Below are 71,394 nucleotides of genomic sequence, written 5' to 3'. Positions count from 1 at the left end.
ACAAGCATGCGCCTCCAGAGATGCTGCAACAATGCGGCCATCAAACACAACAGCCGAGGCTCCCACGAAACAACCGGAGCTGTCTCTACATATTACTGCTGCTGCACCACGATCCCCATGGCGAGAAAGACCACCATCCACATGAAATTTCGCCATTGTTCCTGCTGGAGGAAACCATTTGCAAGCACGTTGAGCTGGTCGGGCATTGAGAGCGTTAGGTTGTCGAGCACTAGCGATCCCAAGGTCTTCAAGATATATGTTGATGAAGAACCAAGTTGTCACTGGACTTTGGAATCGATTGTCATGTTTGGCTCTCCTCCTGGCCCACCAATGGCTCATAGTATCCAAACTCCTTTGAAAAATCCAACTCTTCCTCTTCCCCCCATGCAGCGTCATCCTTGCAAACCGGTCTGCGAGTACCGTCTCGGGCCCAACATAGTATCCAAACTCATATTCATCCGCCTTAGGTCGGTCCAGGCGAGCAGGATTTGTCTCGTAGGCCGCTGCCTCTCCGTTTGTCTCCTCAATCACGTCCTCCTTGTCATCCAGCACCGCAGGATCAACCTGCTCTGCCCCTACTTCCGTCGCCTCCCCACCTGCCGCCTCGCTCGTCCCATCCTTCGCCATCGGTACCAACAGCCATGGTTCAGCCATCCGAGAGATACCATGCATCGAATCTGGGTAGATCTCCCGTGCGCCCGGAGGGATCATGCAGCCGGCATGAGTTGACGTAGACTCTAGCGTGATCAGTAGAGGAGATAGTTGAACCTAGCGAACCCTAGGGGAAAACCGCCTCAGGACGGGAACTGGCTGGACCCTCCTCCTCCAATAGGGGTAGCTCTTTTCGTTTCCCGTCCAGTCTGCCTAGGGCCATCACTCTGGAATACCAAGGCATCTTTCTTACTCCACTGCCCGTGAGACAGGTGCTCTAGCCCGGTGGTGAGGGTTGGCAGTGGCCACCCCACCCGCCCGAGTTTGATCCCCGGCGGTGACGAATTTTCGGGTGTCTCATTGTGCTACACTGTAGCGTCATTGTTCACTGTTCATGATAAATAGTGTAATAAATTTCGCAAGTGCCTCACGACGTCTACGAGCCACAGGTGAGGACAACATGCCCCTTGTTCCTGGTCTCACTAGACGTATTAGAGATATAGGTTGTAGGTCTAGTTTAGGTGCATAGTCGGGGCGTGAGTTGTGGTGTGTGTGTGCGCGCGCGCGCGCATCCGAATAGATGCTACATCCTGTATACTCAGTTGAGGCTAAAAAAGAGAGGTTGAGACGGTAACCTCGCCACGAAACATGGTGCACGATACAGTTCCAGAGGGACTCGGCGTTGGAGTTGCGGCATCGTCCAAATCCAGTTAGTCAAATTGAGACCACATGTACGATGCCTGTGAGCATCAAGCGCCATAAAAGCGACCAGAAAAAACCCAAAGAATGTGCTCCCGGCAATCAAACTCGCAGAAGACTTGATGTTCCTTACCACTTGAGCTCCCAAGTTTAAGCGATTTTTAGGTAGAGCAAACATCTATGAATTAAATGCAGTGGTAGATAAGAAATCCGAAAATTTCAACCATTTTTTGAAAACTTAGTGAACACTTTTTTAAAAAAGGAAAAATGTTTGGAATGGCGAACAAAATTTCAAAACATGAACAATTTTAATATATATTAAAAAAACTTAATATACCCCGACCATTTTTAAATACAAACTAAATTTTTTTGTGATATACGTTGAACAATTTTAAGATACACGATGAACATTTTTGTGATACAAGCTGAACAATATTTAAATACACATTGAACAATTTTTTGTATATGCTGAATTTTAAGAAAACACACAAATGAACCTGTTTCTTAATATAGGGCGAACATTTCCTTAAATATACAATGAAGATTTTTGTATATAAACACACAATGAACTTGTATAATACACGAAAAAATAAAAAAGAAGTAAAATGGAAAAACGTGAAAGAAAAGAAACGGAAAGAAATAAGACAGAAACAAAAACAGAAAAGAAACCGAAAAGAGAAGGAAAACAGCGCGACCATGGGCCAAAATAACCCAGAAGAGGCCCATGTCGGAGAATATGGGCAGTTTGCTCTTGTACAAATCCTTCCACCGCCAAATAGCTCCAGCCCATTCTTCTTTTTTTTCTCGTTTTGAATGTCCAGCCCATTTCTGTTCTTATCATCGCCGTCATCACCTAACCATCCTCATGCCGGAGGAGAAGCAGGTTAAAGATTATTCTTTTTTTTAGGAAAAGCCATCATGGCTAGCTTTACTTAAATTTGAATAGGAAATACATCACCCATCAGTTTGAAAATAAGACAGCCGGGAGGCTCATCCGTCCAACTATAGGTAATTTTATTACAATAAGTGTAATCAGCTAGCACATGTGCCGCTTCATTGCAAGAATGATAGCAATGTTTAAATACGACCTTCCCAATAAGAGATCCAATGTCCACACATTCTGCGAAGACTGTTGCACTTGCATCCCACCATCTTGTCTGTCTTGTACAAGAATCGATGACTATCAAGGAATTTGATTCTGCTTCCACACGAGGGATACCTAGAGAACTTGCTAAGGCCAGTCCATCGCGCATTGCCGGAGCTTCAACATTTACCACGTACGGTGCATAGGAGATATATTTGCATTGCACAGCTAAAAAGTTACCTCTTGCATCTCGAAGCACTGCCGCAGTTGCACCAACACCTTCATTAAAAAAAAGTGATGGATTGTTCTGAACGTCAGCGTAAATCAGAGTATAATCCACCAAGCAAAAGGATAAAAAATGCGCATGACCATGAAGGTGAAGTGACACGTCATCATAGTGGAACGTAACCTAATATCTCTATGAATAAATCAGTACAAAAGCACAGACAGCTTCTTGCATCGTTGAACTAATAGTGTAGTGTCTGCACAATAATTGCAAAGACAGGCGTAGTCGAACTCGCTACCGCCCTCTTATATATTTGCAAGGAAGTCGAATCCATTATTGCTGAAAAATAATGATAGTTAAGCTTGGACCTGAGGAGTCAGCCTGAGGATGATGACAGCTTCGCGTAACAGAGCATGCTGCAAGAAGTATATTTGGTAATAGAAAACGAAATGCAGCGCTGCGATGGACAGAACAACGAACCTATATATATATGAACATATGCAGATTGCTATAATTATATATGCTAGCCAGCCAATAATATAGCTTTGTTTTGTTTGCAAGCACTTACAAATTGAAGCCAGCCAATATTTTCTAAATTAAGGCAGAGACCTCCGATCCCTATTGCATCGTTGAACCAGTGGTGTTGTATAATTGCATAGGCAGGCAATAGTCATATTCGCTGTCGCCCTCAGCTAGCCCCTCGTATTTGCTAGGGTTTAAGTGGGAGTTATAATTAAGTATAGCTGCAAAACCTGTCCAGAGAATGGAAGTTTTTTTTTTTGCGGAAATCAGAGGAAGGAAGTTGACACGAGCTAAACATGCAGATTATAATTACTAGAATTCCAAAACAGCTGGCCAGCAGGTTTGACAAACGGACTGAAGTCGGCATCTATTATATTCGTGCATGCTCGTTGATTGAATTTTCGTTCGTTCTGTATATAGCTCCTTTAGCCAGGAGAGATGAACGGGAAACAAATTTTCGACGGCAGTAGAAAATAGAGGAAGTCGTAGTCAGCCGATGCATGTCTGTCCGGACCAAGGGTCGATATTCCGGCCCTGCGATGAGAGGAGCGGTTGATTATTACTACTCGTACGTACTTCGTCGACAGAGTTGCACTCCTCATTGGCTCACCGCGGCAGACGAGTCGAAGTTTCCATTGGCCTCGCTTCGATTAGCTTCCAAGAGGAGTGATCTGCCTAACCTAACCACAGTGGCCCCACCTCGCTGAAAAGTCCACGCATCTGAAGACGACATTTTCTTCCATCCTTCTGCGCCGCGTCGGGAAAACAAATTGAAGTCAAAATGGGTTCACCTGAGCAGATTAACTTTCACGCTGTTTTTATTACTCCTTCCATGCATCCACTTTTGTAACACGTACATGTCTAAAACGTCTTACAAAAGTGACCTCGCCATTTTCGGGGCTGCTGCTTTTCCGTCAGGCACTCTTGCAAAGTACTTCCTCCGTAAACTAATATAAAAGCGTTTAGGTCACTATTTTAGTAATCTAAACGCTCTTATATTAGTTTACAGAGGAAGTAGCAGCAGAATTACCTGTCAAACTAAAGTGGTAGCAGAATCATCATCATAGACTTGTTGAGCACGAAAGAAAAGAATCCCGGCGTGCATGCCAAACCTGCCGGGGAAAGAAAAAATAACCGCGGGCGGGCTTGGGAATCAAGCAGACATGCCTAACTTAATTCCCAAGTCCATTGTACATTGCCCCCTCCTCCAAGCAAAGCAAACCCCGGCAAGGCACGTGTACGGACCACGGGTCCGGCGAGACGCTGACAGGTGGGCCCCACGCCGCCCCTCCGCCCGCGCCTACAAGTAGCCAGGCCAGACCGGCTGCCTCAAGCTGCAACCGCATACATGCAGCCAGGAACCAACGAGCAAACACGTACGCGAGTCCAAGGTTTTGAGATTAGCTACTCAGCCTAGCATCCATGGTGGCGGCGACGACGACGACGACGACGACGACGATCCAGTCGGTGAAGGCGCGGCAGATCTTCGACAGCCGCGGCAACCCCACCGTCGAGGTACCCAGACCGATCCAGCGGTGGATCTACCACCCCCTATTTGTTCTGTTCTGTTGATCTGTTCTGAATACGTACCCCTGTTTCTCTGAATCTCAGGTGGACATTGGCCTCAGCGACGGAAGCTTCGCCAGGGGCGCCGTGCCCAGCGGCGCTTCCACCGGTACGCACCCTGCCTCCTCCGTTCCGCCATGGCTTCTTCGGGGTGTTGTAACTTTGCTCGCTTTCTTCAACTAATCAGGAATCTACGAGGCCTTGGAGCTGAGGGATGGAGGCTCTGATTACCTCGGCAAAGGCGTCCTCAAGGTCCCTACTTCACCACCTACCAATCCTTCTAATCTGCGAGTACTGTATAGATGAGGAATTAACTAAGATCAACTGCATATATATACTGGAGCGACACTGATCGGACCGGACCGTGCCATCTCTGAATTTCAGGCGGTGAACAATGTAAACGCCATCATCGGGCCGGCGCTGATCGGGAAGGATCCGACCGAGCAGACTGACATCGACAACTTCATGGTCCAGCAGCTCGACGGGACCTCCAACGAGTGGGGCTGGTGCAAACAGAAGGTACATACCATCATCCAACGACTATTTATACCTCACCTTGGCTACTTCCACTCTTCATACTGATAATAATTTCCTTTCTTTGGATGCGATAAAAAGCTCGGGGCAAACGCGATCCTTGCGGTGTCGCTCGCCGTGTGCAAGGCCGGCGCCATGGTCAAGAAGATCCCTCTTTACCAGGTCAGCAAAAACTAAACCACCTACACAGGTCATCGGTTGAATTGCTAGAGGATGTAGTACTGAAGGTAGTATCGTTTGCTTGCAGCACATTGCGAATCTTGCAGGGAACAAGACCCTCGTGCTGCCCGTGCCTGCTTTCAATGTGATCAATGGAGGCTCTCACGCTGGGAACAAGCTGGCCATGCAGGTAAGAATACTGCTTGCAGTTGCAGGTCATGAATGAAATTTTCATAACATGTTTCAGATAAATGTGATGATTCTCATATAATTGGTGTACGTTCAGGAGTTCATGATCCTCCCAACCGGCGCCTCCTCGTTCAAGGAGGCCATGAAGATGGGAGTTGAGGTGTACCACCACCTCAAGGTGAGCACAACATCTAACCCTTTTGATGATGTCTCTGAACTTCAGAAAATATGCAGTTGGAATGAATGCTGACACATTTTGTATGCAGAGCATAATCAACAAGAAGTATGGTCAGGATGCCACAAACGTTGGGGATGAAGGTGGCTTTGCGCCTAACATTCAGGTAAAGCACATACGTTTCCCTGCTGCAAGTATAACAAGTTGTCTCAACTTATGTCGAATACGATGAATCCAAGTGCCGACAAACTTTTTTTTTATGTCAAATAATTATTCAGGAAAACAAGGAGGGCCTGGAACTGCTGAAGGCAGCTATAGCTAAGGCTGGCTACACTGGAAAGGTAAAAAAAAAATCTCTTTGCTTAGGTCATGGTTCAGCCATTTGATTTATTTATTGTTGCATAACATTAAATTTATCTACGTGTGGCAGGTTGTCATTGGAATGGATGTTGCTGCTTCTGAATTCTACAGTGAGAAGGACCAGACCTATGACCTTAATTTCAAGGAGGATGTAAGATTTCCAACTTGCTCCCCTGTTCTCATAATGCTCAACTGCCCTTTGTGCAACTGTAGATACCTATAAGTTTGTTCAAGTAAAAATCAGAGCAGGCTTAGCATATTGTCTTAACATCATATGACTGAACTGAACAGAACAACGACGGTTCCCACAAAATCTCAGGCGACAGCCTGAAAGATCTGTACAAGTCCTTCGTCTCGGAGTACCCCATCGTGTCGATCGAAGACCCGTTCGATCAGGATGACTGGGCCACCTACGCCAAGATGACCGGCGAGGTTGGGCAGCAGGTGCAGATTGTCGGAGACGACCTTCTTGTCACTAACCCCACGGTAAGCTACATATTATCAGTATATCACTGGGTTTACCACAGAAAAATATTTCTACGAGCTTGACCGATGCCTGTTTGGATTCTGCAGAGGGTTGCCAAGGCGATCAGTGAGAAGACCTGCAATGCCCTTCTCCTGAAGGTAGCACCATCAATCTCTGCCTGAATCTGCTGATTCTTTTTTCCAAGGAATAATAATAATGCTAATAATACTAGTTGTTTATGGTAAACAGGTGAACCAGATAGGCTCGGTGACAGAGAGCATCGAGGCCGTCAGCATGTCCAAGCGCGCCGGGTGGGGAGTGATGGCGAGCCACAGGAGGTAATAAGCACTGCAAATTTGGAATGCTTTTCAATTTGCATTTGCCATATGATCTGTTTGCACTGAACATTCTTTCTGTCATTTGCAGTGGTGAGACAGAGGACACCTTTATCGCCGACCTCTCGGTCGGCCTGGCCACGGTACAGCACCGCCTTCGGCTGGACCAGAGCTGGACCAGAGCTTGAAATCCTTTCACTTTTCAGTGCATGAATTCATGGTTCAGTGGTGATGGTCATATCTTTCTCCACTTGCTTGTTGCAGGGCCAGATCAAGACTGGAGCTCCCTGCAGGTCTGAGCGTCTGGCCAAATACAACCAGGTATATACAGTGGCGAGCGACACCATAGTCATCTTTCCACATGCTGCATGTTCTGTGTTCTGAGGCTTCTTGCTTGTGCTCGCTGCAGCTGCTGAGGATCGAGGAGGAGCTCGGCGACGCGGCGGTGTACGCCGGAGCAAACTTCAGGGCGCCGGTGGAGCCCTACTGAAAAGAAGGAGCCTGCTTGCTGCATAGGTCTGAAGGGAGATGGTCCACGAGTTCTTATGGTGCTGCTAGTTATACTATTATTACTGCTGTATTTTGATCCAAGCGTTCTCTACCCGAGAGCTAATAGTTGTGATTACTCGTACGCTTTTGCTGTTGGCCGATTAGTGGTGTGTTTCTGTTCATCTGAAATAAAACAGTTTATGCTCTTCTGACGAGTTTCGGTAATTATTTATCAATAAACTGAAACAAACTGCATCCATAAATGAAAATCTATACCGCTTGGTACTTATCAATCAACTGAAACATGAACCGACAGTGCCTACTCTGCTTGCATACCCATCAATCAACAATACATATCGACCACGACATCAACATAATCAACCGCATTATAAAGGTGCAAGGCAACACAAGACATGAAAATGTCAGTTCCAACAAAACCATGCACAGTTGGGTGCAGCAATTCCTTCGCCCCATATGAACGGATGCACGATCAAATAAATACGGAGTGGCTCCTAACTTACATGTTATGTTACACGCTACAACAGCAGGAGATTTCGCACTAGGCGCGAGCAACAAGAAGCACCCTGGACACGTAGTCTTCGCCCTTCTGCTTGCATCGTTTCTCTAGACACCCTAAAGTTATCCAAAAGGCTTTCATATGAATAATAACGGCATCGGAGTAGGTGTTCAGCAGGCCACGAGGACACCGTCGTAATACCTAACTAATGGCTGCAGGACCAGGTTGAGCTATCACAGTGTTTCTCTCATTCTACTCGTGCTCCTCCAGTACACTCCAAATCATCCTGCAGACAAGCACAGAAACAAGAGGCAATTATGTTCCTTCTTTGCTGGTTGCACACTTGCAGTGATTATAGCAAATGATGTCTGTTATGTTTACCAGAACAAGGACAAGAATAGGAGGACGATAAGAGCAGCTATCTTAAAAAGACGGCGCTTCTTCTCCCGTGAAAGATGGTTAAATATCTCTGTCACATCTACAAGATGCTGCCGACGCTGGTACCTGCAAAGACAAAAGGTTACACTTATACGCAACATATAAGACCAAGAATGGCACATGCAAAAACTTGCAGTGAGAACCTCCTAACCAAGTAGAGCTAATCATGAGTTCAAAAATGGATATAGTAAGGTTATATGTGACACCATGTGTTGTGGTAAAAAAGATATTCAGGTAGCACAAACAGTAAGTGCGCGAATAATCTGACAGCAGGTCAGTGTCCTGAAGTCCCAAAGTCAATATATGGAGACAAAAGCAGAATTTTAAAGGTGCAACTCCTATTCTTAGCATCTCTGCAGAGCATGTATGGCCAATTTTAGGTTAGGTATAATTTACAGCTGTATATGCCTAGCAGCTTGTGATTCCAACCAGTGACGCCATATTTGCAAGCCCATTAAATAAATCTACCTTTCAGAGATTTTCACACCAACTTACATGACGATATTGTAGCACAGTACTTAGGTGCATCCAAATATCGTAGGAAAATAAAATAATTTCCAAGAACTTAGATCATGAAAACACCTTCAGAACATTATGTGTAAAGTACAAAGACTGGAGCAGGAGAAGACTTGGGTCCTTATCTCTAAATATTTCTATCAAAACTAACAGTCTAACAGAACATAAAAATAGATGTATCAGTCTTCAGCACCCATTTCCCCACTTTCTTCTGGTTCTCAATTCTCATGTACAATAAGAAATGAAGCATATTACTATTTCGAACTTTCAGTTAATCTGTTAAACTATGCATGGTACGTTATGTAGCAGCTAATGTTCAATAAACAATATACTGACCACAGCTTAGAGTAACCATATCAGTCGTTTAAAAAATGTAAGGCAAACAGAAGACAAGAGTCACTTACAATGTATAGTTATAGTACACCATTGGGGCAGAAAGCAAGAACATCGCCCAATGCCCAGATAAGAGGAATAATGCACTTAGAAGTGCTTGCACTATAAATTCTGGCATAACCACTTTATTGATTCGAGAGGATGAATCAAACGGGTTGATATAATCGAACTCCAGATCTGCCAAGCACATCAACTGTAAAAGAAACATAAACCGTCAGGAATAAGAATAACTTTCTGGCTAATCTTACTTATGGATGTTGTTGATTAACATTAAACATGAGTAACGAGCCATGCAGATTCCACCTAAAGCAATATGAGCAAGGATGAACGATCCACTTCACATGAAACAAAAACAGTCAGATTCTACGTTTAATGAGGAACATTAGGAAATACTAAATGCCAAAGCAATTCGGCAATCAAAATCAATGGAAATACTCCTTCCGTATCAAAATATAAGACGTTTTTGCAATATAATTTGAACTGCAAAAACATCTTATATTGTGATACAGAGGTAGTATATATCAATGACTTTCCCTCTGTCCTACAAGAAAATCAAAACTAGTTTGCTGAAATGTTCATCTCCCATGAATGGCGCATCTAAGCACTGAGGAAGTTGCAGCTAGAACCAACAATACAGTAGCAAAAGCTAGATAATGGAAGACAGAAAATGGAGTTGGGAAAAGTATACAGTAACAAAAGAAAATACAGTAGCAAACATCTCCTCTGTTTATTCATTCCAGAGGATGAATCAAAGTAGTACAAAAGCTAAGATACTTTACCCAATTAAGGGCAAAGATCAGAAACCATTACCCGAGACTTAAACACGGGATGTTTGACATCAAGCAAGCTGCAAAGATATTCTAAGTTTATAACCATCCACTAGCTGATTCTGATCTCTAGAGGTATCATGATAGACCAACAAGTAGCAGGACAGAGGGTGGAACTCGTATAGCCCTACCAAACTGGGACAAGAGCATTGATTGCACATTTGGTGAACAAACAGCACCACAACAAAACCTTCAGTACGACCTTACAAAAAGAGATTCATTTACTGAACATACTGTGTGCTAAGTACCTAACAGAGCACCTAATGCGTCTACCAACAAAACAAATGAAATCGATTTTAAGCACTGAAACTGATTTTCAGAGCTGCAAGACTAAAAACGACGGTTGCCGGGCGTTAATTCTGGGTTACTACAGGCTAACGCAGGACGAACATGTGGAGATCTGGACGCAGAAACCGCGCACGAACCAGCGCCAGCAGCAGAAGACGCAGCGGCACCCAATCCCCTGGCGCTCCTCCGCCAGCCAGAAGCTCCAAATCCGCAATCCGCGCCTCCCCAAACCCCGGATCGCCGGAGAATTCGGCTCGGAGAAGGCACAAATCCGCCGCCCTCCCCTTCCCAAAATCTCGCCAAAATCGCCAGGGGGTTAACAGACGCCAGGGCGGAGATCGCGTCGGGCCCAGGGGCTCCGTACAGCCCGAGGCGGCTGCGAGCGGAGACGAGACGGGGCGGGGCGGGGGGTCTCTCTCACCTGGAAGATGACGAGCACGATGAGCGCGACGACGAGGAAGAAGGCGGCGAGCCAGACGAAGACCATCTCGCCTGCCCTGGCCGCGCTCCGCCTGGTCGGGGGTCGGGGGCGGGGCCGTCGCGCGGCCGCCGGCGGGGTGAGCTGCGACGCGGGGGGGGATGGGGGGGAGAGTGGGGGGAGATCGCTGAGAGACCCGATGCGCGTGGCTTGCGAGCTGGGTCGGGAAAGCGAGGCCGAAACTTACTGCAAACGGTGGAAAGGGGCGAGATGAGATGGGACTGAGCTGAGCTCACGCCGTGCGTGCGTGCGCCGAGAAGAACATTTTCACCGCAGGGAATCCGCGTCGCTTCCTCTCGAGGGCAGATCTCGCTCTTTTGGGTGAAAGCGTGTTTTACACCTGGATTTACTTTCCAAGACTACTAAGGGCATCTCCAGCCGCGCCCCCAACAAGACTCCTCAGGCCACTTTTTCGGCGCCGGCGCCGAAAAAACGGCCTAATCGCGCCCCCAGAACGCCGAAAATCGCCGGTTCGGATCTTTTTTCCGCCCGGCGGTCACAGGCCGAACCCGGCGGGCTGGGAAGCAGTTGGGGGCTCCGGCGCTAGGGAAAAGCACGCCTGGCCCACACCGACAGGGGAAAAGTCAAGGTTTTCTTCCCCCGACTCGCCTCGCACTCCCCGCGCCCTCGGCCACTACTAGCTATATCCCGGCGACGGCCGCCACCCTACTCCGCTAGATAGCCATTCCCCGCCGGAAAATAGCAGCGCTTCGCCGCGGCAGCCCCTCTCACAGCAGCTGGGCATTTCCGGCCGCCGTTTCCGGCCGCGGAGGCGCGGTTAACGGCGGGTACACGCCCACCGAGCGCAAGGTGTTCGGCGTTTTGCCTGTCTCGGTGATGGACTCGGATGAGGAGGAAGAGCTCGCCGCGCTGCTGGAGGAGGAAGCCGCGGCCGACGTCCAGGAAGAAGAGCATCTCATGGTGCTCGCCGCCCTCGCCCAGCTGCTGGCGAGCAATGAAAAGCCGCGGCGAGGTGGCTCGGCGCCGGGGCGGGTGAAAGCAAAGAACCGGCATCGTCTCCAAGGCTACTGCATGCTCTACTCCGACTACTTCGCCGATGCTCCACTTCATGGCGAGAGAACATTTCGGCGCCGTTATCGGATGAGCCGAAAGCTCTTCCTCAGGATTGTGATGTGACGCCCGGGTAATCAAGCTACAGTAATCTCTACTTATGACGCCATGTCACCTCCGTTGCTGTCGCTAATCTCGCGTTAATTCAAAACGATTCGAATTCAAATTTGGATTTTTGGCAAACAAACAAAGTTTTTAAACTTCAAAACAAGCATGTTCGGACCGTGTCAAATATTGCATAGATAATTATCGTGAAATAAACACATTTTTATAAAAGGCCTAAATAATTTAAAATTATTTAAAACAGAAAAGTAAATAAATAAAAGAAAAGAAAATACAAAAGAGAAAAACTAAACTAACAAAAAAAAGGAAAAGAAAGAGAAAACCCCCCTGCCTCCCGGGCTTCGGCTCAGCAAGCCAGGGCCCAACTGGCCAGCCCACCTGGCCCAGCCGGTCCACCCCGCCGGCTTACCCCCCCCCCCCACTCCCCCAGGCCAACCCTAGTCGCACCCACTCGCCCCCACTCCCCCACTCGCCCCACCCCGCGCGTCTTCCTCGTTCCCCCAATCTGGATCGGGGGGAAACGGCGCCCCAAGCCCGCCGCCTCATCCCTACGCCCCCGTCGCTCGACGCCGCAGCCCGTCGCCCCGCCGGCGCCGAGCACCGCCACATCGGCCTCCTCCTCGCGGCTCCCGTCTGCCGCCTCTCCGTCTCCCTCCCCTTCTCCCCGGCTGGATCTGGGGAGCAGCCCCGACGCCCGCGCCTCGCCGTCCGTAGCCGCCCCGTCGTCGGAACGCCGTCTCCGACCTCCTCCTCGCCGGTCCTCCCCAACCTCCCCCGAGCCCGCTGCCCCGTCCACTTCAAACCCCCCCCCCCCCGTGAGGCCCCCCCTCTCCTTCCCTCCCCTGCTCGACGCACCACCGCGCGCGCCCGGCGCTCGTCGCCGCGGCCACCGCACGCGCGCGTCCCGTGCACGCCTCGTCATCCCACCCGTCACGCCCGCACGCCCGCTCTTCGCCGGGCCGCGCCCCCTGCTCCCCTCGCCCCACGCCGGCACCGCCGCCCTGCTGCCGCTGGTGCGGTGGCCGCCGGCAACCTCGCCCCGCACTGGGCGGGATGCGCCCCTGCGCCCATCCCTGGCCGGCGCCATGGCCACCGGCCTCCCCTGCTCCGGCGCCCTGCCGGCTCCGCCCACCTCTAGGCGTGCGCCTGAACGAACGGGTGCGGGGCACCCGTTGCGCCCGAAACCGCACCGCCATGTGCCCGCTAAGGCCCCTGGGGCCTATGACATTTGGGCCCCATGCCCAAAACATTTTTTTATTTTATTAAAAAAAGAGAATTAAAAAATATAATTAATAAATAATTAATAATAAAATTAATTAATTGATTAATTAACTAATTAATTAACTTAACCAATCCTGTTTAGTTTAACTAATTAAGATTAATTAACCTAATAAAAAGTTACCCTAATTAACTACTATTAATTAGCTAAACAATCCCTAACAGGTGGGACCCACCTGTCAGGTTCACCCAGTCAACCTCTATTGACTGCTGACATCATGCTGACATCAGCAATCACTGTTCTGGATAATGTTGCATTAAAATAATTAAATAAATCCTGAAAATGATTTAAATCTTTTAAAATTAATAGAGAATAAACCGTAGCTCAGATGAAAATACTTTCTACATGAAAGTTGCTCAGAACGACGAGACGATTCCGGATACGCAGCCCGTTCGTCCACCACACACCCCTAACATATCAAACACGCAACTTTCTCCCTCTGGTTCATCTGTCCGAAAATGCGAAACACCGGGAATACTTTCCCGGATGTTTTCCCCCTTCGTCGGTATCACCTACTAGCGCGATTGGGCACACCTAGCATCGTTACTTGTCATGTCATGCATCGATATGCATTTGTTTGCATTGTATTCATTGTTTCTTCCCCCTCTTCTCTCCGGTAGACCACGAGACCGATGCTGCTGCTGCCCAGTTCGACTACGGAGTTGACGACCCCTCCTTCTTGCCAGAGCAACCAGGCAAGCCCCCCCCCCCCCTTGATCACCAGATATCGCCTATTCTCCTCTATACTGCTTGCATTAGAGTAGTGTAGCATGTTACTGCTTTCCATTAATCCTATTCTGATGCATAGCCTGACATTGTTGCTACAGTCAATGATACCTTACCCGCAATCCTAAATGCTTAGTATTGGATGCTGGTTTATCACCATTGGCCCTACATTCTTGTCAGTCTGCCTTGCTATACTATTGGGCCGTGATCACTCGGGAGGTGATCACGGGTATATATTATTCATGCATACATACTATACAGATGGTGACTAAAGTCGGGTCAGCTCGAAGAGTACCCGCGAGTGATTCACGGATTGGGGGCTGAAAGGACCTTTGTCCCGACGACCCTCTGTGTGGATCTTTGTGGCGGAGCGACAGGGCAGGTTGAGACCACCTAGGAGAGAGGTGGGCCTGGCCCTGTTCGGCGTTCGCGGATATTTAACACGCTTAACGAGATCTTGGTATTTGATCTGAGTTGGCTACAAGCCTATACGCACTAACCATCTACGTGGGAGTAGTTATGGGTATCCCGGCGTCGTGGTATCAGCCGAAGCACTTCAGACGTCAGCGACTGAGTGGCGCGCGCCGGATTGGACTGGAACGCCACTAGGCTAGGTCTGCTTCCGGCCGCGTACGCAACGTGCATGTGTGCTCAGGGCGATGGGCCCAGACCCCTGCGCGCTTAGGTTTAGGCCGGCGTGCTGGCCTCTCTGTTGAGCCTAGGTGGGGCTGCGACGTGTTGATCTTCCGCGGCCGGGCATGACCCAGGAAAGTGTGTCCGGCCAAATGAGATCAAGCGTGCTGGGTAAGTTGGTGCACCCCTGCAGGGAAGTTAATCTATTCGAATAGCCATGATCTTCGGTAACAGGACGACTTGGAGTTGTACCTTGACCTTATGACAACTAGAACCGGATACTTAATAAAACACACCCTTCCAAGTTCCACAGACAACCCGGTGATCGCTTTTCCACAGGGCGACGAGGGGAGGATCGCCGGGTAGGATTATGCTATGCGATGCTACTTGGAGATGCTACCTGGAGATGCTACTTGGAGATGCTACTTGGAGGACTTCAATCCACTCTCTTCTACATGCTGCAAGACGGAGGCTGCCAGAAGCGTAGTCTTCGACAGGATTAGCTATCCCCCTCTTATTCTGGCATTCTGCAGTTCAGTCCACTGATATGGCCCTTTACACATATACCCATGCATATGTAGTGTAGCTCCTTGCTTGCGAGTACTTTGGATGAGTACTCACGGTTGCTTTTCTCCCTCTTTTCCCCCTTTCCCTTCTACCTGGTTGTCGCAACCAGATGCTGGAGCCCTGGAGCCAGACGCCACCGTCGACGACGACTACTACCCCGGAGGTGCCTACTACTACGTGCAGCCCGCTGACGACGACTAGGAGTAGTTTAGGAGGATCCCAGGCAGGAGGCCTGCGCCTCTTTCGATCTGTATCCCAGTTTGTGCTAGCCTTCTTAAGGCAAACTTGTTTAACTTATGTTTGTACTCAGATATTGTTGCTTCCGCTGACTCGTCTATGATCGAGCACTTGTATTCGAGCCCTCGAGGCCCCTGGCTTGTATTATGATGCTTGTATGACTTATTTATGTTTTAGAGTTGTGTTGTGATATCTTCCCGTGAGTCCCTGATCTTGATCGTACACATTTGCATGCATGATTAGTGTACGATTGAATCGGGGGCGTCACATGTGAATTCCATCCGGGAGTTCGACAACTACTTCAAGTGCAAGATGGATTGCACTGGCGCTCTTGGATTCACCTTCATCCAGAAGTGCACGACAGCGATGAGGATGCTTGCATATGGAGCTCCCAGTGATTCACTCAACGACTATGGGCGCATGGCCGAGTCCACCAGCATATAGTGTTTCTACAAGTTCTGTCGGGCAGTGGTGGCAGTGTTTGGGCCACAATACTTGAGAACACCCAATGCGGAAGACACTGCTCGGATCCTAGCCCAGAATGCAGCAAGAGGATTTCCTGGGATGCTTGGAAGCATCGACTGCATGTATTGGAAATGGAAGAATTGCCCATTTGGTTGGCAGGAGATGTACAAAGGCGCCAAAGGCGGTTGCAGTGTGGTGCTTGAGGCGGTAGCCACACAGGACCTCTGGATTTGGCACTCCTTTGGTATGCCAGGAACTCACAATGACATCAACATGCTGCAGTGCTCTCCTGTTTTTGCCAAGCTCGTTGAGGGCCATTCTCCTCCGGTGAACTTCGAGATCAATGGGCACCAATACAACAAGGGGTACTATCTAGCTGACGGCATCTATCCGAGATGGTCGACATTTGTGAAAACAATCTCAAACCCTGTGGCAGGAGGCAAGAACGCCTGGTTTGCGAAGCTTCAGAAGGCTTGCAGGAAGGATGTCGAGCGGGCATTTGGTGTGCTCCAATCTCGATTTGCTGTTGTTCGGTATCCCGCTCAGACTTGGTCCAAAGATCAAATGTGGGAGATTATGACTTGCTGTGTCATCTTGCACAACATGATCATCGAGAGCGAGCAAGAAGACCCAGTGTTTGACACTGAACCATACTACAGGCAGGGTCCTCTAGCCGAAGTTGATCACCAGCTACCGGCAACTTGGACTGCCTATCTCAGTATGCGTCAGGAGATCCGAGACCCACAGGTGCATCATCAACTGCAGAAAGATCTGATTGAGCACCTATGGAGGCTCAAGGGGGACGCCGTGTGATGAAATACGAGTTTTTATTTGTTGAACTATATAATTTGTATTGAACTATTTGTTGTTGTAATATTTTGTTAAAGTATTTGATTTTTCTGTGATGAAATATGTGATAAAAAATAATTGTGTTGATAATTGAACGCGAAACCACGCCGAATATGTGGCCCAGGGGGCGATTTTTATGCGTCCTGCGGGGGGGGGGGGGGGGGGAGGAGAGGGGCAACGGCTAGAGATGCTCTAAGAGCATCTCTAGCAGACCCTGCAAACCACCGTTCCTGAAAAATCGTTTATGGTATCCCGCAAATGTTTTTTGCAGTATGTCGGCGCGCGCTGCAGGAACTGATCCTACATAGGATACAAATTTAAGCAGACTACTTCGCGCTAAAAACATCTCACCGGAGTTCATCGGACCAACATAGCATAGCCCGGCACACGGGAGTTCACACGCATGGAATAGGAGAGCTTTTAGTACAAATCATAATTAAACATAACCGAAGTTTAAAATCGCATAGCTTAAGATCTACTCTTCGCCAGAGCCGCTGTCACTGCCGTGGCTGGGCGCCGGCTCGTTGCAGTGGAGAGTGTTGTAGATCAGCGTGGAGCGGAGGGGCGCCTGCAGCTGGAACTCCTCGAGGAGCGCCGGCACACGTGCGGCCGCAACTACATCTCCGGTTGTGGCGGCCTCGTTCGTGTTGAACCACGCGACCTCCGCCTCCCTACGACGCTGCAGCGTCGGGTCGAAGATGTCGCCGAGGCGACGGAAGTTGGCTCAAGCCGGAGCGTCGACACTGTGGAACTTGGCGTCACGCTTGCGCGCCACCTCCCACTGCCTGTCCAACACGGGAGGGCGGAGGCCGAAGCCGCCTGCCTCATCGCCCTTCCTCCGCTTGCGGCGACGAAGTCACCACGGGCGTCGCCTCCATCGCGGCAACCGAAGTCCCCGCGGGCGCTGAAACCCCTACTGCTGCCAAGCCCCGCACCCGTCGTCGCCATCTCGTGAAGATCCGCTTGAACAAACCGTGGCAAAACGTTGTCGGATGGGGATCGATTTGTCGCCGGAGTGGATGATTCGTGGCGGAGATAGAAAGGGGAGAAAGAGGATCGATACGCTAATCGCCCTGGATCCGGCATATATACCGAAATCGCGGACGGTTTACAGGCCTCCCGTAAACTTTATACGAGTTGGGCCGTTTTTGCGGTATCTACTCGGGCCGGTGGCTGTCCCGTAAAACGGCCGAAAAAGCGTATTTATCTGCTAGAGATGCTCTTAAATAGGTGGCACCCCCTCCTTCATCTTCATTGTCATCTTGGGGCATTTACAACACGCCGCAAAACGAAATCACAGTCCGTCCACAAACACGGATATGGGAACTGTCAATCCAAGCGCATGTCATAAACATTTCAGCGCATTTTGAACTTGAATTAAAAAATAAGATGAATTTTGTGCTAGCTGGACGATTCTCATTTAAACCAAATAAAGTTTGACATTTACAACTAAGTTGGACAAATTGACTAAAATTTTAAAAACCTAGAAAAAACTAAGCGAGATAACGGACGGTAACGTCATACGCATGCTCAGCCTGGCCAACAGGACCTCCGTCGCTGCCGCCTTCATCGTCGTTGTCGTCAGGGTCCTTCCAGGGGCGAAAGGGCTTCTGCAGGCCTGATTGGCCGCCACCTACCGCTCGCGGCGCAGCCGCTTGGCTTCCTCCTTCGCCGCCTGCATGTCCGCTTTGGCTAGCAGTAGATAAGTCACTGCTCACCCATACATCAAATCTTCAACTACTCAAAAATTTAAGAAGTGACTGCTCAAACATGCCCCTCCATGCTTAATTTTAAGCAAAAAATGCATTCTTTCTGAGCTCTCCCTCCTCCCATTGCCCTCTCCTCTGCAATCAATCTTCTCCGAGCACCACCTTGGTCTTGTCGCCGCATGTTGCAGTGTCCACCAGTCGCGCCAACCTTCACCAGAGGCACTAGATGCTTCGCCTCTCTCGTTTCCCATCCCTGCTCCATGCAGTGCTAAGAATGGAGAGGATAAGAACCCATTCATATGAAGAAATGGCCAAACCGTTGGCCGTGGATGACGGTTTTCTCTACACCTTCCTCACACGATGTTAGGGCATATCTCTCTCTAGTTGGTTTTGGTGTTGATGACAATGCTTTTTGCGGACTAACCATGTGCATTGAGCATTTCAGGTATTCTTATATATGACATAAGACGGTTTATTTCCCCACGGTACAAGAAAGAGCAAAGACGGTTTAGTTTTTATGTTTCTTTTCGCTGATTTGAGTCGTAGGAAAACTGTACTATTAAGAGAGAGAGGGGGGGGGGGGGGGTCCACATTGAAAGGTTTCGATGGAATCAACAAGTACACAAACCAAATGCACCCACATACCCTTCCTAGCCTTTGGAGCATCCTTCTGTAGTGCCTAGTTCTACCAAGTGGAGGTTTAGCCGTAATACTACTTCGCTTGTAGTACTACGTGTACTACCACCACTCTTTCTGTATTACAAAATATTGGTGGAGTACCTCTTTAGCGCGGTGCCGCAAAAACAGAATCGCTAGACACGGATACAGACCCGTCCATCCGACCACATGTTATAAACACCCATATGCATTTCAAACGTGCAAGCCTGACGATTTTCACTTAAAATTGGATAAACTTCGACATACTACAACTAAATTGGACAAATTCAACTGAAAATTTAAAAACCTAGAAAAAAACTAAGCGAGGTACCAAACGATAACCTCGTACACATGCCCAGCCTGGCCAGCGGGACCTCCATTGTCACCCACTCCATCGTTGTCCCCGTCAGAGTCATTGGCGCCATGGTCCATCCAGCGGCGGAACTGGTAGGGGTCGCGATAGTCCTGATTGGCTGCCACCTAACGCTCGTTGCGCAACCGCTTGGCTTCCTCCACATTGCTTGCATGTTGCCGCCGCCTCCATGGCTGTTTTTTTGCTAACAGGACTTAAGCCTCTGCTAGCCCATACCTCAAATCTTTAGCAACTCAAAATTTTAAGAAGTTACTCCTCAAATTTCGCGAATATGGAAAAATGTTCGCGACTTAAAAAAAGTTGGCGACTTAAAAAAAGTTTGCGACAATGAATTTGAAAAAAAGTTCGCAAACGATGAATTTAGAAAAAATGTTCGCACCTTTAAGAAAATGTTTGCGAACAATAAATTTTATTGGAAAAGAAAATATGTTCACGAATGATAAATTTGGAAATATGTTCACGAACAAAAAAAACGCGAATATGAGATAAGTGTTCGCAACTTTGAAAAGTATTCACAAACAATAAATTTGGAAATATGTTTGTGAACCACAAATATTGTTTGTGAATATGGAAAAAATGCCCGCGGCTTTAAAAAAAATGCTCGAACGATGAATTTGAGAAAATTTCGAGAACAATGAATTTGGAAAAAAAATTCAGACAATAAATTTTCAAAGAAAATAAAATATGTTCGCGAAGGATAAATTGGAAAATATGTTCAGGAACCACAAAAGATGTTCGCGAATATGGAAAAATGTTCACAACTTTAAAAATATTGTTAACATTTTCAAATTTACAGGTCGTGACTTTAAATGTTGGTTCACAAACACATTTTCAAATTTATCATCCCCGTACAATTTTTAAAGCTGTGAACATTTTTTCGATATCCGTGGACATTTTCTGAAACCATGAATTTGAATTTATTTGGCTTATCATGCCCTGGAATTTATTTGCATATTTTTCGTCACCAGCCATTACCTTGCGGGGGCCCCTGTCCGTCATGTCACGGGCAACGGTGCTAGCTGGCCGGTCAGGTGGGGTCAGACGGATTTTAGACCAGAATGACACATCTACGACACTTTGATGACCTAAATGCCAATTTTCATAGTTTGATGACTTATATGATAACTTAAAATAATTTAGAGACCTACAATGCACTTCACCCATTATCTTAACATGCTATCATGCATACCCCACTAAATTTAATCCTCTTATCATGCAACTATGCCACTTCGTCATGTCATGTCCATGGAAAATATCCACCCTAACAAGCCGGTGCATGCCCTAACAAGCCGGTGCATGCTGCTCATATTTAATTAATACTCCCTCCGTTCTTAAATATTTGTCTTTCTAGAGATTTCAACAAATGACTACATACGGAGCAAAATAAGTGAATCTACACTCTAAAATATGTCTGTATACATTTGTATGTGGTAGTCCATTCGAAATCTCTAAAAAGACAAATATTTAGAAATGGAGGGAGTATTTTACAACTACTCCCTCCATTCCTAAATATAAGTCTTTTAGACATTTCAAATGGACTACAACATACGGATGTATGTAGACATATTTTAGAGTGTAGATTCACTTATTTTGCTCCGTATGTAGTCACTTGTTGGAATCTCTAGAAAGACTTATATTTAGAAACGGAGGAAGTATATAGTAATCCAATATAAAAAAATATATGTACTTTGGTTTCATTCTCATATTGCTAATACAAGTATTGTACTTTCCTACTGCAGGATCTCATAGAAACAACTGCATTCAATTCACACAACAACACGCAGTGTATCATCTTTGTAACAGTTTGGCCCCTGCGACTAAAAATTAAGCTCTTCTCTTCTCGTCTTGCTGTACCCAACTAGTATGAACTTGAACATAGCTTACATCCCTATCTGCCACAGGCCGTAGTTATGCTGAATGATGTGGTGCTACCGACTGTGTGACCATACTGCCATCAGAATTCGGAAGAGGAAAAAACATCACTGACAAATGCTGCCATCTGGTAATTAACAGCACATATTACAGTACCAGTTACACACTTAGTTGCCTGTGTGAGCCTCACAGACATTTCTTAAGCCTGAGTGGGTAATTGTCCCAATAGTAGGAAGAGAGGAGCAAATTCAGTTTGGTGAATTTTGTTTAGAAAACTTGCGAGCGTTTCTTTTTCAGGAAACCCCTATCAAGTACGACGGATCTCAAACGAAAGAGTGAATTGCTAAAGAGAACACAGCAAGAACAACCAAATGACAGCAGCAAACATCTGAACTCAGGTGCTCAACTCACAGCAAGAACCACCAGATCGGTGTTGATATTAAAAGATGCTTCATCTAAGCGACGATTAAGCGGATAAGATGGCAACTATTACAAACCAATGCCACTGTATAATTGTTCACACAGGCTCTCAAGTTTAGAACCGCAAGTGCAGAACAGATAGGTTCCTCCTGTCCGGAGAATGAATCAAGTTTAGATAGCTGAAAGTCTGAAACATACGAGCTGCTGGGTTTTCAGGCGTTGTTCTGAATTCTCAACAATCTGTTGCTAAAACAAGACATTAATAAAAGACAAAGGATGCAGCTGATGTACAAAACCTGAAAACAGGTGTAATGCGTACAGTATAAACTAGCTTTCATGGAGAACTCTTTGATAAAATCTGAATCTTGTAAACACATTAGAAATCCCTTTCCTGCCCCCTTGTCCGACACACAAAACAGCATAGCTAAAAACACCATCAATAGCTCACAGGAAGAACAGACCACGGTTTTCATTTACACGCGAAATGCATAGTCTAAAAGGAATGCAGGAAAGTTGCAGGATCATCCACTCATTGCAGGAAACCACTACCTTTTCCAGTTATGATAAAATGCATGATCTACAAAAAGTTGCAGGATCATCAACTCATTGCAGGAAACCCTTCAGTGAAATGCATCGTCTACTAAGCAGTGGCAATCACATCACAGGGATGAATGTCAGAAGAGCGACACTACAGCAGCGACTACTACGACGAGCATCACTACAAAATTGTTCAGACATCGGAGGTCAAAAAGTGACAGGGGTTACCCCTGCCCTGCCTGAGGAACAGAGAAAATTTAACAGGCAGAAGAAACACGAGTATTGCCGAGTTTTCTCAGCCTATATTATCTACCTATAGGCAAAAGTAGGTGTCCAGTTCTGCTGTCATTGTATCCGAGGCGGCGAAACTTGTGAACAGGTGAACTTTCAGGAGTCCTGTTTTGATCTTTCTCTACGCTGCGTCAACATCCGGGTGTCGCAGCTCATGATAGACTGGATCAGCAGAAATAATGAGGCAGTTAGGCGGCAGGCCAATAATCGATATAACAATATAATGAGAACATCAAGAAATGCAAGTAACTAAGCTTCTCTGCACTATCTATTGTAGTAGGATACAAACTGAATTTTGTTCACAGGATAGAACCTTGGTATATTCTCTGCAAAGAAGGAATGAGATGACTAAACTTGGTTTGGCATTTTAGGTTCCATAATAATTTCTACCACCTTCAAAGTTGAGACAAACTGAATTATCTGAATCGAGAAAAGGAGCGTGGAACCATGCTACTAGGTTCAGAGTTCAGACTATCATTTACCAGGTGTACACTACAGACTGTCATACTGATAAATCCACATGACATCGACACCTACTACTATTCCCATTCAGGTACTTTTACCATTCTACAAGACTATATCAGTTTCATACAAGTCCGCAATCCTAACAGAAGATAATATCATGATCAGATTAGAACTCCACTAAAGTAAAGACTCTGAATGTCATGTTCATGTAGTTAGCAGTATCTACACCTACATCTGTGCATTGTGCACAACAGATTCGAGACCACCAGTGCATTTCTTGCCAAAGAAGATCAGTGTAGGAAGCAGATCAACAATCTAAATCTCAGAGTTTTCTAAAATAAAAGGCAAGACCAATAATACAGCTAAGAACCTAAGATACAAAACCTGAAAACAATACAGCTCATGTGCAGAAACGAACACTTTGAACATCTGAATCAAGGACAGAAGTTGTGCCATGGAGAGAGAGAGAGAGAGAGAGAGAGAGAGAGAGAGAGAGAGAGAGAGAGAGAGAGAGAGAGAGAGAGAGAGAGAGAGAGAGAGAGAGAGAGGGAGGCTCTGCACCTTGGGTCCCGGAGAGCGCCACGATAATCTCGAGGGTCTCGCCGTCGCCGCCGCGGGGCAGGTCGATGACGAGCGGGGTGAGCCTCCCGTGGCGGCCGGCTGGGACGCACATGATGAAGCCGTCGGGCAGGTCCGCCTCTCCGAAAGAAGGCACCACATGACGAAGCCGCGGGGCAGGTCTCCCGTTGAGGACGCCGACGCGTATGTCCAGTTCCTCGTTCAGGTGGAAGACGGACCTCCCGAGGAACGGGAACACGTTCCAGCCGTTCTCCGGGTACAACCCCTGGGAAAAGCCGTTCTCGGTGAAGAACCGGATCGTCCGCCATGCCTCTCGCTCTGGCGGCCCGAAGATGATCCCGGAGAAGCGTCCCAGCACGCGGATCTGCGGCATTTGAGGAGATCAAAGAAGCCCAAATGCGACCAGGAATTGCAATCGAGAGGCGAGAAGAGTCATGGCGAGCGAGCGAGCTCACCGGAATCGGGGGTGGAAGGTCGGGAGCGGCCTCTCTGCGGGGAATGCGCTCGACGGCCCAGCGCGCCATGGTGCTGATGTAGTCGCCGTCGACGCTGACGCCGGTGTTCCAGCGGCGGTACCTGCCGTTGGCGCGGAGGTAGCGGCCACCGACGGTGCGGAGCAGGACGTCGCCCTGGGAGCCCGCCCTGACGACCTCCCACATGATGTCCGGAACCACCGGATGGTCGTAGTCGCGCTGCCCGGCGCGGGAGCCGCGGTGGCCGGGCGGCGCCGGCGCGGCCGTGCTGGCGAGGTAGCGGCCGTAGGCGGCGCTGTGAAGGAGCAGGTGCACGCCGCGGCCTCCGTCGGGGCGGAGGTGCACCGCCCACACCGCGTTCAGCGAGGCGCGCCCACGGCGGAGGACGACGCTCTCCCCGTCGTCGGCGGCGTGGAGGTACCCGCCGAGCGCGCGGTTCCGCAGCCGCACGTGGTGCCAGTCTGGGAACTGGTCCATCTGTCGGTCTCCGGCGGTGGAGGGCGGTGGGGATGAGAGGTTCTTGGTTTGCTGGGGCTCCGGCGACGGCGAGGCGAAAGCTGTTGGTTGAGGCGGTTACGCTGGGCGCCAAAGCTAGGTATTTCAAGGTCGCCGTCCCGGGCTGTGGGCAGAAGGTGGGCCTGCAGGCCGTTTTCCCGGCCCGGCCCACACAGGCTCGCTACAGTAGCCCGGTGAGGCGACGACGACAGCTGCATCAGGGTATGTTTCCTTCGTCTCCGACCCTGTTGTTGCGGCATTATCTCCTCCGTCGTAATGGTGGAGTTAGTGAAGTTCGTTTCAGAAGCATGGCTGGCGATTGTCCTACTAGTTGATGGCAACGTTGGCTCGTGCAAGGTTCCGACCGTGCTGGAACTGGACAAGTGGTTGTTGGAAGGCGGATCCGGTGCCGTTCACCGATAAGATCAGTTTGTTCTGGCGGATTCGGGATCGGGGAAGCACAGAAAATATTCATGTTCCACGCGCCACAAAGACATGGGCTTGGGTGTTCGTGCTGGCCCTCTTCACCGAGCCAGAAAGCCCATAGGTGATGGTGCATTCCGGTTCCAATGGATCTCCGGTGGACGTCTGGTCGTCGCTGGTTTTTCGGTGGTAGGCAGTTTTGGTTCCATATGCAGGGACTTTCAGATACTTAGTTATTTCTTGTTGGAGGTGTTTTCTGCAGAGTTTCAACAAGGTTGTATTCTCTCATGCTCTCCTGTTATTTCTGCGTGGATTAGTTGTAACCTTGTTGTTTTATTAATATAAGCATGTTGACCTAAAAAACATTTTGATGTTTGTCTTTCTTTGTCTATGTGTAATCGTCTGACATGAAATTATGTGATGTGATGATTGGAGCCTTATTGTTTGAGCAAGTTGGGCTCTCATGACCCCAGCAGCCAGCCCTCGCCCCCATTCGCCGCCCACCACCCATCACCCACCCTGGATCCATTGAGATGCGCCGCCGCTCTATGTCCCTCATGCCCATCTGCTTGTCGACATATGTTGAGCCCTACGGTGTGGGGCTCGAGGTTGTTTTGGGAGAAATATTTGACTTTGAACCCGTTGCGAAACGACCATGGATAGCAACGGGAAGCGCAGTTGTTTGTCGACCGTCTGTTCCTAACGGGTCATTCGTTGGAGCCAGATCAGGCATTGGATTGGGCGGCGTAGGAGGCATCGTTGATCCCACGGGTTCAGCGGGAGAGGCCAGTGGGGCCTCCTGGTCAAGGGCATTAGCATCCCCCTTATTGAGTTGCGGCATGATCCTAGGTCGCAAAATTTGGGAAACGGTCTTGGAGCATCGCGCCATCTTCCAAGATAGTGCCCATTGCTCCATTGCCAGACCACTACACCTTGACTTGTTCCACCATCGAACCATCCTTCTGGTGCCACATCAACTATAGTTCTTCCACGGGAATTTCTAGTTCGTTGGAACATATATGAAGTTCAGGAGCAACAACTGTACCAGGGAGAAGTGCTTGTCAGAGTTGTGAGACATGAAAAACATGATGGACTAAAGCTTGTAGCGGTAGCTGTAGTTTATAGGCTACATTGTTGATCTTCTCGATGATGGGATAATGCCCCTAGAACTTGGAAAAGAGCTTATAGTTGGCGCGGGGGCAACCGATGTCTGCACATAGGGTTACAACTTCAGGAAGACACTGTCAGCCAACGAAAACTTGTGGAATGAGCGTTTCTTCTAAGCATTGAGCTTCATGTATTGGCAAGCATGGTGGAGATGCTGCTGGAGCAAGTCTTGGACGACCGAACACTCTTCGAGCCATGTGTGCAACAATGACACCGAACATGTTATATCTGTTGTAATTCCCCAATGCTTAGGCTCATGACCAGCTTTGAAAGGAGTCATTTCAATAGCAAATTGGTGTGAGGAGTTATACCAGAACTATGTGAGAGGGACCCAGAAGCTCCAGCGACGAGGACATGCATGAGTGAAACATCGCAAGAAAGTCTCTATACATTGGTTTACACACTCTATATGGCCGTCTTTCTGAGATGGTGTGATGGCAACATGGGGGTCTAGGAGTGAGAAAATAGAGTGGAGGAGGAGTGCTGAGATGCTTCTATACACCCTTTGGAACATCTGGAAAGAGCAGAACCATCGCATCTTTTGTGGCAGGTGCATGAACCACATCGAGGTGCCGACCCTGACTTCTCAGGATATCAACTAGAGGGCGATGGCTTTTCCTATGCCACAAGCCAGCAAGGGTATTGGTTAATTGCATGAGTGTGTGTCGGGGAGTTTTCATCAAGTTCCTTCCAAAACCATATCAACCATGTAAATAAACCATCTATTTTCTTCTTCTATATGAAAAGGCAGTGCTCTCACCGGTTCGGGAAACAAAAAAAATTCGCTTGTAAGGCCAGCTAGTCTAGATAGATAGGAGCAGAATGGAAGAGCCGATGCATTTAGATCTTTCTTTGAACCATGAACTGTAGAACAATTTTTCTACGGTGTATTATATAAATAAATAAGTGTACAAAGTATTTACAATAGGTACAGAAGTCACCAAAGGCCTAAAAAAGTTTAAACATGTTTAGATCGATCTTCGTTCTTGCGATGGAAGGCCAATCACTCAGCAAGCCATCCAAAGTGTAGGTCGGTGCCCTCATCATCTACCCTATCTCTTGAGAGTAAAGCCATAACCTTACCTACTATACACAAACATGTGCTTGGAGCCGCACACACACAAACAAAAGCACGGTGCACCTGGTTACTGTTTGATACACATTTTGTGGGTAGCCATACACGTGTGTTGATAGTAAACAGTAATATTAGACATCTTAAAACCAGCAAACAAACCAAATATTTGCACACTATTGGTTATGTATACACATGTTCATGTACTCGTTAGATAGTCTGTATTTACAGGTTCAATTTCATACTTTACATCTTTCTATTTCAGTTTCATACTTTACATCTTGCTATTTCAGTTTCGTACTTTACAACCTGGTTTCAGTTTCTTACTTGTACTTCATAAGTTGATAAAGGAATTAATACATGCATACAAATAGCAACAACAACAACTAAAATTGTGTATACATGGAAGCCCAAAACTTTAGTTTACGTTAACTTTCAAGAAAGACAATCTTTTAAAGTGATCACTTTTTAGAAAAGTGTATTGAGCAACATACAACAAAAGTACAATTATCTAAATCAACATACTTTCTTGGTTGTGCTGAACATGCAAAATGAGGAGATATTCTCATCCACCAAGTATTTGTGACATGTGTGTTTCTTATATATTTTTATTTGTATTTCTTTTATCAGTCGACTTAGCTATTCCAAAGTGCAAGATACAAAAAGAAGCATCTCACTTGAAACTTAATTATACAGTAGCATGTATATATGCCAATAAAGTCAATAATTTTATATTTTAAAAACATTATATATCACCCCTTCCGAAAAATTTAGTTATTTTGTTTACTTACGCTTCAATGCTTTCACTATTCTTCACATCAAACGCTTGACAATTAATTAGAAAACATGGAAAATATTGTTCGATATCATGTACCAGCACTTTTCATTAATTCATGGAATAACTTTAAGGTGATGGCTAATTATCTTATTAACATAAAAATCTTTGTTTGAAAGCACTTACTAATCAGATGTTTGAATGTATGCTTATATCAACAACAACAACATATAATTTTCAATTTTACAAAACTATACTATTGTCTGTGAGAGGTGCAGTTTGCTAACATGTGCAAAACAATGTCAATGCCTCACATAGAGACAACTAGACCAATAACTAGAAAAGAAAGAGAAAAGCAAGTGAAAGAAGCCATCTAAGGAATAAAGAAACAAGCCACTAAAAGTAATATGAGTAACGGTTGATATTAGTATATATAAATAGCTATAGGTGTTACCCAAACACGTACCAACAAGGACAACTTCAACACAATAGTGTCACTAAATTGATTGCACACCTATATTCAAGTCTTTCCATGGAGAAGGTCCAAGTTTTCATCGTCGGAGCGGGTCCTTCTGGGCTTGCCACAGCAGCATGCCTACGCAAGCTCTCTATACCATATATCATCGCTGAGCGTGAAGATTGTATTATGTCGTTATGGCAGAAATACACATATGATCGCCTCAAGCTCCACATCGCCAAAGAGTTTTGTGAGCTACCCCACATGGCATACCCAACTGATTGGCCGACCTACCTTCCCAAAGATCAATTTTTAAGGTATATGGAGGATTATGTCAAGCACTTCAATATATCCCCAAAGTTTAACACTTTAGTTGAGTCATGCATGTATGACGAGGTGAGGAAATGTTGGGTTGTCATGACACATAACAAGGTGGATGGCCCAACTATGTATGCATCCAAGTTCTTGGTTGTAGCAACAGGTGAAAATAGTATGGGATATGTTCCAGAGATCGTTGGCCTACAAAGCTTTCCTGGTGAAACAATCCACTCATCAAGTTACAAGTCCGGAAATGATTATGTTGGGAAAAGCGTGCTTGTTGTTGGATGTGGGAACTCTGGCTTTGAGATTGCCCATGATCTTGCAGTGCATGGAGCTAACACTTCCATCATTATCCGTAGTCCGGTACGTAGATTTCACGATCCCACTTCTATTGTTTTCTTAGTTTCTCAGAAAAATCATGGTTGACGTTGTACTAAACAAGTTCTTACATGGGTAATTGTGAAGTTGCATGTTATGACAAAGGAGTTGATCCACCTGGGCATGGTACTCTCAACGTGGCACCTTCCACTGAAGCTTGTAGATCTTATTCTTATGATCCTCGCATATATCTTATTAGGTGATTTATCAAAGTATGGAATTGTGAGGCCTAATATTGGTCCACTCACCCTAAAAGCAAAAACTGGTCGGTCTGCTGTCATAGACACTGGAACCACTAAGCTAATAAAAAAAGGTGATATCAAGGTGAGAGGAAAGTCATGCTTATAAGTATAAATATATACATACTATATGGGGAATCTAACAGACTAATTTAAAAATATTTTGTGTGGCAGGTATTCGGTCCAATATCATGCATTCGAGGAAATCTCATAGAGTTTGCAGATGGGAATGAGAGGTACTATGACGCTATTGTGTTTGCCACAGGTTACAAAAGCACCACTAATATATGGCTCAAGGTATATAGACATTCATTTCAATTTATCTCAAAGAACACCATTATTATTATTATTAATATTATTTATATATAACATCATAGTAATATGAATAACGTATGATGGTAAATAAGTCAAACAAAATTTCTAGCTTAAAAGGACAATCGGTTTCAACTTATAGTCATACTAGTACACAGGTATGTGCACAACACGTCAAATCTCAATTCACGGATACAAAGCTTGCTTGCTTCAAGCACTGCACCTTGGCATGGAAAGCTTCATCGAGTCAATTGTTGTAGGCGTTCGGTTTTGGATGTAAAGCTTTACATGCTTAGAATTAGTATCTTATACTACAACTAGCTTAAAGAAACTTCATCAGAACTTTCAATTCTCGTTGACACGATTAGTATGCACACTACAAATTCTCACGATCCAGCTACAAATACGTGTGCCATGACCAGCATGCATATATTTATTATAGCTGACAAGTGAACTTTATCTACACTAAAAATATAGCGATGGTTCTAGAAATCAGCTGTATCTTCGCTATACTGTATCCTGTACTGTAGCTTCAAATCCCAACCTTTTGAGCCATACCATGGACTTTATGAATGACACGCTGCTTTTTGGTGTTGAGATTCAAAACTTTAAAACTCATACACTATATATAGTAGTATAGAAATTTTCTCCAAACATTGTATCATATTTTTTGAAATACTCTTATAAAAATATTTTGATAAATGCAGAACGACATGAGTATGCTAAATAGTGATGGCATACCCAAAAAAGACTTCCCCAACCACTGGAAAGGTGCAAATGGACTCTACAATGTCGGATTTGTAAGGAGGGGGTTGGCTGGTATTGCACATGATGCCAATATTGTTGCAAGTGACATCCATACCAACATAGAAATGTCATACTTTAATTAGACTCTCCTAGTACTTCATCACATTTTCTAGATCATTCATCCTAAAAAATGATCTCCGAAAATGTCATAGCTTGGTTTGTTGTTAAGTGTTTATTTTTGTGAAGTTGATTTTATTGAAAGGGATGCAATAATGTATTGTACTTGAAGTATTTGAAGGAAATATGCCCTAGAGGCAATAACAAAGTTATTATTTATTTCCTTATATATCATGATAAAAAGTTTATTATTCATGCTAGAATTGTATTAAACCGGAAACATGATACATGTGTGAATACATAGACAAACAGAGTGTCACTAGTATGCCTCTACTAGACTAGCTTGTTAATCAAAGATGGTTATGTTTCCTAACCATGACAAAGAGTTGTCATTTGATTAACGGGATCACATCATTAGTTGAATGATCTGATTGACATGACCCATTCCATTAGCTTAGCACCCGATCGTTTAGTATGTTGCTATTGCTTTCTTCATGACTTATACATGTTCCTATGACTATGAGATTATGCAACTCCCGTTTGCCAGAGGAACACTTTGTGTGCTACCAAACGTCACAACGTAACTGGGTGATTATAAAGGAGCTCTACAGGTGTCTCCAAAGGTACATGTTGGGTTGGCGTATTTCGAGATTAGGATTTGTCACTCCGATTGTCGGAGAGGTATCTCTGGGCCCTCTCGGTAATGCACATCACTTAAGCCTTGCAAGCATTGCAACTAATGAGTTAGTTGCGGGATGATGTATTACAGAACGAGTAAAGAGACTTGCCAGTAACGAGATTGAACTAGGTATGGGATATCGACGATCGAATCTCGGGCAAGTAACATACCGATGACAAAGGGAACAACATATGTTGTTATGCGGTCTGACCGATAAAAGATCTTCGTAGAATATGTAGGAGCCAATATGAGCATCCAGGTTCCGCTATTGGTTATTGACCGGAGACGTGTCTCGGTCATGTCTACATTGTTCTCGAACCCGTAGGGTCCGCACGCTTAAGGTTACGATGACAATTATATTATGAGTTTATGCATTTTGATGTACCGAAGGTTGTTCGGAGTCCCGGATGTGATCACAGACATGACGAGGAGTCTCAAAATGGTCGAGACATAAAGATTGATATATTGGAAGCCTATGTTTGGATATCGGAAGTGTTCCGGGTGAAATCGGGATTTTACCGGAGTACCGGGAGGTTACCTGAACCCCCCGGGAGGTATATGGGCCTTAGTGGGCCTTAGTGGAAGAAGAGAAGAGGCAGCCAGGGCTAGGCCGCACGCCCCTCCCCCCCTTGGTCCGAATTGGACAAGGAGAGGGGGCCGGCCCCCCTTCCTCCTCTCTCTCCTCTCCCCCCCCCTCCACGAATCCTATTCCAACTAGGAAAGGGGGGGAGTCCTACTCCCAAAAGGAGTAGGACTCCTCCTGGCGCGCCTCTCCTGGCCGGCCGGCCCCCCTCTCTTGAACCTTTATATACGGAGGCAGGGGCACCCCCTAGAGACACAAGTTGATCCAGGTGATCATATTCTTAGCCGTGTGCGGTGCCCCCTTCCACCATAGTCCTCGATAATATTGTAGCGGTGCTTAGGCGAAGCCCTGCAATGGTAGTACATCAAGATCGTCACCACGCCGTCGTGCTGATGGAACTCTTCCCCGACACTTTGCTGGATCGGAGTCCGGGGATCGTCATCGAGCTGAACGTGTGCTAGAACTCGGAGGTGCCGTAGTTTCGGTGCTTGATCGGTCGGGCCGTGGAGACGTACGACTACATCAACCAAACGCTTCCGTTGTCGATCTACAAGGGTACGTAGATCATACTCTCCCCTCTCGTTGCTATGCATCACCATGATCTTGCGTGTGCGTAGGAATTTTTTTGAAATTACTACAAAACCCAACAGTGGCATCCGAGCCTAGGTTTTATATGTTGATGTTATATGCACGAGTAGAACACAAGTGAGTTGTGGGCGATATAAGTCATACTACTTACCAGCATGTCATACTTTGGTTCGGCGGTATTGTTGGACGAAGCGGCCCGGACCGACATTACGCGTACGCTTACGCGAGACCGGTTCTCCCGACGTGCTTTGCACATAGGTGGCTTGCGGGTGACAGTTTCTCCAACTTTAGTTGAACCGAGTGTGGCTACGCCCGGTCCTTGCGAAGGTTAAAACAGCACCAACTTGACAAACTATCGTTGTGGTTTTGATGCGTAGGTAAGATTGGTTCTTGCTTAAGCCCGTAGCAGCCACGTAAAACATGCAACAACAAAGTAGAGGACGTCTAACTTGTTTTTGCAGGGCATGTTGTGATGTGATATGGTCAAGACATGATGCTAAATTTTATTGTATGAGATGATCATGTTTTGTAACCGAGTTATCGGCAACTGGCAGGAGCCATATGGTTGTCGCTTTATTGTATGCAATGCAATCGCGCTGTAATGCTTTACTTTATCACTAAGCGGTAGCGATAGTCGTGGAAGCATAAGATTGGCAAGACGACAACGATGCTACGATGGAGATCAAGGTGTCGCGCCGGTGACGATGGTGATCATGACGGTGCTTCGGAGATGGAGATCACAAGCACAAGATGATGATGGCCATATCATATCACTTATATTGATTGCATGTGATGTTTATCTTTTATGCATCTTATCTTGCTTTGATTGACGGTAGCATTATAAGATGATCTCTCACTAAATTATAAAGAAGTGTTCTCCCTGAGTATGCACCGTTGCGAAAGTTCTTCGTGCTGAGACACCACATGATGATCGGGTGTGATAGGCTCTACGTTCAAATACAACGGGTGCAAAACAGTTGCACACGCGGAATACTCAGGTTATACTTGACGAGCCAAGCATATACAGATATGGCCTCGGAACACGGAGACCGAAAGGTCGAGCGTGAATCATATAGTAGATATGATCAACATAGTGATGTTCACCAATGAAACTACTCCATCTCACGTGATGATCGGACATGGTTTAGTTGATTTGGATCACGTAATCACTTAGATGATTAGAGGGATGTCTATCTAAGTGGGAGTTCTTTAAGTAATGTGATTAACTGAACCTAAATTTATCATGAACTTAGTACCTGATAGTATCTTGCTTGTTTATGTATGATTGTAGATAAATGGCCCGTGCTATTGTTCCGTTGAATTTTAATGCGTTCCTTGAGAAAGCAAAGTTGAAAGATGATGGTAGCAATTACACGGACTGGGTCCATAAGTTGAGGATTATCCTCATTGCTGCACAGAAGAATTACGTCCTGGAAGCACTGCAGGGTGCCAGGCCTGCTGCTGGAGCAACACCAGATGTTGTGAACGTCTGGCAGAGCAAAGCTGATGACTACTCGATAGTTCAGTGTGCCATGCTTTACGGCTTAGAACCGGGACTTCAACGACGTTTTGAACGTCATGGAGCATATGAGATGTTCCAGGAGTTGAAGTTAATATTTCAAGCAAATGCCCGGATTGAGAGATATGAAGTCTCCAATAAGTTCTATAGCTGCAAGATGGAGGAGAACAGTTCTGTCAGTGAGCATATACTCAAAATGTCTGGGTATAATAATCACTTGATTCAAATGGGAGTTAATCTTCCAGATGATTGCGTCATTGACAGAATTCTCCAATCACTGCCACCAAGCTACAAGAGCTTCGTGATGAACTATAATATGCAAGGGATGAATAAGACTATTCCCGAGCTCTTCGCAATGCTGAAAGCCGCAGAGGTAGAAATCAAGAAGGAGCATCAAGTGTTGATGGTCAACAAGACCACTAGTTTCAAGAAAAAGGGCAAAGGGAAGAAGAAGGGGAACTTTAAAAAGAACGGCAAGCAAGTTGCTACTCAAGAGAAGAAACCCAAGTCTGGACCTAAGCCTGAAACTGAGTGCTTCTACTGCAAGTAGACTGGTCACTGGAAGCGGAACTGCCCCAAGTATTTGGTGGATAAGAAGGATGGCAAGGTGAACAAAGGTATATGTGATATACATGTTATTGATGTGTACCTTACTAGAGCTCGCAGTAGCACCTGGGTATTTGATACTGGTTCTGTTGCTAATATTTGCAACTCGAAACAGGGACTACGGATTAAGCGAACACTGGCAAAGGACGAGGTGACGATGCGCGTGGGAAACGGTTCCAAAGTCGATGTGATCGCGGTCGGCACGCTACCTCTACATCTACCTTCGGGATTAGTATTAGACCTAAATAATTGTTATTTGGTGCCAGCGTTGAGCATGAACATTATATCTGGATCTTGTTTGATGCGAGACGGTTATTCATCTAAATCAGAGAATAATGGTTGTTCTATTTATATGAGTAATATCTTTTATGGTCATGCACCTTTGAATAGTGGTCTATTTTTGATGAATCTCAATAGTAGTAACACACATATTCATATTGTTGAAGCCAAAAGATACAGAGTTGATAATGAGAGTGCAACTTATTTGTGGCACTGCCGTTTAGGTCATATCGGTGTAAAGCGCATGAAGAAACTTCATACTGATGGACTTTTGGAGCCACTTGATTATGAATCACTTGGTATTTGCGAACCGTGCCTCATGGGCAAGATGACTAAAACGCCGTTCTCCAGTACTATGGAGAGAGCAACAGATTTGTTGGAAATCATACATACAGATGTATGTCGTCCGATGAATATTGAGGCTCGTGGCGGATATCGTTATTTTCTCACCTTCACAGATGATTTAAGCAGATATGGGTATATCTACTTAATGAAACATAAGTCTGAAACATTTGAAAAGTTCAAAGAATTTCAGAGTGAAGTTGAAAATCATCGTAACAAGAAAATAAAGTTTCTACGATCTGATCGTGGAGGAGAATATTTGAGTTACGAGTTTGGTGTACATTTGAAACAATGCGGAATAGTTTCGCAACTCATGCCACCCGGAACACCACAGCGTAATGGTGTGTCCGAACGTCGTAATCGTACTTTACTGGATATGGTGCGATCTATGATGTCTCTTACTGATTTACCGCTATCGTTTTGGGGTTATGCTTTAGAGACGACCGCATTCACGTTAAATAGGGCACCATCAAAATCCGTTGAGACGCCGCCTCATGAACTATGGTTTGGCAAGAAACCAAAGTTGTCGTTTCTTAAAATTTGGGGCTGCGATGCTTATGTGAAAAAACTTCAACCTGATAAGCTCGAACCCAAATCGGAGAAATGTGTCTTCATAGGATACCCAAAGGAGACTGTTGGGTACACCTTCTATCACAGATCCAAAGGCAAGACATTCGTTGCTAAGAATGGATCCTTTCTAGAGAAGGAGTTTCTCTCGAAAGAAGTGAGTAGGAGGAAAGTAGAACTTGACGAGGTAACTGTACCTGCTCCCTTATTGGGAAGTAGTACATCACAGAAACCTGTTTCTGCGACACCTACACCGATTAGTGAGGAAGCTAATGATAATGATCATGAAACTTCAGAACAAGATACTACTGAACCTCGTAGATCAACCAGAGTAAGATCCGCACCAGAGTGGTACGGTAATCCTGTTCTGGAAGTCATGCTACTAGATCATGATGAACCTACGAACTATGAAGAAGCAATGGTGAGCCCATATTCCGCAAAGTGGCTTGAAGCCATGAAATCTGAGATGGGATCCATGTATGAAAACAAAGTATGGACTTTGGTTGACTTGCCCGATGATCGGCAACCAATTGAGAATAAATGGATCTTCAAATATGCCCTAGAGGCAATAATAAAGTTATTATTTATTTCCTTATATATCATGATAAAAGTTTATTATTCATGCTAGAATTGTATTAAACCGGAAACATGATACATGTGTGAATACATAGACAAACAGAGTGTCACTAGTATGCCTCTACTAGACTACCTTGTTAATCAAAGATGGTTATGTTTCCTAACCATGGACAAAGAGTTGTCATTTGATTAACGGGATCACATCATTAGTTGAATGATCTGATTGACATGACCCATTCCATTAGCTTAGCACCCGATCGTTTAGTATGTTGCTTTTGCTTTCTTCATGACTTATACATGTTCCTATGACTATGAGATTATGCAACTCCCGTTTGCCAGAGGAGCACTTTGTGTGCTACCAAACGTCACAACGTAACTGGGTGATTATAAAGGAGCTCTACAGGTGTCTCCAAAGGTACATGTTGGGTTGGCGTATTTCGAGATTAGGATTTGTCACTCCGATTGTCGGAGAGGTATCTCTGGGCCCTCTCGGTAATGCACATCACCTAAGCCTTGCAAGCATTGCAACTAATGAGTTAGTTGCGGGATGATGTATTACAGAACGAGTAAAGAGACTTGCCGGTAACGAGATTGAACTAGGTATGGGATACCGATGATCGAATCTCGGGCAAGTAACATACCGATGACAAAGGGAACAACGTGTGTTGTTATGCGGTCTGACCGATAAAAGATCTTCGTAGAATATGTAGGAGCCAATATGAGCATCCAGGTTCCTCTATTGGTTATTGACCGAAGACGTGTCTCGGTCATGTCTACATTGTTCTCGAACCCGTAGGGTCCGCACGCTTAAGGTTACGATGACAGTTATATTATGAGTTTATGCATTTTGATGTACCGAAGGTTGTTCGGAGTCCCGGATGTGATCACGGACATGACGAGGAGTCTCGAAATGGTTGATACATAAAGATTGATATATTGGAAGCCTATGTTTGGATATCGGAAGTGTTCCGGGTGAAATCGGGATTTTACTGGAGTACCGGGAGGTTATCGGAACCCCCCGGGAGGTATATGGGCCTTAGTGGGCCTTAGTGGAAGAAGAGAAGAGGCAGCCTGGGCTGGGCCGCGCGCCCCTCCCCCCCTTGGTCCAAATTGGACAAGGAGAGGGGGCCGGCCCCCCTTCCTCCCCTCTCTCCTCTTTCCCCCCCTCCATGAATCCTATTCCAACTAGGAAAGGGGGGGAGTCCTACTCCCAGAAGGAGTAGGACTCCTCCTGGCGCGCCTCTCCTGGCCGGCCGGCCCCCCTCCCTTGAACCTTTATATACGGAGGCAGGGGCACCCCCTAGAGACACAAGTTGATCCAGGTGATCATATTCTTAGCCGTGTGCGGTGCCCCCTTCCACCATAGTCCTCGATAATATTGTAGCGGTGCTTAGGCGAAGCCCTGCGATGGTAGTACATCAAGATCGTCACCACGCCGTCGTGCTGACGGAACTCTTCCCCGACACTTTGCTGGATCGGAGTCCGGGGATCGTCATCGAGCTGAACGTGTGCTAGAACTGGGAGGTGCCATAGTTTCGGTGCTTGATCAGTCGGGCCGTGGAGACGTACGACTACATCATCCAAATGCTTCCGTTGTCGATCTACAAGGGTACGTAGATCATACTCTCCCCTCTCGTTGCTATGCATCACCATGATCTTGCGTGTGCGTAGGAATTTTTTTGAAATTACTACGAAACCCAACAGTATTGTATTGCACTTTTATTATGCCAACTTTTTGTGTGGGGGTTCTATCATGTTGACATGTGTTCAATAATTCAAATGTCTCCAGATATTTGTTTTGTGTTGAAATATATACAAATCTTTTTAATGTTGTTTGAGCAACCTTATTAACCTCTACAGGAACTAGTACCAACCGCATGTAATGAGAAACAACAAACTCATAAGTCATAAGAGTGGATTTATTTAGAGATAAACTATTTTGTTGTATTTGCCACAAAAGTTCTCTTCAAAATACCCAAGGAGAAGTAAGAAGAAACCAATCACCATATTGTTTAGTACTTTCTCTATGATAACATGAGGTCGTCTTGAGAGGCATGTTACTTTTCCGTAGAACATGAACTACATGGCCGGTTTCAAAAGAAATCTGGGATGGCCGGTTTCAAAAGAATATATCTAAGGCTGCTATAGTGAAGGACCTCATTGAGAATCCCGCGGAAGGCATTTTCCTAGGCGAGATTGATTTCAGATTTTTTTGCCTAGATGAGCTCAATATAGCGCCATTGTGGGTGCCAGCTATTGATTCATAATTTACACTGATCATGTATTAATGGCTATATGTGGTAGTACGAGGTAATCTGGGTGATATAAGGAACACACCCATGATACCAAATGAGATTTAAAATACGCAAGAGTGATGTACCAGTGTTTAGGCCCACAATGCGGGTAGTAACCATAGTCTCTTACCCACACACATACATCATCATGTCCTGTATTTGTATTGTACAAATTTGATATTCATTTTAATGTAGGTATTTTTTTGTTAGAAGTGCCATATGGGCATGAACATACCTTACGAACCTATGCGTGCCTAGGATCTCTCGGCCTGGCACATAGTCATAGCAAGGTATGTACTCGGAGGAGTTAATGGTGTACACTACTTCATATTCCTATCATATTCATACCTAGAAGATACACCTAGTTTGGTAGCGAGATCAGATAGTATGGTATGGTATTTTATTGTATTTAAGATTGTAAACTTATCGATGAAGAATGCACCTCTATATAAAAGGGTAATCGGTATTGAATCCTACGCCATTGCAACACAATCACAAGATCATCAACGATGTATCTCTAGAGCCCGAAAGTGAGATGTGCTTTCTCCAATAAACAGTGACAACAAAATGTATCAGGTTTGCGCAGACAAGTATAATGAATCATTCCATTCTATAAATTCTTATTAACTAAACTATTCTATTTATATTAGCAACAAAAAAGGGTAGGTGTCGTGTGGATTATATGTAACATGCTCATTTTTTTACCTTAGTGAAAACCTGGATTTGGCATCAACTCAACGTGCCGCTCATAGTAAATAATCCACCACCTCAACACCTGCGTGTAACCAACCCAATGACTCTCGTCCCTCCTCTCACGATTCCACCAAATCATAACTAGCTGATATTTAGCATCTTCTTGTCACTAGTGGTTTCTAATCTGCATGTGAATCCATGGCGACAATGTCACACCACCTTGACTTCCCTCCTGTTAGGGTATCTCCAACCCCAAATAGACAAGCCCATTTATCCGCGTACCTAACGCTAGCCCCGTTCCCAAATTTGCCTACTTTTTTCGCTAAGCCTCGAATTTCATCAATTTCCAACAACCAAAAGCAAATCGATGGTACATATAGCACTTCCAAATGATGGGAAGATGAATTGTGCATGACAAACCATTCAACATGTTAGCAAATCAAGGAAAGTTCATACCCCGACATTCTAAGGCCTTCTTGTTGGTGCGGCACTTTTGGCGGTTGCATGCTCTGCGGGTTCGGCCCGGTGGCGGCGGCAGTCGTTGGCCGTAGCGATAACTCGAAGGTGTCCAACATGGACTATTCTGTGGGTCTAGGAAGATCTGTTGTAGCGGCGGCGGGGCATGAGGTGGGTGTGATGGCAACATCGGGGTCTAGGAGCTGGAAAAGAGAGTGGAGGGGTGGAGTGTGGGACAGGGAGGGGTCCGGAATTTTGTGTGTGTGGAACCGGGCTGTCAGATACAATGTGCCAGACTCGAAGAATCTAAGCGGCGACGGAGTGGGATGAGTCTATATACCCTTTGGAACATCTAGAAAGATTGGAACTGTCGCATTTTCTGTGGCACGTGCATGAACCACACCAAGGTGGCGGCCCTGACTTTTGAGGATATCAACGAGAGGGCAGCTTTTCCTAAGCCACAAGCCAGCAAGGGTATTGATTAATTTGAATGAGTGTGTGTCAGGGGTTTTCGCCAAGTTCCCTCCAAAAACATGTCACCCCTGTAAATAAACCGTCTATTTCTTCTTCTATACAAAAAGGCAGTGCTCCTGTCGGTTCGGGAAAGGAATAGGAGCAGAATGGAAGAGCCATTTGGATGCGTTTAGACCGATGTTTTTTTAACCATGAACTGTAGAAAAAATGTTCTATTATGTATTATATAAATAAATAAGTGTACACAATATTTACAATAATAGTGACAGCAGAAGTACAATAGTGACATAAGTCACCAAAGGCCTAAAAAGCTTAAAACATGTTTAGACCGATCTTCGTTCCTGTGATGGAAGGCCAATCACTTAACTAGCCATCCAAAGTGTAGGTAGGTGCCCTCCTCGTCTATCCTATCTCTTGAAAGTAAAATCCACCATTTATAGAAAAAAACCCTACTACACACAAACACGCGTGCGCAGCCGCACGCACACACACACAAGCACGACTCACCTAGTTACTATTATATACACATTTTTGTGGGTAACCATACACGTGTGTTGATAGTAAATAGTAATAGTTGACATCTTAAAACTAACCAATGAATAGTGTGGCTACGACCTAGCTAGCCGCCGCCTCTAAAAAAAGCCAGCGTTCTCTACCTCCCGCCGGCGCCGGCGCTGGTCCGTCCCGTCTCCGTGGCCTTAGGGCCATGGAGGCGGAGTGGATCTCGGCCCCTGCCGGTGGGAGGGCTCCGTTTTTAGATCTTTTTTCGAGCTTTGTTAGGGTTTGTGTTCTGCTCAGGAAGGCGAGACGGCGGCGGCTCCCTGAAGATAGAATAAAGGTTTTCCTGCCTAGCCCGCATTCTGGTGATGCATCTAGCATCATCGGTGGGCATGTGAAGGTGTGTCTCCGGCAGATCTTTCTTTGGTGGATTTGCTCGGATCTGTTCATCTTTCGTCTTTGTTCGTATGTTTTCAGGTTAGATCCTTTTGATCTACACTCTTCATCCGCGGCGGTTGCTGTTCTGGTACGTTGGTTTTATGGGACCTTAACACGACGACTTCCTGACTGTGTACTACAAAAAGGTTTGCCCGGCTCTGGCGAGGGAGGGGCGGTGACAGCGGTGCGCCTTCGGCTCGCTTCAGTGCTTTAGTCGTCGCTAGGTGGTCTACGGATCTGGATGTAATTTTTATTATTTCTAGTGTTCGTTGTACTACCATGATTGAAGATGAATAGGCTGGAAGTTTTTCTCGCAAAAAAAGACATCTTAAAACTAGCATACCAACAAATATTTGCACACTATAGGCTGCGTAAACACCTGTCCATGTACTCATTAGATAGTCCGTATTTACAGGTTCAACTTCATACTTTACATCTTGCTATTTCAGTTTCATACTTTACATCTTGCTACTTCAGTTTCATACTTTACAACCTCGTTTCAGTTTCTTACTTGTACTTCATAAGTTGATAAAGGAATTAATACATGCGTGCAAATAGCAACAACAAAAGCTAAAATTGTTTATACATGGAAGCCCAAAAGTTTAATTTACGTTAACTTGCAAGAAAGACAATCTCTTCGTAAAGTGATCACTTTTTAGAAAAATGTATTGAGCAACATACAACAAAAGTACCATTTTAATTATATAGTAGCATGTATGCATGCCAATAAAGTCAAGAATTTTATATTTGAAATAACAGCATAGGCACATCTAGTGCATGAATTGATCTATAAAAACATTATATATCATCCCATTTTGTGAAATTCCAGTTCTTTTGTTTACTCATGATTCAATGCTTTCTATTCTTCACATTAAATACTTGACAATTAATTAGAAAAACATGGAAAATATTGTTCGATATCATGTATCAACAGTTCAACACTACTCATTAATTCATGGAATAACTTCAAGGCGGTGGTTAATTATCTTATTAACATAAAAAAATCTTTGTTTGAAAGCACTTACTAATCGGATGTTTGAATGTATGCTTATATTAACAACAACGTATATTTATCAATTTTAGGGAACTATACCACTATCCATGAGAGGCGCAGTTTGCTCACATGTGTAGAACAATGCCAATGCCTCACATAGTGACAACTAGACAAATAACGGTAAAAGAAAGAGACAAGCCAGTGAAAGAAGCAAGAAACAAGAGCCATCTAAGGAAGAACAAAATAAACCACTAAAAGTAATATATAGTAATGACTGATATTTGTATATATAAATAGCTATAGGTGTTACCCCAACACATACCAACAAGGACAACTTCAACACAATAGTGTCACTAAATTGATTGCACACCTATATTCAAGTCTTTCCATGGAGAAGGTACAAGTTTTCATCGTCGGAGCAGGTCCATCTAGGCTTGCCACGACAGCATGCCTAAGCAAACTCTCTATACCATATACCATCGCTGAGCGTGAAGATTGTATTGTGTCATTGTGGCACAGACACACATATGATTGCCTCCAGCTCCACATCCCCAAAGAGTATTGTGAGCTACCCCACATGGCATACCCAAATGATTTGCCTACCTACCTTTCCAGAGATCAGTTTTAAAGGTATATGGAGGATTATGTCAAGCACTTAAATATATCCCCAAAGTTTAACACATCAGCTGAGTCATGCATGTATGGTGAGGTGAGGAAATGTTGGGTTGTGATGACGCATAACAAAGTGGATGTCCCAATTATGTATGCATCCAAGTTCTTAGTTTTAGCAACAAGTGAAAATGTTGTGGGATATGTTCCAGAGATCGTTGGCCTACAAAGCTTTCCTGGTGAAACAATCCACTCATCAAGTTACAAGTCCGGAAATGATTATGTTGGGAAAAGCGTGCTTATTGTTGGATGTGGGAACTCTGGCTTGGAGATTGCCCATGATCTTGCAGTGCACGGAGCTAACACTTCCATCATTATCCGTAGTCCGGTACGTACATACATTTAACGATCCCACTTCTACTATTTTCTTTGTTTTTCTGAGAAAAATCTTGGTTGACATTCTATTAAAGATGTTCTTACATTGGTAATTGTGAAGTTGCATGTTATGACAAAGGAGTTGATCCATGTGGGCATGGTACTCTCAACGTGGCACCTTCCACTGAAGCTTGTAGATTTTATTCTCATGATCCTCGCATATGTATTATTTGGTGATTTATCAAAGTAAGGAATTGTGAGGCCTAATATTGGCCCACTCACGCTAAAAGCAAAAAACTGATCGGTCCGCTGTCATAGACACCGGCACCACTGAGCTAATAAAAAATGGTGATATCAAGGTGAGAGCAAAATCATGCCTATAAATATAAATATATACATACCATATGGCGAATGTGATAGATTGATTTAAAAATATTTTTTATGGTAGGTATTCGGTCCAATATCCTGCATTCAAGGAAATCTCGTAGAGTTTGCGGATGGGAATGAGAGATACTATTACGCCATTGTGTTTGCCACAGGTTACAAAAGCACTGCTAATATGTGGCTCAAGGTATATAGACATTTATTATTATTTATATATAACATCATAGGAATATGAATATCATATGATTGTAAAAGTCAACCAAATTCCTTGCATAAAGGAACAATCGGTTTCAACTTATAGTTATACTAGTACACGGGTATGTGCACAACACGTGCACATTTCGGTTCATGGATACAAAGCTTGCTTGCTTCAAGCACTGCACCTTGGCATGTAAAGCTTCATCAAGTCCATTGTTGTAGCCGTTCAGTTTTGTATGTAAAGCTTTAGATTCTTAGAATTAGTATCTTACACTACAACCAGCTTAAAGAAACTCCACCAGAACTTCCAACTCTGTCTACCAGTGTGTGTGCCATGACCAGCTACATGCATGAATGGATTACAATTGACGAGTGAACTTTACCTACATTGGCATATAGTGATGGTTCTAGAAATCAGTAGTACCTTTGCTGGAATTGTAGCCCGTACTGTAGCTGCAAATCCCATCATTTTGAGCCATACCATGGACTCCGTCAATGCTTTTTTGTGGTGAGATTCAAAAGTTTTAAACTTGTACACTATATATAGTAGTATAGAAATTTTCTCCAAACATTGTATAACATTTTTAAAAATAATCTTATAAAATATTTTTATAAATGTAGAACGACATGAGTATGCTAAGTAGTGATGGCATACCCAGAAATGACTTCCCCAACCATTGGAAAGGTGCAAATGGACTCTATTGCATCGGATTTGGAAGGAGGGGATTGGTCGGTATTGCACATGATGCCAATATCGTTGCAAGTGACATCCATGCCAACATGGAAATGGCATATTTTAATTAGGCTCTCCTAGTACTTCATCACATTTTCTAGATCATTCATCTTGAAAAATGATCTTTGAAAATGTCATAGCTTGGTTTGTTGTTAAGTGTTTATTTGGGTGAAGTTGATTTTATTGAAAGGGACGCAGTAATGTATTATGCTTGAAGTATTGTATTGTACTTTTATTATGCCAACTTCTTGTGTGGGGCTGCTATCATGTTGACATGTGTTCACTAATTCAAATGTCTTCAGAGATTTGTTCTGTGTTGATTCAAATATATGCAAAATCTTAATAATGTTGTTTGACGAAGCTTATTAACCTCTAGAGGAACTAGTACCAACCGCACATAATGAGAAACAACAAACTAGTAACTCATAAGAGTGGATTTATTTAGAGACAACCTATTTTGTTGCACTCACCATAAAAATTCTCCTCAAAATACCCAAAGAGAAGTAAGAAGAAACTAATCACCATATTGTTTGGTACTTTCCCTATGATAACACGAGGTCATCTTGGGAAGTATCTCAGTTTTCCGTGGAATATGAGCTACATGGCCGGTTTCAAGAAATTCTGTGATAGTCTATAAGTCTACATATCACCCATGTTTTTTGTTCCGAGCCTTGTCTGATATGAGCTCTGTTGCATAATTTTATTTGAAACTACATTCAAAGTAATATTAATAAAGAATTACAATAATACTTCTTAGAAAAAGGTGGTATTGTACTATTGAAACACATGTTTCTATCATTACCTAGCTTAAAGAAAATATTTCTTCTGGTTTGACCACTCCCCTTGTCCAGAATTGTGCTCCTTGCCTTCAGTTTGCAGCATACCGTGAGGCGTCTCCAACGTTAGGCTTTGAGTAGCTTTGTTGGTTCAAGTGCAGTGTCGATTCTTCTCCTATTTTGTAATCCATTTTGAGCAGAGTGGCTGCCGTTTGGAAACAACCTTTTTTTGTGCACGGCTAGACAGTCCACGCACACGGCGGTACACAACATCATCTGCCCAGCTAGTACTGAAATTGAAATGATAGCTTCTGTCACTAGTACCATGACAGGTACAGAGATTGCATTCCTATCTGTCATGCTGAATGTTGTAAACCTACCGTGTGTGACCTTACCTCATTAGAATCGGAAGAAACAAAACATCACAAACAAATGCAAGTCATCTGGTAATTAAGAGCACATATCATTATAGTATGAACTGCGGCTTCATTTTTCCTATAAAAGGACTTGTAATCCCTTCGTTGTAATCTACCACTCATAAAATACCCCTGTAGTCCAAACCAGGACCCCTACCACATATAAGGTAGAACCTCTACCACCCATAGTACACCACTATCACAGTAGTTTGGGCTAACAATGACGGCAACACAAGGGATGTCGGCAACGGTGGCGTCGGTGGCCATCAGCACATGCACCGGCCATAGGCTCTGCTCCACCGTCACGTTCACCAGTAGCCGTGTTAGATGCGACACTGGCCTCTCCGACAGGGCTGCCACCGGGTGGCCTAGCAGCGCCTCTACCGTGGCTGGCATGTGCACAAAGCTCCTCATGGCCGGCCGAGATGATAGTGTTGGGGAACGTTGCATGGAAAACAAAAATTTTCTACGCACATGCAATGATCTATCCATGGAGATGCATAGCAACGAGGGGGAAGAGTGTGTCTACGTACCCTAGTAGACCGTAAGCGGAAGCGTTTCACAACGCGGTTGATGTAGTAGAACTTTCTTCGCGCTCCACTGTTCGAGTACCGAACGTACAACATCTTCGAGTTCTGCACACCTTCAGCTCGGTGACGTCCCTCGCCTTCTTGATCCAGCAAGACGTCGAGGTAGTAGATGAGTACCGTCAGCACGATGGTGTGGTGACGGTGATGGTGAAGTGATCCTCGCAGGGCTTCGCCTAAGCACCGCGAAAATATGACCGGGGGTGTAAACTATGAGGGGGGCGCCGCACACGGCTAGGCAGTTGTCTGGTCTGTGCTAGGCGCCCCCTCTCCACATATATATAGGCGGGAGGGAGGGAGGAGCAGCCATAGGAGGCGCCCAAGTAGGAGGAATCCTACTTGGAGTCCCTCCCAAGCCGCGCGCGCCCCCTGCCATATATAACCGAGGGGGAAGAAAAGAGGGGGGGGGGAGGGAAGGAAGTCGGAATCCTAATCCACACTTTCCTTGCCCTCCCCTCTTTCCTTCTCCTCCTCATAGGGCTGGCCTTTGTAGGGGTGCAACTACCCGGTACCCTCCGGAACACTTCTGGTGTCCGAATACCATCGTCCTATATATATCAATCTTTACCTCTCGACCATTTCGAGACTCCTCGTCATGTTCTTGGTCTCATCCGAGACTTAGAACAACATTCGGTCACCAAATCACATAACTCATATAATACTATATCGTAAATGAACGTTAAGCGTGCGGACCCTACGGGTTCGAGAACTATGTAGACTGAAGGAAATATGCCCTAGAGACAATAATAAAGTTATTATTTATTTCCTTATATCATGATAAATGTTTATTATTCATGCTAGAATTGTTTTAACTGGAAACTTAGTACATGTGTGAATACATAGACAAACAGAGTGTCACTTGTATGCCTCTACTTGACTAGCTCGTTGAATCAAAGATGGTTAAGTTTCCTAGCCATAGACATTAGTTGTCATTTGATTAACGGGATCACATCATTAGAGAATGATGTGATTGACTCGACCCATTCCATTAGCTTAGCAGGATGATCGTTTAGTTTGTTACTACTGCTTTCTTCATGACTTAGACATGTTCCTCTGACTATGAGATTATGCAACTCCTGAATACCAGAGGAACACTTTGTGTGCTACCAAACATCACAACATAACTGGGTGATTATAAAGGTGCTCTACAGGTTTCTTTGATGGTACTTGTTGAGTTGGCATAGATCGAGATTAGGATTTGTCACTCCGATTGTCGGAGAGGTATCTTTGGGCCCTCTCGGTAATGCACATCACTATAAGCCTTGCAAGCAATGCAACTAATGAGTTAGTTGCGGGATGATGTATTACGGAACGAGTAAAGAGACTTGCCGATAACGAGATTGAACTAGTTATTGAGATACCGACGATCGAATCTCGGGCAAATAACATATCGATGACAAAGGGAACAACATATGTTGTTATGCGGTTTGACCGATAAAGATCTTCGTAGAATATGTAGGAACCAATATGAGCATCTAGGTTCCGCTATTGGTTATTGAGCAGAGACGAGTCTCGGTCATGTCTACATAGTTCTCGAACCCATAGGGTCCGCATGCTTAACGTTCGGTGACGATCGTTAATATGAGCTTATGTGTTTTGATATACCGAAGGTAGTTTGGAGTCCCGGATGAGATCGGGGACATGACGAGGAATCTCAAAATGGTCGATATATAAAGATCGATATATTAGACGACTATATTCAGACATCGGAAAGGTTCCGAGTGATTCGGGTATTTTTCGGATTACCAGAGAGTTACGGGAATTCACCAGGGAGTATATGGGCCTTATTGGGCTTTAGGAGAAAGAGAGAGGGGAGGCCGCGCGCCCCCCCAAGGCTTAGTCCGAATTGGACTAGGGGGAGGGGCGGCCCCCCCTCTTTCCTTCTCTTCTCTTTTCCCTTTCCTTCTCTCCTACTCCTACTACATGGAGGGGGGGGGGGGAATCCTACTCCCGATGGGAGTAGGACTCCCCTTGGGGTGCGCCTAGGAGGGCTGGCCTCTCCCCCTTCTCCACTCCTTTATATACGTGGCCAGGGGGCACCCCATAGACACACAAGTTGATCAGTTGATCTTTTAGCCGTGTGCGGTGCCCCCTCCACCATAATCCACCTCGGTCGTATCGTATCGGTGCTTAGGCGAAGCCCTGCGTCGGTAGCATCATCATCACTGTCATGCTGACAGAACTCTCCCTCGAAGCTCTGCTGGATCGGAGTTCGTGGGACGTCACCGAGCAGAACATGTGCTGAGCTCGGAGGTGCCGTACGTTCGGTACTTGGATCGGTCGGATCGTGAAGACGTACGACTACATCAATCGCGTTCTCATAACGCTTCCGCTTATGGTCTACAAGGGTACGTAGACGATACTCTCCCCTCTTGTTGCTATTCATCACCATGATCTTGCGTGTGCGTAGGAAAATTTTGAAATTACTACGTTCCCCAACAGTGGCATCCGAGCCAGTTTTATGCATAGATGTTATATGCACGAGTAGAACACAAGTGAGTTGTGGGCGATACAAGTCATACTGCTTACCAGCATGTCATACTTTGGTTCGACGGTATTGTTGGATGAAGCGGCCCGGACCGACATTACGCGTACGCTTACGCGAGACTGGTTCTACCAACATGCTTCGCACACAGGTGGCTGGCGGGTGTCAGTTTCTTCAACTTTAGTTGAACCGAGTGTGACTACGGCCGGTCCTTGTTGAAGGTTAAAACATCACTAACTTGACGAAATATCGTTGTGGTTTTGATGCGTAGGTAAGAACGGTTCTTGCTCATCCCGTAGAAGCCACGTAAAACTTGCAACAACAAAGTAGAGGACGTCTAACTTGTTTTTGCAGGGCATGTTGTGATACGATATGGTCAAAGCATGATGCTATATTTTATTGTATGAGATGATCATGTTTTGTAACAGTGTTATCGGCAACTGGCAGGAGCCATATGGTTGTCGCTTTATTGTATGCAATGCAATCGCCCTGTAATTGCTTTACTTTATCACTAAGCGGTAGCGATAGTCGTAGAAGCAATAGTTGGTGAGACGACAACGATGCTACGATGGACATCAAGGTGTCGCGCTGGTGACGATGGTGATCATGGCGGTGCTTTGGAGATGGAGATCAAAGGCACAAGATGATGATGGCCATATCATTTCATTTATATTGATTGCATGTGATGTTTATCTTTTATGCATCTTATTCTGCTTTGATTGACGGTAGCATTATAAGATGATCTCTCACTAAATTTCAAGGTACAAGTGTTCTCCCTGAGTATGCACTGTTGCCAAAGTTCGTCGTGCCGAGACACCACGTGATGATCAGGTGTGATAAGCTCTACGTTCATATACAACGGGTGTAAGCCAGTTTTGCACACGCAGAAATACTCGGGTTAAACTTAACAAGCCTAGCATATGAAGATATGGCCTCGGAACACTGAGACCGAAAGGTCGAGCGTGAATCATATAGTAGATATGATCAACATAGTGATGTTCACTATTGAAAACTACTCCATCTCACGTGATGATCAGACATGGTTTAGTTGATATGGATCACGTGATCACTTAGATGATTAGAGGGATGTCTATCTAAGTGTGAGTTCTTAAGTAATTTGATTAATAGAACTTTAATTTATCATGAACTTAGTCCTGGTAGTACTAGCATATATATGTTGTAGATCAATAGCTCGCGTTTAGCTCCCCTGGTTTTATTTTTGATATGTTCCTAGAGAAAACTTAGAAAGATGTTAGTAGCAATGATGCAGATTGGATCCGTGATCTGAGGATTATCCTCATTGCTGCATAGAAGAATTATGTCCTTGATGCACCGCTAGGTGACAGACTGATTGCAAGAGAAGATGCAGGCGTTATGAACGTTTGACAAGCTTGATATGATGACTACTTGATAGTTTAGTGCACCATGCTTTACGGCTTAGAATCAGAGCATATGAGATGTTCCAAGAGTTGAAATTAGTATTTCAGACTCATGCCCATGTCGAAAGGTTTGAGACCTTTGACAAACACTTTGCCTACAAGATGGAGGAGAATAGCTCAGCTAGTGAGCATGTGGTCAGAATGCCTAAGTACTATAATCACTTGAATCAAGTGGGAGTTAATCTTCCAGATAAGATAGTGATTGAGAGAGTTCTCTAGTCACTATCACCAAATTACTAGAACTTCATGATGAACTATAATATGCAAGGGATAACGGAAACGATTCCCAAGCTCTTCGTGATGCTGAAATCGACGAAGGTAGAAATCAAGAAAAGCATCAAGTGTTGATGGTTGACAAGACCACTAGTTTCAAGAAAAGGGCAAAGGGAAGAAGGGGAACTTCAAGAAGAATGGCAAGCAAGTTGTTGCTCAAGTGAAGAAGCCCAAGTCCAGACCTAAGCCTGAGACTAGGTGCTTCTACTGCAAAGGGACTGGTCACTGGAAGCAGAACTGCCCCAAGTATTTGGCGGATAAGAAGGATGGCAAAGTGAACAAAGGTATATTTGTTATACATGTTATTGATGTGTACTTTACTAGTGTTTATAGCAACCCCTCAGTATTTGATACTAGTTCAGTTGCTAAGATTAGTAACTCGAAACAGGAGTTGCAGAATGAACAGAGACTAGTTAAGGGTGAAGTGATGATGTGTGTTGGAAATTGTTCCAAGATTGATATGATCATCATCGCACACTCCCTATACTTTCGGGATTAGTGTTGAACCTAAATAAATGTTATTTGGTGTTTGCGTTAAGCATGAATATGATTTGATCATGTTTATTGCAATATGCTTATTCATTTAAAGTCAGAGAATAATTGTTGTTCTGTTTACATGAATAAAACGTTCAATGGTCATACACCCAAGGTGAATAGTTTACTGAATCTCGATCATAGTGATACACATATTCATAATATTGAAGGCAAAAGATGCAAAGTTAATAATGATAGTGCAACTTATTTGTGGCACTGCCGTTTAGGTCATATTGGTGTAAAGCGCATGAAGAAAATCCATGCTGATGGGCTTTTGGAATCACTTGATTATGAATCAGTTGATGATTGCGAACCATGCCTCATGGGCAAGATGACTAAGACTCCGTTCTCCGGAACAATGGAGTGAGCAACAGACTTGTTGGAAATAATACATACTGATGTATGCAGTCTGATGAGTGTTGAGGCTCGCAGTAGGTATCGGTATTTGCTGACCTTCACAAATGATTTGAGTAAGATATGGGTATATCTTCTTGATGAAACATAAATCTAAAACATTTGAAAAGTTCAAAGAATTTCGGAGTGAAGTGGAAAATCATCGTAACAAGAAAATAAAGTTTCTATGATCTGATCGTGGAGGAGAATATTTGAGTTACGAGTTTGGTCTTCATTTAAAACAATGCGGAATAGTTTCGCAACTCATGCCACCTGGAACACCACAGCATAATGGTGTGTCCGAACATCGTAGCCGTACTTTATTAGATATAGTGCAACCTATGATGTCTCTTAACGATTTACCATTATCGTTTTGGGGTTATGCATTAGAGACAACTGCATTCACGTTAAATAGGGCACCATCTAAATCCGTTGAGACGACACCATATGAACGTGGTTTGGCAAGAAACCAAAGTTGTCGTTTCTTAAAATTTGGGGTTGCTATGCTTATGTGAAAAAGTTTCATCCTGATAAGCTCAAACCAAATCGGAGAAATGTGTCTTCATAGGATACCCAAAGGAGATTGTTGGGTACACCTTCTATCACAGATCCGAAGGCAAGACCTTCATTGCTAAGAATGGATCCTTTCTAGAGAAGGAGTTTCTCTCGAAAGAAGTGAGTGGGAGGAAAGTAGAACTTGACGAGGTAACTGTACCTGCTCCATTATTGGAAAGTAATTCATCATAGAAATCTGTTCCCGTGACTCCTACACCAATAAGTGAGGAAGCTAATGATGATGATCATGTAACTTCAGATCAAGTTACTACCGAACCTCGTAGGTTAACCAGAGTGAGATCCACACTAGAGTGGTACGGTAATCCTATTCTGGAGGTCATGTTACTTGACCATGACGAACCTACGAACTATGAGGAAGCAATGATGAGCCCAGATTCTGCAAAATGGCTTGAGGCCATGAAATCTGAGTTGGGATCCATGTATGAGAAAGTATGGACTTTGATTGACTTGCCGATGGTCGGTAAGTCATTAAGAATAAATGGATCTTCAATAGGAAGACGGACGTTGATAGTAGTGTCACTATCTACAAAGCTCGAATTGTCGCAAAATGTTTTCGACAAGTTCAAGGTGTTGACTACGATGAGATTTTCTCACTCGTATCGATGCTTAAAAGTCTATCCGAATCATGTTAGCAGTTGCCGCATTTTATGAAATCTGGCAAATGGATGTCAAAACTGCATTCCTTAATGGATTTCTTAAAGAAGAGTTGTATATGATGCAACCCGAAGGTTTTGTCGATACTAAAGATGCTAACAAAGTGAGCAAGCTCCAGCGATCCATCTATGGACTGGTGCAAGCATCTCGGAGTTGGAATATATGCTTTGATAAAGTGATCAAAGCATATAGTTTTATACAGACTTGCGGTGAAGCCTATATTTACAAGAAAGTGAGTGGGAGCACTACAACATTTCTGATAAGTATATGTGAATGACATATTGTTGATCGGAAATAATGTATAATTTTCTGGAAAGCATAAAGGAGTGTTTGAAAAGAGTTTTTCCAAGAAAGACCTTGATGAAGCTGCTTACATATTGATCATCAAGATCTATAGAGATAGAACAAGATGCTTGATAAGTTTTTTCAATGAGTACATACCTTGACAAGATTTTGAAGTAGTTCAAAATGAAACAGTCAAAGAAGGAGTTCTTGCCTGTGTTGCAAGGTGTGAAGTTGAGTAAAGACTCAAAACCCGACCACAACAGAAAATAGAAAGAGAATGAAAAGTCATTCCCTATGCCTCAGTCATAGGTTCTATAAAGTATGTTATGTTGTTTACCAGTCCTATTGTATACCTTAGCATGATTCTGGCAAGGGAGTACAATAGTGATCTAGGAGTAGATCACTGGACAACGGTCAAAAATTATCCTTAGAGGACTAAGCAAATATTTCTCGGTTATGAAGGTGATAAAAGAGTTCGTCGTAAAGAGTTACGTCGATGCAAGCTTTTTACATCGATCTAGATGACTCTAAGTCTCGATCTGGATACATATTGAAAGTGGGAGCAATTAGCTAGAGTAGCTCCGTGTAGAGCATTGTAGACATAGAAATTTGCGAAATACATACGGATCTGAATGTTGCAGACCCGTAGACTAAACTTTTCTCACAAACAAAACATGATCACTCTTTGGGTGTTAATCACATAGCAATGTGAACTAGATTATTAACTCTAGTAAACCCTTTGGGTATTAGTCACATGGAGATGTGAACTAGATTATTGACTCTAGTGCAAGTCGGAGACTGAAGGAAATATGCCCTAGAGGAAATAATAAAGTTATTATTTATTCCTTATATCATGATAAATGTTTATTATTCATGCTAGAATTGTATTAACCGGAAACTTAGTACATGTGTGAATACATAGACAAACAGAGTGTCACTAGTATGCCTCTACTTGACTAGCTCAGTGAATCAAAGATGGTTAAGTTTCCTAGCCATAGACATGAGTTGTCATTTGATTAACGGGATCACATCATTAGAGAATGATGTAATTGACTTGAACCAATCGGTTAGCTTAGCACGATGATCGTTTAGTTTGTTGCTACTGCTTTCTTCATGAATTATACATGTTCCTCTGACTATGAGATTATGCAACTCCCGAATACCGGAGGAACACTTTGTGTGCTACCAAACGTCACAACCTAATTGGGTGATTATAAAGGTGCTCTATAGGTGTCTCCGGTGGTACTTGTTGAGTTGGCATAGATCGAGATTAGGATTTGTCACTCCGACCCTCTCTGTAATGCACATCACTATAAGCGAGGGAGTCCTGGATTAGGGGATCTCCGGACAGCCAGACTATATCCTCTGGCCGGACTGTTGGACTATGAAGATACAAGATTGAAGACTTCGTCTCGTGTCCGGATGGGAATCTACTTGGCGTGGAAGGCAAGCTAGGCAGTACGGATATGGATATCTCCTCCTTTGTAACCGACCTTGTGTAACCCTAGCCCCCTTCGGTGTCTATATAAACCGGAGGGTTTTAGTCCATAGGACAACATACAATCATACCATAGGCTAGCTTCTAGGGTTTAGCCTCTCTGATCTCGTGGTAGATCAACTCTTGTAATACTCATATCATCAAGAATAAATCAAGCAGGACGTAGGGTTTTACCTCCATCAAGAGGGCCCGAACCTGGGTAAAACATCATGTCCCCTGCCTCCTGTTACCATCCGCCTTAGACGCACAGTTCGGGACCCCCTACCCGAGATCCGCCGGTTTTGACACCGATATTGGTGCTTTCATTGAGAGTTCCTCTGTGTCGTCGCCGTTAGGCTTGATGGCTCCTACTATCATCGATAGCGATGCAGTCTAGGGTGAGACTTTTCTTCCTGGACAGATCTTTGTGTTCGGCGGCTTCGCACTTCGGGCCAACTCACTTGGCCATCTGGAGCAGATCCAAAGTTACGCCCCTGGCCACCAGGTCAGGTTTGGAAACTTAAACTACACGACCGATATCATAGAGACTTGATCTTCGACGGATTCGAGCCCCTGCCTTGTGCGCCGTGTGGTCACGATGAGTACGATTTAGCTCTACCATCGGACCGTATTCAGGAGATCGCACCGGCAGCCGCTCCGAGCCTCAATTCGGAGCTAGTTGCGCCATCCATGGACGGGTGGATGGACCCCGTCATGGAGGCCGTATCCTCAGCGGCGATCGAGCCGAATATCGACCTTACCCTTCATGAGAGCCATGTTGCCAAACTGCTGGATCCTTCTCCGGCCACGGACTCCGAACCGCCTACGCCCGTTCCTGTCGAATCCGATTGGTCGCCGATCATGGAGTTTACCTCTGTGGATATTTTTCAGCACTCACCCTTTGGCGACATACTGAACTCATTAAGGTCTCTCTCCTTGTCAGGAGAGGCCTGGCCGAACTACGTCCGGCAGGATTGGGATGCGGATGACGAAGAAATTCGCCGCCCACCCACCACCCACTTAGTAGCCACTGTCGATGACTTAACCGACATGCTCGACTTCGACTCTGAAGACATCGACGGTATGGACGACGATGCGGGAGTCTAAGAGGAACCACTGCCCACAGGGCACTAGGTAGCCACTTCATCATAGGATACATACATGGTGGACACACCCAAAGAAGGCAATGGCGATGAGACAATGGAGGATGACCCCTCCAAGAAGCAACCCAAGCGCCGGCGTCAGCGGCGCCGCTCTAAGTCCCGCCAAGGCAAAAGTGTTGATACCGGCACCAAAGATAATAGCACTCCGGACAGTGCCGAAGACAACAACAATCCCCTCCAGCAAGATTTAGAGCAGAAGGATGGAGGAGCCATCCCTCCTGAGAGAGCGGAAGATGGAGATGCGGAGGACGATAATTACATGCCTCCCTCTGAAGATGAGGCAAGCCTCGACGATGACGAATTCGTCGTGCCGGAGGATCCCGTCGAACAAGAGCGCTTCAAGCACCAGGTTATAGCCACGGCAAATAGCCTTAAGAAAAAGCAGCAGCAGCTTCAAGCTGATCAAGATTTGCTAGCCGACAGATGGACTGAAGTCCTGGCGGCCGAGGAATATAAACTCGAACGCCCCTCCAAGAGTTACCCAAAGTGCAGGTTGCTACCCCGACTGGAGGAGGAAGCACCAAAACCTACATCCCCGGCGTACGACGCGGCTGATCGGCCACCTCGTGGCCGCGACAGAGAAACATTCCAGCCAAAAGCTCAGCCCGCACCCCGACGCCATTCAAATAAAAAGGCATGGGAAATACGCTAGACCCGAGAGACGTACTGGAGGACAAAGCAAAACATGCAAGACCGATCTACGGATCATGAGGGCGCGCCACTATGCGAGACGATAATCGTCACGCCGGATACAGTAAAAGTAAGTCCGAACGGGCCGAACACAGCGGGCAAGACTCATTCAAGCTACGTCGCGATATAGCCCAGTACAGAGGCGCTGCACACCCCTTATGCTTCACAGACGAAGTAATGGATCATCAAATCCCAGAGGGTTTCAAACCCGTAAATATAGAATCATACGACGGCACAACAGATCCTGTGGTATGGATATAGGATTTCCTCCTGCACATCCACATGGCCCACGGTGATGACCTACACGCCATCAAATACCTCCCACTAAAACTCAAAGGACCATCGCATCATTGGCTCAATAGCTTGCCAGCAGAGTCCATAGGCTGTTGGGAAGATCTGGAAGCCGCATTCCTCGACAACTTTTAGGGAACTTATGTGCGACCACCAGATGCCGATGACTTGAGCCACATAATTCAGCAGCCAGAGGAATCGGCCAGGCAATTCTGGTCACGGTTCCTAACAAAGAAAAATCAAATCGTCGACTGTCCGGATGCAGACGCCCTAGCAGCTTTCAAGCACAACATCCGCGACAAGTGGCTAGCCCGGCACCTTGGTCAGGAAAAGCCAAAATTTATGGCAGCCCTCACGACACTCATGACCCGCTTTTGTGCGGGAGAAGACAGCTGGCTGGCTCGCAGCAATAACATATCAAAAAACCATGGTACTTCGAATACCAAGGATAGCAATGGCAGATCACGTCGCAACAAGCATAAGCGCCACATTAACAGCGACAATACCGAGGATACAACAGTCAATGCCGGATTCAAGGGCTCTAAACCCGGTCAGCGGAAAAAGCCATTCAAAATAAGCACTCCGGGCCCGTCCAGTTTGGACCATATAGTCGATCGCTCGTGTCAAATACACGGAACCCCCGACAAGCCAGCCAACCACACCAACAGGGATTGTTGGGTGTTCAAGCAGGCCGGCAAGTTAAATGCCGAAAACAAAGATAAGGGGTCACATAGCAATGACGAGGTGGAGCCCCGGCAGCCGAACACCGGAGGACAGAAGAGGTTCCCCCCACAAGTGCGGACGGTGAACATGATATATGCAACCCACATCCCCAAGAGGGAGCGGAAGCGTGCGCTCAGGGACGTATATGCGTTGGAGCCAGTCGCCCCAAAATTCAACCCATGGTCTTCCTGTCCGATCACCTTCGATCGCAGGGACCACCCCACTAGTATCCGTCATGGCGAATTCGCTGCACTGGTCCTAGACCCAATCATTGACGGATTTCACCTCACTCGAGTCCTTATGGATGGCGGCAGCAGCCTGAACCTGCTTTATCAGGACACAGTGCGCAAAATGGGTATCGACCCCTCAAGGATCAAACCCACAAAACGACCTTTAAAGGCATCATACCAGGTGTAGAGGCCCATTGCACAGGCTTAGTCACACTGGAAGTGGTCTTCGGATCCCCGGATAACTTCCGAAGCGAAGAGTTAATCTTCAACATAGTCCCGTTCCGCAGTGGCTACCATGCACTGCTCGGGCGAACCGCATTCGCAAGATTCAATGCGGTACCACATTATGCATATCTCAAGATCAAGATGCCAGGACCTCGGGGGGTCATCACAGTCAATGGAAACATTGAGCGCTCTCTCCGCACGGAGGAGCACACTGCGGCCCTCGCAGCAGAAGCACAAAGCAGCCTCTTCAGGCAATCCACTAGTTCAGCGATTAAGGACCCGGACAACTTCAAGCGCGCCCGGAGTAATCGGCAACTGGACCGCCTGGCACGTTCCGAGCTCACATAGCAATGCGGCCCCCACCCAAGTCCCAGCCAAACAGCGAAATCCGTGCCATGCGTACATAATTACGCATTAAAAATACCATGGGCACAGGCGGGGAAGGGGGCATAACTACGGCACGCCCCAAGACGCGGCTTAAACCGCACTAGGGGCTTCCCGCTTTGTTATTTTTTCTCTTTCAGGACTTTAATCTCTGGAAACCCTATCCGGAAGCATGATTGCCGAACATATGATGCAGCAACCAAGGAGGCAGAAAGCTACGTCACACCACGGAACTCCCAGGTGGATTACGATAACGAGTTAAATATTTGCTTTAATACTATTCCTCAGCTTGCCCTTGGAAGGGACATGTCGAATAGTCCTACTTTTTGCTTATCGCTCTACTTGTATAATTCTGCTTTAACACACCCTTTTGAATAAAACAATGCATAGCATTATGACTATTATTGCATTCTTCCTTTCTATACATATATGTTCATTCATGACATCTAGCACCCGTACACTATGGTACGGCCAATACGCTAGGGGCTTAAGCATACCCCATAATACGATGTGAGAAGTCCGAACACTTTCAATAGTGCGGCACCCCGAACTTATAGCATTATATGCATCAGCTCTGAATCATGTCTTGGGTCAATAGTTGGGTTTGCCCGGCTCCCATGTTTTGGTACTTTACGTTCCGCTCTATCGGCTAAGGTAACACTAGGAGAACTACTGCGATTGTGCCCCGGTTCTACTGGGCTAAGCACCTCAATAGAGAAAGCTAAAACTGACTGTCATGATAAGGCGAGAGACTGGTCGTTGTTCGAGAGGTTTCAAGTCCCTAAAGACTTATGCCGCTTAGAGCGAGGAGTCGGCCCTGTCCGGCTTAAGGCGTGTATCGCGCCCCGAATTCGGCCTTCCGAATACTAGGGGCTTCGCCGAAATTTAAAATTATAGAATTCTATGGCTAAGTGAGAGTGATAACGCATTATGGTCCAATTGCCTTGTTCATTGTGCTGAGCACCTCCCTCGAAGGACCCAACAATGGGAACAAGAGTGCTCAGGTTTATCCCGAACACCCCAGCACTCGTGGCATGGGGGCAGAAGCCGACGACTAGCCATCTCTCAGATTTGATAAACAGCCGAACAGAAGGTAATATTTTAAATTCAGACAAGCGTTGCATAGTGCATATGAACAAGTTTTCATAATACAGGATTACACGAGCAAGTTCATTCAAATATTACATCTTTTGCACACTCGTCCGCTATGAGACGGGCACCCTTCAGGACACCTTCATAGTACATCTTGGGGTGGCGATGCTCCTTGCCCTGCGGCGGCCCTTCCTTCACCAGCTTCACGGCGTTCATCTTGGCCCATTGCACCTTCACACGGGCGAAAGCCCGGCGTGCACCTTCGATGCAGACGGACCACTTGATGACTTCCAGCCGTGGGTAGGCATCCACAAGCCGCCACACCAGGCCAAAGTAGCTATTGGGAAGGGCGTCGCCAGGCCACATCCGGACTATAAAGCCCTTCATGGCCTGTTCGACCGCCTTGTGCAGCTCTGTTGGAACACGCGGTATGCTACGCTAGCGCCAAATAAAATTTTCTACCGTGCACCCAAGATCATGCTGCTGGAAATAGATCACGGGATCGGGTTTACCACTAGACGCGCAGTCACCGCAGTGGAAGTAGAGTTGGTGATGCGTGTAGCCGATCTCCCAGGCCGTCTCCTCCTCACGTTGCCAATCTCCCGCGAACAGCGAAGAACCGTGAATGGTGATCTCCCACGAACGACACCTCGTGGTTCCCTCAAACGGTTCGTCCAAGCACCGCAGATGCGATGCCTCCAAGGTATCTACACGTACGGGGAGCAGCGTCGAGCGGCGGACTGCTAGGTCCGGTCGCGCGGCATGGGCATGGGAAGTGGCGGTGGTTGACCAGGGTTCAATTCGATCAACCCTAAGTGGTGCGCCCACTCCCCTTTATATAGACCTCTGAGTGGGCTCAAAACTTGAGCCCACTAGGAGTCCACATCCATTTTCCACTGAGATCCAATCCGAATGGGCTGCAGCCCCTTAAGTGTGCGACCCTATAGGTTCACGTACACATGGACACGACTAGAGTCGACAGTTGGTAGCGGAACCTAGCAGAACGTGCCAACTCCCATGTGGGCGTAAAGTCGTTTGACGAACCTCAACAATGTGGCATATGCAACATTCCTTTTGCCTCATGATATTTGTTGTCGAGCTCAAGGCGAGTACTTGTCACCCTTGTGTTAGCTCGACCTCTCTTCTTGAAACGATGATACAGATTCCCGAACTGGGTTAACACTTAACCCAAGTCGTATGGCCATGCTTTCCGAATCTGTTCACTCGAGAGGGCCCAGAGAATATCTCTCCAAATAGGGGGGGAAAATTCCATCTTGGTCAACCATGTCTCGCGGCATGTCTCACGACTCACCCGAAAGCTACCTTTATAACTACCCAGTTACGGAGTATCGTTTGATAGACCCTAAGTGAGTCGATCCTCATCCCGAGAACATGCGAGGACCTCAGGTCTAGGACATGGCATAAACATTGCACTTGAGACTAACAGATGACTATATCTCACTGCGTCTCAAAGTGGGTCTGTCCGGCTCGGTGATCTCCATCCACGAGCCCATACTATCGGTTTAGCATCTCCATGCACATGACTTGTGAAACATAGTCATCAACCGAGTCGTATACTAGTCAAGGATATGTGTCCGCATAACCTTATCAACTAGGGACCATTAAAACAATCATCATACAATACATAGTTCCACAAACAAGTCACATACTTACTGATACATATCATTGATGATGTTCAAGGACAATACAAGGACCCATGAATACATAGAGAAATATCATCATCACATGATTGCCTCTAGGGCATATCTCCAACAAGCTCGACCAGTTGCTTCAGCTGGTCGCTCAGAGGCATCGGGTGTTCGGTCCCAGTATACTGAGACCAGAACAACTTCTCCGTTGAGCTTCCCTCCTCGGCCTGGTAAAACTGTGCGGCATCCGACACGCTGCGGGGCAAATCTACGAATGCTCCTGGAGAGCTCTGGATTCGGGTAAGTAACAAGTAATTCACTTTCACATGCTTGCTTTGCATATAGAATGCCTTACCCGCCGCTATCTTCTTCATCGCATCAATCTCCTGGAGGGCCTTTTGGGCTTCAGCCTTGGCACTCTTTGCACTCTCAAGGGCCGTGGAAAGCTTAGACTCTCGCGTCTTCAAGTCAAGCTCCAACGCCTCGTGCTTCGTCACGAGAGCGTGGAGCTCTTGCTGCACCTCGCCCACCCGTGCCTCATGCCTTTCCCGCTCGGTGCGCTCCTTGGCCGCTTTGTTTTCGGCCTCGGATAGCGCTTGCTTCAGGGTCGCCACCTCGGTCGTGGCCCCTGGCAAATTTACGATGATCCTGTCATTTTGCAATCACATTCTTTTTATATATATCCATAGACTAGGCACTACTTACCTTTGTTCTCCTCGAGCTGCCTCTAGGCAAGGCTGAGCTCTTCCTTGGACCCTTCAAGGTCCTGCTTCAGTGCAGCGACCTCCGCAGTCAGTGCGGCAGAGGCCAACAGCGAAGCCTGCATACGCATATAGACATACTTATATTAGACTCCTGCGATATTGTTTGATCCTCTATTCGGCTTTTCTTTGTGAACATCGAACAGAGCATCAGGGGCTACTGTCTATGCGGTAATATTTTTCCTATATTTCAAATACTTACCTCAAAGCCTGTCAGAAGGCTGGCACAGGCTTCAGTCAGTCCGCTCTTGGCGGACTGAACCTTCTGGATCACCGCACTCATAATAGTGCGGTGCTCTTCGTCGATGGAAGCGCTGCGAAGCACTCCCAGCAGACTGTCCGGTGCCTCTGGATGGACAGAGGTCACCGACATAGGCGTCTTGCCCCTTTTGGAAGGAGGCCGCCTGCCTGAGTCCGGAACCACTGGAGGTTCTGGCGCGGTGTTTGGCTGAGGACTGACGGAGCCCTCGGGAGCCTTGCTCCCTCTGCTCCCGGAATCCGGAAGGTCGCCTTGAGGCGCCTCCGGGACTGTCTCCCCTCGACCCGGTGCCTCTTGAGACAATACCTCGGCATTGTCCGTAGGGCAAGGGGAGGTGGTGGTCAGAAGTGGATCGCTATCCATATCTGACGAGCCTGGGGAGCCGTCCAATGATACATCAATACGGGCTCGTGGCGGTCTGCATTATCATAATTCGGTGTTAGGAGAAGTAGTGCGACAAAGGTATGCTATGAGTTACTCTGGCATCCGAATACTTATGACTTCGCCAGGGGCTTGGCCCTGAGCAGCCACTCGTCTTCGCCTTCGGCGGCGGTGGTGGAGTAGTCCGGAAGGAGAGTCCTTACCTTCTTGGACCCTTCACCCCCCGGTTGGGGCGACCTTCCTTTTCTTGTCTCCCCCGACTGGAGGGGGAGCATCTTCATCTTCCTCCTCGTCTTCGGGGGAGGAGTGCGTCGCGGAGTTATCGGACGATGAGTCCAATTACACCTAGCGTCGGGAACTCTTTCGGGTTCCCTTGGCCTTCTTGGTCTTCTCCGGCACCTTGTAAGGAGCCGGAGTCAGCATCTCCGTCAGGAGAGCGTCGGTAGTGTCTTCGGGCAGAGGGGCCGGACAGTTAATCTGCCCTGACATCTCCACCCAGTCCTGTTAAAGGCATGGAGCTCACACCCCGCACTTGGTTAAGCTAGGGGAAATAAATATCCTACCAGATGTATAGAACTCACCGAATGCGCTAGGCGCTTCGCGCTTAGCCCGCGGTCCTCGGTGAGAGAGGGAGGGACCTCGGCGCCCTTGAACAGCACCCTCCAGACGTCCTTGTGCATCATGTCGAAGAGCTCGCTCAGAGTCTGGTGCTGGGCCGGGTCGAACTCCCACAAGTTGAAATCTCGTTGTTGACACGGGAGGATCCGGCGGATGAGCATGACCTGGACTATGTTGACGAGCTTGAGTTTCTTGCCTGCCATATTCCGGATACATTTCTGGTGTCCGTCCAGCCCCATCGATGAACCCCAGGACATGCCCTTCTCTTTCCAGGAGGTGAGCCGCGTGGGGATTCCGGATCAAAACTCGGGGGCAGCCACCCAGTTGGTGTCGCGCGGCTCGGTGATGTAGAACCACGCCGATTGCCACCCCTTTATGGTCTCCACGAAGGAGCCTTCAAGCCATATAACATTGGGCATCTTGCCCACCATGGCTCCACCGCATTCTGCTTGTTGGCCTCCCACCACCTTCGGCTTGATATTGAAGGTCTTTAACCACAGGCCGAAGTGGGGTCGGATGCGGAGGAAAGCCTCACACACAACGATGAACGCCGAAATGTTGAGGATGAAGTTCGGGGCCAGATCATGGAAGTCCAGCCCGTAGTAGAACATGAGGCCGCGGACGAATGGATGGAGGGGAAACCCTAGTCCGCGGAGAAAGTGGTGGAGGAAAACTACCCTCTCGTGAGGTTCAGGGCTAGGAACGATCTGCCCCGCAGCAGGGAGCCGATGCGCGATATTCGCGGCTAAGTATCCGGCTCCGCGCAGCTTCTTGATGTGTCCCTCCGTAACGGTGGAAGCCATCCATTTGCCTCCCGCTCCGGACATGATTGGAGAAGGTTGAGGGGAAGGATGTGGATTTGGGCGTTGGAGCTCAAGTGCGCAAGAATGGATGAGCAAGGAGGAAGAAGGCGTGGGTAGAAAAAGGTTAAACCTTGTCCCTTTATAAGGGCGGCCAAAAATATGTGCCCCCACTAGCCTGGTAAAACTCGCTTATCCCCCAAGCGCCATAATCGATGGCGCGGTTGGGTTACCCACGCCCATATTGATGAGAATCCCGTAATAAGGGGGACACGATCTCTGCTTTGACAAGACGTGTCAAGAAACTGCCTCACGTTATGTGCGGGGCTAGTTAAAGGAAATGGTTTGAATAATCACCGGGCCATGGCATAATGTCATGTTGCCAAAACGTGTCAGCAGATTATATTTGTGGAAATATTATTCTCTCTACGGTGGTATGTGGAACTTATTTTGCAGGGTCGGACACTATCCTCATATTCAAATTCTTCCTGGTGTATTCGGAGGAGGAACCCGCCTTGCAATGCCGTAGACAATACTGCGTTCCAGACTCATCGTCATTGAAGCCTGGTTCAGGGGCTACTGAGGGAGTCCTGGATTAGGGGGTCTCCGGACAGCCGGACTATATCCTCTGGCCGGACTATTGGACTATGAAGATACAAGATTGAAGACTTCGTATCGTGTCCGGATGGGACTCTACTTGGCGTGGAAGGCAAGCTAGGCAGTACGGATATGGATATCTCCTCCTTTGTAACCGACCTTGTGTAACCCTAGCCCCCTCCGGTGTCTATATAAACCGGAGGGTTTTAGTCCGTAGGACAACATACAATCATACCATATGCTAGCTTCTAGGGTTTAGCCTCTCCTATCTCGTGGTAGATCAACTCTTGTAATACTCATATCATCAAGAATATATCAAGCAGGACGTAGGGTTTTACCTCCATCAAGAGGGCCCGAACCTGGGTAAAACATCGTGTCCCCTGCCTCCTGTTACCATCCGCCTTAGACACACAGTTCGGGACCCCCTACCCGAGATCCCCCGGTTTTGACACCGACAATAAGCCTTGCAAGCAATGCAACTAATGAGTTAGTTGCGGGATGATGTATTACAGAACGAGTAAAGAGACTAGCCGGTAACGAGATTGAACTAGGTATTGAGATACCGACGATCGAATCTCGGGCAAGTAACATACCGATGACAAAGGGAACAACATATGTTGTTATGCGGTTTGACCGATAAAGATCTTCGTAGAATATGTGGGAACCAATATGAGCATCTAGGTTCCGATATTGGTTATTGACCGGACACGAGTCTCGGTCATCTCTACATAGTTCTCGAACCCGTAGGGTCCGCACGCTTAACGTTCGGTGACGATCGGTAATATGAGCTTATGTGTTTTGATGTACCAAAGGTAGTTCGGAGTCCCGTATGAGATCGGGGACATGACGAGGAGTCTCAAAATGGTCGAGATGTAAAGATCGATATATTGGACGACTATATTCGGACATTGGAAAGGTTCCGAGTGATTCGGGTATTTTTCGGAGTACCGGAGAGTAACGGGAATTCGCCGGGGACTATATGGGCCTTATTGGGCTTTAGGGGAAAGATAGAGGGGAGTCCGAATTGGACTAGGGGGAGGGGCGGCGCCACCTCCTTCCTTCTCGTCTCTTTTCCCTTTCCTTCTCTCCTACTCCTACTACATGGAAGGGGGGAATTCTACTCCTAGTGGGAGCAGGACTCCCCTTGGGGCGCGCCTAGGAGGGACGGCCTCTCCCCCTCCTCCACTCCTTTATATACGTGGCCAGGGGGCACCCCATAGACACACAAGTTGATCAGTTGATCTTTTAGACGTGTGCGGTGCCCCCCTCTACCATAATCCACCTCGGTCGTATCGTAGCGATGCTTAGGCGAAGCCCTGCGTCGGTAGCATCATCATCACCGTCATCACGCCATCGTGCTGACGGAATTCTCCCTCGAAGCTCTGCTGGATCGGTGTTCGTGGGACGTCACCGAGATGAACGTGTGCTTAACTCGGAGGTGCCGTACGTTCGGTACTTGGATCGGTCGGATCGTGAAGACGTATGACTACATCAACCGCGTTCTCACAATGCTTCCGCTTACGGTCTACGAGGGTATGTAGACGATACTCTCCCCTCTCGTTGCTATGCATCACCATGATCTTGCGTGTGCGTAGGAAAATTTTGAAATTACTACGTTCCCCAACATAGACATGATCGAGACACCTCTCCGGTCAATAACCAATAGCGGAACCTGGATGCTCATATTGGCTCCTACATATTCTACGAAGATCTTTATTGGTCGAACCATTATGACAACATACGTAATTCTCTTTGTCCATCGGTATGTTACTTGCCCGAGATTCGATCGTCAGTATCTTCATACCTAGTTCAATCTCGTTACCGGCAAGTCTGTTTACTCGTTCCATAATACATCACCTCATGACTAACTCCTTAGTTGGTTGCTTGCAAGCTTATGATGTGTATTACCGAGAGGGCCCAGAGATACCTCTCCGATACTCGGAGTGACAAATCCTAATCTCGATCTATGTCAACTCAACAAACACCTTCGGAGATACCTGTAGAACATCTTTATGATCACCCAGTTATGTTGTGACGTTTGATAGCACATAAGGCATTCCTCCGATATCCGGGAGTTGCATAATTTCATAGTCGAAGGAATATGTATTTGACATGAAGAAAGCAATATCAGTAAAACTGAACGATCATTATGCTAAGCTAACAGATGGGTCTTATCCATCACATCATTCTCCTAATAATGTGATCCCGTTATCAAATGACAACTCATGTCCATGGTTACAGAACCTTAACCATCTTTGATCAATGAGCTAGTCTAGTAGAGGCTCACTAGGGACACAGTGTTTGTTTATGTATTCACACATGTATTTAGGTTTCCGATCAATACAATTCTAGCATGAATAATAAACCTTTATCGTGAATAACGAAATATAAAATAAAAACTTTATTATTGCCTGTAGGGCATATTTCCTTCAGAGAGAAATCAATCAAGATCTATATCGATGGTGTGTATGTATGTGGTTTCTAATGTCACGAGAGATCAACTGTTTTCTGACTAACTGTTGTTTGCAGTGACACTGACAACCTACATATTTGTAGAGGCTTTGTGCATGTAGTTGATAACCCACAAGTATAGGGGATCGCAACAGTTTTCGAGGGTAGAGTATTCAACCCAAATTTATTGATTCGACACAAGGGGAGCCAAAGAATATTCTCAAGTATTAGTGATGACCCACAAGTATATGGGATCTGTCATAGTCCTTTTGATAAGTAAGAGTGTCGAACCCAACGAGGAGCAGAAAGAAATGATAACCGGTTTTCAGCAAGGTATTCTCTGCAAGCACTGAAATTATAGGTAACAGATTGTTTTGTGATAAGATAATTTGTAACGAGCAACAAGTAACAAAAGTAAATAAAGTGCAGCAAGGTAGCCCAATCCTTTTTGTAGCAAAGGACAAGCCTGGACAAATTCTTATACAGAGAAAAGCGCTCCCGAGGACACATGGGAATTATCATCAAGCTAGGTTGCATCACGATCATATGATTCACGTTCGGTACTTTGATAATTTGGTATGTGGGTGGACCGGTGCTTGGGTGCTGTCCTTACTTGGACAAGCATCCCACTTATGATTAACCTCTATTGCAAGCATCCACAACTATAACAAAAGTATTAAGGTAAACCTAACCATAGCATGAAACATGTGGATCCAAATCAGCCCCTTACGAAGCAACGCATAAACTAGGGTTTAAGCTTCTGTCACTCTAGCAACCCATCATCTACTTATTACTTTCCAATGCCTTCCTCTAGGCCCAAATAATGGTGAAGTGTCATGTAGTCGACGTTCACATAACACCACTAGAGGAGAGACAACATACATCTCATCAAAATATCGAACGAATACCAAATTCACATGACTACTAATAGCAAGACTTCTCCCATGTCCTCAGGAACAAACGTAACTACTCACAAAGCATATTCATTCTCATAATCAGAGGGGTATTAATATGCATATAGGATCGGAACATATGATCTTCCACCAAATAAACCAACTAGCATCAACTACAAGGAGCAATCAACACTACTAGCAACCCACATGTACCAATCCCAAACTTGGAGACAAGAATTGGATACAAGAGATGAACTAGGGTTAGACAGGAGATGGTGCTGGTGAAGATGTTGATGGAGATTGACCCCCTCCCGATGAGAGGATCATTGGCGATGACGATGGCGATGATTTCCCCCTTCCGGAGGGAAGTGTCCCCGGTAGAACAGCTCCGCCGGAGCCCTAGATTGGTTCCGCCTCGTGGCGGCGGAGTCTCGTCCTGAAAGCTTGCTTATGATTTTTTCCTCATCGAAATACTACATGTAGCAGAAGATGGGCATCTGGGCATGCCCCCCACCCTCGTGGGCAGGGTGTGGCCCCCCTTTGGAACTTCTTGCGCTCAGTATTTTTTATATATTCTAAAAATGACTTCCGTGAAGTTTTAGGACTTTTGGAGCTGTGTAGAATAGGTCTCCAATATTTGCTCCTTTTCCAGCATAGAATCCCAGCTGCCGGCATTCTCCCTCTTTATGTAAACCTTGTAAAATAAGAGAGAATAGGCATAAGTATTGTGACATAATGTGTAATAACATCCCATAATGCAATAAATGTTGATATAAAAGCATGATGCAAAATGGACGTATCAACTCCCCCAAGCTTAGACCTCGCTTGTCCTCAAGCGAAAGCCGAAATCGAAAAATATGTCCACATGTTTAGAGATAGAGGTGTCGATAAAAATAAAATACGGACATGAGGGCATCATGATCATTCTTAGAACAACAACTTATATAATTCTTGTCATATGATCTCTTATGCTAGAGTAACAATTCAATCACAATTTCAAGTATGGATCATAAAGTTCATTCAAAACTAACAAACTATAATCTTAGTCATTGAAGCAATTGCAATTTATCATAACATAGGAAAGAGTCAATATAAGAGCTTTTCAGCAAGCCCACATACTCAACTATCATATAGTCTTTCACCCACCCTGGATCCATTGAGATGCGCCGCCGCTCTATGTACCTTATGCCCATCTGCTTATCGACATATGTTGAGCCCTACGGTGTGGGGCTCGAGGTCGTTTTGGGAGAAATATTTGACTTTGAACCCGTTGCCAAACGACCATGGATAGCAATGGGAAGCGCAGTTGTTTGTCGACCGTCTGTTCCTACGGGTCATTCGTTGGAGCCAGATCAGGCATTGGATTGGGCGGCGTAGGAGGCATCGTTGATCCCACGGGTTCAGCGGGAGAGGCCAGTGGGGCATCCTGGTCAAGGGCATTAGCATCCCCCTTATTGAGTTGCGGCATGATCCTAGGTCGCAAAATTTGGGAAACGGTCTTGGAGCATCGCGCGATCTTCCAAGATAGTGCCCATTGCTGCATTGCCAGACCACTACACCTTGACTTGTTCCACCATCGAACCATCCTTCTGGTGCCACATCAACTACTATAGTTCTTCCACGGTAATTTCTAATTCGTTGGAACATATATGAAGTTCAGGAGCAACAACCGTACCAGGGAGAAGTGCTTGTCAGAGTTGTGGGACATGAAAAACATGATGGACTAAAGCTTGTGGTGGTAGCTTTAGTTTATAGGCCACATTGTTGATCTTCTCGATGATGGGATAATGCCCCTAGAATTTGGAAAATAGCTTATAGTTGGCGTGGGGGCAACCGATGTATGCAAATAGGGTTACAACTTCAGGAAGACACTGTCAGCCAGCGAAAACTTGTGGAATGAGCGGTTCTTCTAAGCATTGAGCTTCATGTATTGGCAAGCACGGTGGAGATGCTGCTGGAGCAAGTCTTGGACGACCTAATGCTCTTTGAGCCATGTGTGCAACAATGATACCGAACATGTTATATCTGTTGTAATTCCCTAGTGCTTAGGCTCATGACCAGCTTTGAAAGGAGTCATTTCAATAGCAAATTGGTGTGAGGAGTTATACCAGAACTATGTGAGAGGGACCCAGAAGCTCCAGCGGCGAGGACATGCATGAGTGAAACATCGCAAGAAAGTCTCTATACATTGGTTTACACACTCTATATGGCTGTCTTTCTGAGATGGTGTGATGGAAACATCGGGGTCTAGGAGTGAGAAAATAGAGTGGAGGAGGAGGGGTGGAGTGTGGGATGGGAAGGGGTCAAGAATTTTTTGCGTGGGACCGGGCGGTCAAATCCAACGTGCCAGACTCGAGGAATCTAAGCAATGACGGGCTGAGATGCTTCTATACACCCTTTGGAACATCTGGAAAGAGCAGAACCATCACATCTTTTGTGGCAGGTGCATGAACCACATCGAGGTGCCGACCCTGACTTCTCAGGATATCAACTAGAGGGCGATGGCTTTTCCTATGCCGCAAGCCAGCAAGGGTATTGGTTAATTGCATGAGTGTGTGTCAGGGAGTTTTCATCAAGTTCCTTCCAAAACCATATCACCCATGTAAATAAACCATCTATTTTCTTCTTCTATATGAAAAGGCAGTGCTCTCACCGGTTCGGGAAACAAAAACAGTTCGCTTGTAAGGCCAGCTAGTCTAGACAGATAGGAGCAGAATGGAAGAGCCGATGCATTTAGATCTTTCTTTGAACCATGAACTATAGAACAATTTTTCTACGATGTATTATATAAATAAATAAGTGTAGAAAGTATTTACAATAGGTACAAAAGTCACCAAAGGCCTAAAAAGTTTAAACATGTTTAGATCGATCTTCGTTCTTGCGATGGAAGGCCAATCACTCAGCAAGCCATCCAAAGTGTAGGTCGGTGCCCTCATCATCTACCCTATCTATTGAGAGTAAAGCCATAACCTTACCTACTATACACAAACATGTGCTTGCAGCCGCACACACAAACAAAAGCACGGTGCACCTGGTTACTGTTTGATACACATTTTGTGGGTAGCCATACACGTGTGTTGATAGTAAATAGTAATATTAGACATCTTAAAACCAGCAAACAAACCAAATATTTGCACACTATTGGTTACATATACACATGTTCATGTACTCGTTAGATAGTCTGTATTTACAGGTTCAATTTCATACTTTACATCTTTCTATTTCAGTTTCATACGTTACATCTTGCTATTTCAGTTTCGTACATTACAACCTGGTTTCAGTTTCTTACTTGTACTTCATAAGTTGATAAAGGAATTAATACATGCATGCAAATAGCAGCAACAACAACTAAAATTGTGTATACATGGAAGCCCAAAACTTTAGTTTACATTAACTTTCAAGAAAGACAATCTTTTAAAGTGATCACTTTTTAGAAAAGTGTATTGAGCAACATACAACAAAAGTACAATTATCTAAATCAACATACTTTCTTGGTTGTGCTGAACATGCAAAATGAGGAGATATTCTCATCCACCAAGTATTTGTGACATGTGTGTTTCTTATATATTTTGATTTGTATTTCTTTTATCAATCGACTTAGCTATTCCAAAGTGCAAGATACAAAAAGAAGCATCTCACTTGAAACTTAATTATACAGTAGCATGTATATATGCCAATAAAGTCAATAATTTTATATTTTAAAAATATTATATATCACCCTTTTGA

The 71,394-nt window shown here is 45.7% G+C and overlaps 4 protein-coding genes and 1 pseudogene across 5 annotated transcripts; 3 read left to right on the top strand and 2 right to left on the bottom strand.

Annotated features, from left to right (window-relative positions):
* Positions 1-4,504: 4,504 nt before the first annotated feature.
* Positions 4,505-7,664, top strand: LOC123149998 (enolase 1). Its single transcript, XM_044569796.1, has 16 exons — positions 4,505-4,697; positions 4,794-4,857; positions 4,936-5,000; positions 5,133-5,267; positions 5,364-5,444; positions 5,530-5,631; positions 5,728-5,808; positions 5,897-5,971; positions 6,084-6,146; positions 6,236-6,316; positions 6,457-6,651; positions 6,739-6,789; positions 6,881-6,969; positions 7,058-7,109; positions 7,231-7,287; positions 7,376-7,664. Exons 1-16 carry the CDS (start codon positions 4,605-4,607, stop codon positions 7,454-7,456), a joined length of 1,365 nt encoding a protein of 454 aa, XP_044425731.1. The 5' UTR covers positions 4,505-4,604; the 3' UTR covers positions 7,457-7,664.
* A 159-nt stretch (positions 7,665-7,823) lies between these two features.
* Positions 7,824-11,059, bottom strand: LOC123149999 (protein cornichon homolog 4). 2 transcript variants are annotated; one of them, XM_044569797.1, is made up of 4 exons: positions 10,856-11,059; positions 9,331-9,512; positions 8,354-8,476; positions 7,824-8,258 (listed from the first exon to the last, which is right to left on the bottom strand). In XM_044569797.1, the coding sequence occupies exons 1-4, from the start codon at positions 10,919-10,921 to the stop codon at positions 8,225-8,227; spliced, it is 405 nt and encodes a 134-aa protein (XP_044425732.1). In that variant the 5' UTR covers positions 10,922-11,059; the 3' UTR covers positions 7,824-8,224. The 2 variants fall into 2 exon arrangements, with proteins under 2 accessions (XP_044425732.1, XP_044425733.1); XM_044569798.1 differs by lacking the exon at positions 10,856-11,059 and adding an exon at positions 10,130-10,556.
* Positions 11,060-22,420: 11,361 nt separating this feature from the next.
* Positions 22,421-24,946, bottom strand: LOC123152282 (uncharacterized). Its single transcript, XM_044571867.1, has 3 exons — positions 24,161-24,946; positions 23,688-24,069; positions 22,421-22,823 (listed from the first exon to the last, which is right to left on the bottom strand). Exons 1-3 carry the CDS (start codon positions 24,653-24,655, stop codon positions 22,783-22,785), a joined length of 918 nt encoding a protein of 305 aa, XP_044427802.1. The 5' UTR covers positions 24,656-24,946; the 3' UTR covers positions 22,421-22,782.
* A 3,885-nt stretch (positions 24,947-28,831) lies between these two features.
* LOC123152945 (probable indole-3-pyruvate monooxygenase YUCCA10) lies at positions 28,832-41,327 on the top strand. The gene is made up of 8 exons (XM_044572302.1): positions 28,832-29,251; positions 29,372-29,590; positions 29,680-29,802; positions 30,525-30,636; positions 38,910-39,004; positions 39,852-40,027; positions 41,118-41,235; positions 41,313-41,327. The coding sequence occupies exons 1-8, from the start codon at positions 28,832-28,834 to the stop codon at positions 41,325-41,327; spliced, it is 1,278 nt and encodes a 425-aa protein (XP_044428237.1).
* A 1,328-nt stretch (positions 41,328-42,655) lies between these two features.
* Positions 42,656-44,637, top strand: LOC123150245 (probable indole-3-pyruvate monooxygenase YUCCA11; annotated as a pseudogene).
* The last annotated feature ends 26,757 nt before the right edge of the window (positions 44,638-71,394 follow it).

The sequence above is a fragment of the Triticum aestivum genome, chromosome 7A (assembly GCF_018294505.1).
Source record: "Triticum aestivum cultivar Chinese Spring chromosome 7A, IWGSC CS RefSeq v2.1, whole genome shotgun sequence".
Classification (NCBI taxonomy): Eukaryota; Viridiplantae; Streptophyta; class Magnoliopsida; order Poales; family Poaceae; genus Triticum; species Triticum aestivum.
The sequence above is the reverse complement of the archived record's forward strand: the minus strand, read 5'-3'. Positions and strand labels throughout refer to the sequence as shown.

What these genes read in the sequence shown, in the direction of transcription:
- LOC123149999 (XM_044569797.1), bottom strand. Translation starts at nt 10,921, where the DNA reads ATGGTCTTCGTCTGGCTCGCCGCCTTCTTCCTCGTCGTCGCGCTCATC. An exon ending in GTGTACTATAACTATACATT is followed by an intron (nt 8,477 to 9,330) that starts GTAAGTGACTCT and finishes TTGTCTTTGCAG; the next exon opens with GTACCAGCGTCGGCAGCATC. An exon ending in CTATTCTTGTCCTTGTTCTG is followed by an intron (nt 8,259 to 8,353) that starts GTAAACATAACA and finishes GCTTGTCTGCAG; the next exon opens with GATGATTTGGAGTGTACTGG.
- LOC123152945 (XM_044572302.1), top strand. Translation starts at nt 28,832, where the DNA reads ATGGCATACCCAACTGATTGGCCGACCTACCTTCCCAAAGATCAATTT. An exon ending in TGTAAGGAGGGGGTTGGCTG is followed by an intron (nt 30,637 to 38,909) that starts GTATTGCACATG and finishes ATTTTAATGTAG; the next exon opens with GTATTTTTTTGTTAGAAGTG. An exon ending in TGGCACATAGTCATAGCAAG is followed by an intron (nt 39,005 to 39,851) that starts GTATGTACTCGG and finishes TAGCAAATCAAG; the next exon opens with GAAAGTTCATACCCCGACAT.
- LOC123149998 (XM_044569796.1), top strand. Translation starts at nt 4,605, where the DNA reads ATGGTGGCGGCGACGACGACGACGACGACGACGACGATCCAGTCGGTG. An exon ending in GCCCAGCGGCGCTTCCACCG is followed by an intron (nt 4,858 to 4,935) that starts GTACGCACCCTG and finishes TCAACTAATCAG; the next exon opens with GAATCTACGAGGCCTTGGAG. An exon ending in GTCTGGCCAAATACAACCAG is followed by an intron (nt 7,288 to 7,375) that starts GTATATACAGTG and finishes TGCTCGCTGCAG; the next exon opens with CTGCTGAGGATCGAGGAGGA.
- LOC123152282 (XM_044571867.1), bottom strand. Translation starts at nt 24,655, where the DNA reads ATGGACCAGTTCCCAGACTGGCACCACGTGCGGCTGCGGAACCGCGCG. An exon ending in ACCTTCCACCCCCGATTCCG is followed by an intron (nt 24,070 to 24,160) that starts GTGAGCTCGCTC and finishes CAAATGCCGCAG; the next exon opens with ATCCGCGTGCTGGGACGCTT. An exon ending in GGCGCTCTCCGGGACCCAAG is followed by an intron (nt 22,824 to 23,687) that starts GTGCAGAGCCTC and finishes CTGCTGATCCAG; the next exon opens with TCTATCATGAGCTGCGACAC.